Below are 60948 nucleotides of genomic sequence, written 5' to 3' on the forward strand. Positions count from 1 at the left end.
CAACGGGCTGCAGACATCAACTAACCTCGCAACGGGCCACATACATCAACTAACCTCGCAACGGGCTGCAGACATCACCTAACCTCGCAACGGGCGGTTACGAGCCACAGACATCAACTAACCTCGCAACGGGCGGTTCAGGGGCTGCAGACATCAACTAACCTCGCAACGGGTGGTTACGGGCCACATACATCAACTAACCTCGCAACGGGCGGTTACGGGCCACAGACATCAACTAACCTCGCAACGGGCGGTTACGGGCCACATACAGCAACTAACCTGGCAACGGGCTGCAGACATCAACTAACCTCGCAACGGGTGGTTACGGGCCACAGACATCAACTAACCTCGCAACGGGCTGCAGACATCAACTAACCTCGCAACGGGTGGTTACGGGCCATAGACATCAACTTACCTCGCAACGGGCCGCAGACATCAACTAACCTCGCAACGGGCCGCAGACATCAACTAACCTCGCAACGGGCCGCAGACATCAACTAACCTCGCAACGGGCCGCAGACATCAACTAACCTCGCTAGGGGCCGCAGACATCAACCGACCTCGCAACGGGTGGTTACGGGCCTCAGACATCAACTAACCTCGCTAGGGGCCGCAGACATCAACCGACCTCGCAACGGGTGGTTACGGGCCTCAGATATCAACTAACCTCGCAACGGGCGGTTACGGGCCACATACATCAACTAACCTCGCAACGGGCTGCAGACATCAACTAACCTCGCAACGAGTGGTTACGGGCCACAGACATCAACTAGCCTCGCAACGGGCCGCAGACATCAACTAACCTCGCTAGGGGCCTCAGACATCAACTAACCTCGCAACGGGCGGTTACGGGCCAGATACATCAACTAACCTCGCAACGGGCTGTAGACATCAACTAACCTCGCAACGAGTGGTTACGGGCCACAGACATCAACTAACCTCGCAACGGGCGGTTACGGGCCACAGACATCAACTAACCAACGCAACGGGCTGCAGTCATCAACTAACCTCGCAACGGGTGGTTAAGGGCCACAGACATCAACTGACCTCACAACGGGCTGCGGACATCAACTAACCTCGCAACGGGCGGTTACGGGCCACAGACATCAACTAACCTCGTAACAGGCCGCAGACATCAACTAACCTCGCAACGGGCCGCAGACATCAACTAACCTCGCTAGGGGCCGAATACATCAACCGACCTCGCAATGGGTGGTTACGGGCCTCAGACATCAACTAACCTCGCAACGGGCGGTTACGGGCCACATACATCAACTAACCTCGCAACGGGCTGCAGACATCAACTAACCTCGCAACGGGTGGTTACGGGCCACAGACATCAACTAACCTCGCAACGGGTGGTTATTAGCCACATACATCAACTAACCTCGCAACGGGCTGCAGACATCAACTAACCTCGCAACGGGCCACATACATCAACTAACCTCGTAACGGGCTGCAGACATCACCTAACCTCGCAACGGGCGGTTACGAGCCACAGACATCAACTAACCTCGCAACGGGCGGTTCAGGGGCTGCAGACATCAACTAACCTCGCAACGGGTGGTTACGGGCCACATACATCAACTAACCTCGCAACGGGCGGTTACGGGCCACAGACATCAACTAACCTCGCAACGGGCGGTTACGGGCCACATACAGCAACTAACCTCGCAACGGGTGGTTACGGGCCACAGACATCAACTAACCTCGCAACGGGCTGCAGACATCAACTAACCTCGCAACGGGCCGCAGACATCAACTAACCTCGCGACGGGCCGCAGACATCAACTAACCTCGCAACGGGCCGCAGACATCAACTAACCTCGCTAGGGGCCGCAGACATCAACCGACCTCGCAACGGGTGGTTACGGGCCTCAGACATCAACTAACCTCGCTAGGGGCCGCAGACATCAACCGACCTCGCAACGGGTGGTTACGGGCCTCAGATATCAACTAACCTCGCAACGGGCGGTTACGGGCCACATACATCAACTGACCTCACAACGGGCCGCAGACATCAACTAACCTCGCTAGGGGCCTCAGACATCAACTAACCTCGCAACGGGCTGCAGACATCAACTAACCTCGCAACGAGTGGTTACGGGCCACAGACATCAACTAACCTCGCAACGGGCCGCAGACATCAACTAACCTCGCTAGGGGCCTCAGACATCAACTAACCTCGCAACGGGCGGTTACGGGCCACATACATCAACTAACCTCGCAACGGGCTGTAGACATCAACTAACCTCGCAACGAGTGGTTACGGGCCACAGACATCAACTAACCTCGCAACGGGCGGTTACGGGCCACAGACATCAACTAACCAACGCAACGGGCTGCAGTCATCAACTAACCTCGCAACGGGTGGTTAAGGGCCACAGACATCAACTGACCTCACAACGGGCTGCGGACATCAACTAACCTCGCAACGGGCGGTTACGGGCCACAGACATCAACTAACCTCGCAACGGGCGGTTACGGGCCACAGACATCAACTAACCAACGCAACGGGCTGCAGACATCAACTAACCTCGCAACGGGTGGTTACGGGCCACAGACATCAACTAACCAACGCAACGGGCTGCAGACATCAACTAACCTCGCAACGGGTGGTTAAGGGCCAGATACATCAACTGACCTCACAACGGGCTGCAGACATCAACTAACCTCGCAACGGGTGGTTACGGGCCACAGACATCCACTAACCTCGCAACGGGCCGCAGACATCAACTTATCTCGTAACAGGCCGAAGACATCAACTAACCTCGCAACGGGCTGCAGACATCAACTAACCTCGCAACGGGCGGTTACGGGCCGCAGACATCCACTAACCTCGCAACGGGCCGCAGACATCAACTAACCTCGTAACAGGCCGCAGACATCAACTAACCTCGCAACGGGCCGCAGACATCAACTAACCTCGCTAGGGGCCGAATATATCAACCGACCTCGCAATGGGTGGTTACGGGCCTCAGACATCAACTAACCTCGCAACGGGCGGTTACGGGCCACATACATCAACTAACCTCGCAACGGGCTGCAGACATCAACTAACCTCGCAACGGGTGGTTACGGGCCACATACATCAACTGACCTCACAACGGGCCGCAGACATCAACCGACCTCGCAACGGGTGGTTACGGGCCTCAGACATCAACTAACCTCGCAACGGGCGGTTACGGGCCACATACATCAACTAACCTCGCAACGGGCTGCAGACATCAACCGACCTCGCAACGGGTGGTTAAGGGCCACAGACATCAACTAACCAACGCAACGGGCTGCAGACATCAACTGACCTCACAACGGGCTGCAGACATCAATTAACCTCGCAACGGGTGGTTACGGGCCACATACATCAACTAACCTCGCAACGGGCGGTTAAGGGCCACAGACATCCACTAACCTCGCAACGGGCCGCAGACATCAACTAATCTCGTAACAGGCCGAAGACATCAACTAACCTCGCAACGGGCTGCAGACATCAACTAACCTCGCAACGGGCGGTTACGGGCCGCAGACATCCACTAACCTCGCAACGGGCCGCAGACATCAACTAACCTCGTAACAGGCCGCAGACATCAACTAACCTCGCAACGGGCCGCAGACATCAACTAACCTCGCTAGGGGCCGAATACATCAACCGACCTCGCATTGGTTGGTTACGGGCCTCAGACATCAACTAACCTCGCAACGGGCGGTTACGGGCCACATACATCAACTAACCTCGCAACGGGCTGCAGACATCAACTAACCTCGCAACGGGTGGTTACGGGCCACAGACATCAACTAACCTCGCAACGGGTGGTTATGGGCCACATACATCAACTAACCTCGCAACGGGCTGCAGACATCAACTAACCTCACAACGGGCCACATACATCAACTAACCTCGCAACGGGCTGCAGACATCACCTAACCTCGCAACGGGCGGTTACGAGCCACAGACATCATTTAACCTCGCAACGGGCGGTTCAGGGGCTGCAGACATCAACTAACCTCGCAACGGGTGGTTACGGGCCACATACATCAACTAACCTCGCAACGGGCGGTTACGGGCCACAGACATCAACTAACCTCGCAACGGGCGGTTACGGGCCACATACAGCAACTAACCTCGCAACGGGCTGCAGACATCAACTAACCTCGCAACGGGCCGCAGACATCAACTAACCTCGCAACGGGCCGCAGACATCAACTAACCTCGCTAGGGGCCGCAGACATCAACCGACCTCGCAACGGGTGGTTACGGGCCTCAGACATCAACTAACCTCGCTAGGGGCCGCAGACATCAACCGACCTCGCAACGGGTGGTTACGGGCCTCAGATATCAACTAACCTCGCAACGGGCGGTTACGGGCCGCATACATCAACTGACCTCACAACGGGCCGCAGACATCAACTTACCTCGCAAGGGGCGGTTACGGGCCACATACAACAACTAACCTCGCAAGGGGCCACAGACATCAACCGACCTCGCAAGGGGCCTCAGACATCAACTAACCTCGCAACGGGCGGTTACGGGCCACATACATCAACTAACCTCGCAACGGGCGGTTACGGGCCCCAGACATCAACTTACCTCGCAAGTGGCGGTTACGGACCACAGACATCAACTAACCTCGCAACGGGCCGCAGACATCAACTAACCTCGCAACGGGCCGCAGACATCAACTAACCTCGCTAGGGGCCGCAGACATCAACCGACCTCGCAACGGGTGGTTACGGGCCTCAGACATCAACTAACCTCGCTAGGGGCCGCAGACATCAACCGACCTCGCAACGGGTGGTTACGGGCCTCAGACATCAACTAGCCTCGCAACGGGCGGTTACGGGCCACATACATCAACTGACCTCACAACGGGCCGCAGACATCAACTTACCTCGCAAGGGGCGGTTACGGGCCACAGACATGAACTAACCTCGCAAGGGGCCGCAGACATCAACCGACCTCGCAAGGGGCCTCACACATCAACTAACCTCGCAACGGGCGGTTACGGGCCACATACATCAACTAACCTCGCAACGGGCGGTTACGGGCCACAGACATCAACTTACCTCGCAAGGGGCGGTTACGGGCCACAGACATCAACCAACCTCGCAACGGGCCAGAAACATCAACCGACCTCGCAACGGGCGGTTATGGGCCACAGACATCAACTAACCTCGCAAGGGGCCGCAGACATCAACCGACCTCGCAAGGGGCCGCAAACATCAACTAACCTCGCAAGGGGCCGCTTACATCAACCGACCTCACAAGGGGCCACAAAATCCAACTAACCTCGCAATGGGCCGCAGACATCACCTAACTTAACTAAGAGCCCAAAAACGACTACCTTTACTTCTGGCTCTAGACGTCATCGGACCACCTTGAGGGCCTAAGGTATTATCGAACCTTGCTGCAGGCCTTAGACAACATTGGGCCTCGTTGCTAGCCCTAAATTTTATTAAAGGTTGTTTCAGACCCTAGACATCATTTGGGCGTCGTTTCGGGCCCAAAACTTGGCAGCACCTGGTTACGGGTCCATCATCGAATCTCATTATAATACGTGCCCACGAAATAATTTATCTTCGCAACGGGCTCTACACTCTTAAAAAAAGTTTATTTTCAAACCTTTAAGGGTTTTTATTGTCTCATATTTAAAACTTAACAGGTTTATAAAGGATGTTATTTTACACCTTAAATACCATTTTTCCTTTTAGAGTGTTTATTTACACTGTTCTTTTGTACTCAGTTTTGGTTTCTTTACTACACCGTTTGTGTGTATAAAACTACCCTCTTCGGGGCTCTTAGCTACTTCTTTTAGGGTACTAATTGACTCGCTTCAGGGTGTTACAATACTCCCTTTAAAGTGTTTTCCTACTACATTTAGGGTACTAAACTACTGCCTTAAAGGTTCTACAATACTCCCTTTAAAGTGTTAAATTGTACACTCTGCAATAGGTGATTTTCAGGTGCGCGTGCAAACCGCGCGTGTCAAAACTTTTCTAATAAAGCTATGACATCGTGACGTAGGAGCAACATAAAAACAAGGTCGGTAAGCGTAGCTGAATTTATAAAATAACTATTTGCTCAATGTTTTTTCAATTTTTGAGGTTGGCGTTTTCACATTGGTGTAATTGTCATTTCTCGAACGCAAGTAGAAAAGGAGGTATACTTATCGTTTAAAAATTCCTATCTTGAAATTGGTTTAATTAAAATGGACACTGAAGATCTCGTTTTAAAGCTTAAGAACCGTGAAATGTCATAGAAAATATTTAAAAAATTTAGAAAACGATCCGAAAATGGTACGGCTTTAAAAAATGTACCCAGAACTTGTTCATTTTAAAAAGTTTTAATTTTTATTCCCGCCAACGACTTGTGGCCCCGTAAATAAGGTTTCGTGAATATTAAAGACATCGTACCTGAAAAAACTCGTAATCACGAAAACCAATTAGCTTTTTCTCTATGAAATCCATATTTTAATTTTTAAATTGCTTCAAAACTAAATTTATTAATAATTTTTAAAAAATCCAAGTGAATTGACAAACTCTGAACACTTTGCGATAAAGGTATGTTGCGCTTAATATTACTTATTTAATTAACCAAAAAAAGGTTAAAGGTCTTAGAAATTTCTGAATTTGGCGCCTCTAGTTAAAAATCTCAATAATTATTTATCGCAGAAACTGGTGGCGATACTGCCTTGGGGGAGGTATGAAATGTAATAAATCGCCGAAACCAACATATACAACCAATAAAACTGTAACTCAGCAACCATCTCGCTCAAAAATTAATCCGCCTTATAGGAAAAACATCTAAAATTGCACTCTTACTAGAATTAAAAATAGTAATTAATTGTTTGGTATTTTTCTGTAAAAAGGTACCATTAAAAAGGGATATTTTTACTTTTAAAATAAACGTCATTTTACCTTGCAATCAACCTAAAATATGATGGCGTGCACTTTTCTAATTGAACCAACTTTCTAGCTCGAACGGTTCTCGAGATAATTTTCGGATGACCTTGAAGACATGAGTCCAGTTCATTGAAAATTTCATAGTCGGTTGTCCTCTGCACGTTCTATGACACCCCAAAATTTGAAATTCGTAACTAAAACACATTTTGAGATAATCGCCCTGGTTCGGTTCTCAATTTTCACCCTGTATATACAGTATGTATACGCATACGATAAGTTCGTAAGCTAATAGACAATAGAGAAGTTCATAAACGTACCTTACCTAGAAAATGGGAAATTTCTTTGTTGTTCAGAGTTACCCAATGGTGTTCGGAGTTGGAAAGGGGGTGTTCGGAATTTCCCGGATTTGTTCGGAGTTAGCCTTCAATACTGTCTTTGGGAAAATTGATTTAATTTAAATTTAATGAAAGTTAGAAGTCTAAAATTGAGGGAGAATGTGTCTAAAGAATGGTTCTTAAAAACCCCCTTGATTTTTTTATTTCGTTAAAAATCATTTATGTTATTAAACGATTTGTAAAAAGTGTTCGGAATTATAGCGTCCCGCCCTATATTACTTAAAAAGAAAAGTGTTCTTTCTAATACCTCATACGTCAATGAATTCCTAGATAACAAAATTTCAGAAAATATCTGTGTACATGGATCAATGCTAAATTATTCGTTTTTTTTCTTGGCCACATGCATTACGAAGGTATTTTAAGCTATCTAGATACTTGGGTGAAACAGGGTACACGACGACGAGATTTGGTGTTTCGATGAATCTATCGATATCAATTATATGCTTATTTCATCTTAATGTTACCTGCATCTTCTTATCAAAATAATTTCGGAAAAAGACTTAATTCGGACAGTGAGATTATAAATTTTTCCCTCAATTTTATTTCTGTAGGGGCTTTGCCCCGTTATATTTTTCCCTGTGGGGGCTCGGGCCCCAGAGCCCCCACGTGATCGCCGCCACTGGCAGGGACGCTGAAAATGTTAAAAGCCAGGGGAAAACGGGACAATCAAATTTACAATTACGAAAATTAAGATATCCGGATCATTTAGCATCAGTATAAAATTAGTGAAATTCCCGAATCACAATATAATTAGTGAAATTCCCGAATCACAATATAATTAGTGAAATTCCCGAATCACAATAAAATTAGTGAAATTCCCGAATCACAATAAAATTTGTGAAATCACCGAATCACAATAAAATTTGTGAAATCACCGAATCACAAAAAAAATTGTGAAATCACCGAATCACAATTAAATCAGTGAAGTAAAATTAAATCAGCGATAATATCTATGAAATTGGTGAAAACACTGAAAATAACTATGAAATCGGTGAAAACACCGAAAATATCTATGAACTCGGTGAAAACACTGAAAATAACTATGAAAACACCGAAAATAACTATGAAATCGGTGAAAACACCGAAAATAACTATGAAATCGGTGAAAACACTGAAAATAACTATGAAATCGGTGAAAACACTGAAAATAACTATGAAATCGGTGAAAACACTTAAAATAACTATGAAATCGGTGAAAACACTGAAAATAACTATGAAATCGGTGAAAACACTGAAAATAACTATGAAATCAGTGAAAACACCGAAAATAACTATGAAATCGGTGAAAACACTGAAAATAACTATGAAATCGGTGAAAACACTGAAAATAACTATGAAATCGGTGAAAACACTGAAAATAACTATGAAATCGGTGAAAACACTGAAAATAACTATGAAATCGGTGAAAACACTGAAAATAACTATGAAATCGGTGAAAACACTGAAAATAACTATGAAATCGGTGAAAACACTGAAAATAACTATGAAATCGGTGAAAACACTGAAAATAACTATAAAATCGGTGAAAACACTGAAAATAACTATGAAATCGGTGTAGACACTGAAAATAACTATGAAATCGGTGAAAACACTGAAAATAACTATGAAATCGGTGTAGACACTGAAAATAACTATGAAATCGGTGAAAACACTGAAAATAACTATGAAATCGGTGAAAACACTGAAAATAACTATGAAATCGGTGAAAACACTGAAAATAACTATGAAATCAGTGAATTAACCCAGAATCAATTAAATAAAAAATGCTTTTATCAAAGCAGTTGGAAGGTTGATTTAAGGGGTAGTTCGGATCTATGAAGGCACAGATATTTGAAATGTTTTAGATTAAAGAGTTATTTTTTGGAATTATTTTAAAAAGCAAAATATATTTCTAAAATAATTTCCATAGATTTTCCCTCACCTTTTATATATTTTAAAACCATTTCCTTAAATTTGAGCATTGAAACTGTAACAGTAAACTGAGAAAATTTTAAATTGTAAAGGAGTACGCGTGTTTAGTTCAGAATTATGTATATTCTAATGGAAATATTTAAAATGAATTTTAAAATCGGCCGCCATGGATATAAAATAAGGCTGTGGGATAAAAAATTCGAAAGAGAAGACATACTACGAGCTGAGTTATTTTGTTTGATAAGGCACCATATTTTTGAAACGCTTATTTCTGGCATTGATTTTCAATGCTATAGACGCAGTGCTTCCATATTCGGGGAATTTTTCCTTTTTCCAGAATTTTTCAACCTTTAAAAACGCTGAAAGGGAATAATGCAATTTAAAAGGGAAAACGGGAAAAGCAATGGAAATTTAATAAAGGGTCATTATAAAAGTAATGAAAGTCACAATCTAAATATCCAAAGCAACTTTTGAGGATATGTTTTTGCAAAATTATTAAAATGTAAGTAATTTTGTAACAAATAAAACCTTGAATTTTCAATAATTTTAAGAATTAATCTTAATATCTATATAAATTAGTATTAAGAGCGAGGGATAAAAAATGGGAATTACTAGGTCGAAACGCGAAAATGAAATTATCACAAGAGGAAAATTTTAGATATCAAATGTGGAAGCCCTGTATAGACGTCTGCTATGCTGTCGTAATTGGATTCTGCAGTTTTGTGTTTCCAACTAAACGACTACTCGCAAAATATTATAACCTTAATTAATATGCTGTTTTATATGTTAAATAAAAATTTTGTTTAAATACATAAGAAATTAAACGGTTAAAGGAGTTTGCAACTTTCTATGTAAGCTAATTCTCTTAATGAATTTATAAAACAGACATCTATCTATTCAAGTCTGCACTTATTATTTTAAAAATCTATTGTAATTTGTTCGTTTGGGTTTTCCTCGATTCTTTGTTCTTCGTTTTCTTTTTCCGCGTTTCGGTTTTCTAGTTCTACGTTCTGTATACTCTCGATTTCCACATTTTCAAATAATGTGCTCTGTGAATTTGTATCTCCATTATTTGAGTTCTTTGAATGTTTCTGAAGCGAGACAGTACCCGCGTTAAGATGGTTATCACGCTTTGGAAAAAAGCAATCCAATTTTAGGACTTTTCTCATTAATGTGTCGTGTCCCTTATTCTTTTCTTGCTTTAATTTACGATATCCGTTACCACTCTTTTTTGTCCTTTTTGAATTCATATTTATGCATAAAGTTATAATTTAATGCCTAAATGAGATTAAAATCATTAAATAAATAGTAACATTAAACTTTGTTACAATCACACTAAACCCAGAGCTAAAAGACTTTTCAGTTGGTTCAACTTGGTTGGACTTTAAGCTTTTGGTGTAAGCTATTTTTTGGGAAAGAATTTCCAAAGAGTTTTAACAGTAGAGCTACAGGAGCTTCTTTCATAACGACCGTCTATTGGAAAATTATTAACTTAATTTTATTAAAAATATAATTTTCCTCGTGTAATAGTCGCTGTGCCACTGCTGGTAGTACTGCAGAATCAGAACCCCTTTATTAGACAGCTTTAGCACCCCAGGAAAATTTACAAACACGAAAGTTTTTTAATTCTTCAAAGTTAAAGTTTGGTTTCAAAATTTTCAACAGCGAATACGGTAACCCGTAAATGATTTCAAAGAATTTTCTATTGAAAATTTGTTAAAACAGAAATAAGATAATAAAAGTATAATACTAAAGTAACTTGAAAAAAACTTTTGGTATTGTCCAATTTCAATAATTCGTCGTCGTGTACTCTTCTATATCACAAAATAGTACTATCCCACCAATAATCTTGTTGCCAAAACAGTCAAGAGAAATGGTTGGACCGTGGACGAAAGAAGTCTCCGACTCTTTGTTAATTGAATTTTAAACGTAGAGATACTAACGGTCAAACTTTAAGAAAATCTGATAATTTAACGTGGAAGTTCGCGTACATGATATTTTTAAATATTAACGTTTTGCTAATCTACGGTCTACCAGATTGTTTCCTTCGTGTATACAGGATACAGCTTTACGTTGAAAAAATATTGATATTTATGTGCATTAAACATGTAAAAAAAAACTAGATATACAAAATAAATACCGAAAATAATATTCAATAGCAAATTAGGAATGAGCAAAAAAAACGATAGTTTAATCCCCAAATATTATTCTTTCAATTTCTTTGTCTTCACGGAGGTTTTCTTAACTTACAAGAACAAGACAATAAGTTTTTAAATATAATTTTAAAAACTCTCAAACTTACAATATCACATATCCACAGAGAGTAGCGTGGCAATGTGGCACAGATGTTTAGCAAAAACAATTTAACAAACGATAATACGTAACCCGTAATCCAGAAGAGACAGCGAATCGACTGACTGCACTTACGTTTCCCTCCGAAGCTTAGGAAGTTCGGCTGCTAATCAGAGTAATAAGTAGACCGAGTAGCTTCAGTCGATTCAGTTGACGAAATTGGCCGGCACAAAACTAAGAAAATACAAGTTGGCAAGCCAAAATATACATCTCCTCGGAAGAATTGTCCCTAGTGGTATTAATTTCTCGAGATAACCCTTAAAGATATATCTCCGCAATTTAGAGTTATTTGTTAAAAATATTAACCCATTTCTATCCCGCCCGGTATAAAATTTTAATTTTAATTAAAATAATTGAGACGAAACGACCAATTTTAATTTATTCAGAATATCATAAGTTAAGTAGTTACAACAGTAAGTTAGACGTACTATAACAATGCACAATTGAATTAAACCCTTTTACAGAACAAGTTTATCAGTTAAATATAATACGAAGCAAATTTTAATGAAAGAAATATCTACAGAGGTTTTTTGGAATTACTCGCTTACGAAATACTTGCCGCATCTTTAACGCTCATTTTATTTCAACACTCGCCCTTGATGAAGATACCGTAGATATCTGGTAGTGGAGGACTCGTTCACTTCCTGTTGACGTTGTGACGCATACCACATGAAAAAGACCAATGCCGTCCAATTTCCAATATCATATAATGACTCGCACACCCAAGAAATCATTGACTGCGTTAGAAATCGTAGATATCCAAATATCCACACCAAATGTATTTACAAGAAGCAAAAACCTTACCATCAACAAAGCACAGAGAGCCACTTGACTAACCGCCAGCTTTTAAAGCAATTAACGTTAAATTATCTCCTTTGAATTAACAGAACTATATATAGGTCGTTAAGAAAGTGGACCACCCACAGGGTCTACCCTTTAACCCTCTAATCTCGGCTGACTGCGCTAAAACAAGATTTAACCTTTAAAAAATACCAGATTAGGCCTTCATAAATTCATTAATAAAAAAAGACTTTATTACCTATTATGCTTACGATGCCTGTCTTAATTTCAGTGAATCTAAGCAGCTATCGGTGGTTCTGTGGTAGAGCGCTCGACTGCCAAGCCGAATGGTCTGGGTTCGAAACCTGGGTGGCGCATTTGTTTTTAATCAATAGAGAAACGCTAAATTAGAATTTCTTCGATGCAATAATTTCAATTTCAATTCTATTTCAATTAAACCAAAATTTCGTACTCTATTAAATACGCTTCCGATAAAGCTGAAGGTCTAATTTTCAATAAGGCGTAACAAGTGTCGGTGGTTCTGTGGTAGAACGTCCGCCTGTCAATCAGGAGGTCTCGGGTTCAAATCCCGCCCGATGCGATCGCAAATTGATACTAAGACGAATACCGTGTACAACTGGTGGAAACCCTGCCATTGGACGTTGAGAGGTAGCATTACACTCAGCACTCGGTCCGTCCCAAAGTCATTAAGAAGAAGTTGGAGAGAAAACGCCCATATAAACACAACAGACTCAACATGCACATCCATCAGAACACAAACACAACAAATTCAACACTCACAACCTACGCATAAACATTACAAAAACCGTAATACACCAAACCGTCACGACGGTGAGCGAAAAAACACCATCCAAACCAAACCGCAAATGCATCCGCTAACGCTCACCGTCACACGGTGGTTTTGCCAACCCTTTGAGAAACTGCGTACGCAGTGATTACACTTTGCACCGAAAATGCGAACGCGTTCGCAGTCCTGACAGACAGACACACCCACAGACCCACCCACAGACCCACCCACAGACAGACACGGTCGTTGTATAACCCCTCGGAGAGGTAAAAATTAGGAAGCGCGGCAATCTGCTGTGTACTATTACTAACTTAGTACTAACTAAACCAAGCACAATGTAATAACATAAGCTGAAGCTCTTTCGACTTTTTTTCGTAGCTTTTAATTTATGAAACTTTGTGTTGGCCTCATAGCATTGAACATCAGCCGCCGCCCTTCGGCATGCGGCGCCCCTGGGCTGCCGCCCACTTAGCCCAATGGATAAGGAGGCCCTGCCTTGGACATATTTAAACACGAGGTGATTCTGTGTCGATACACATTTAATTGTATGTAATTAAATGTGTATCGACAAGACGCTTGAAAAGGGGCTACGGCCCGAAAGCTCGCGTAGTTTTAAATATTTTAATAAAAATAGTACCATGAAGTATCCGTCGTTGTGAAAAATTTTATTACTTTTAAATTTCGGTGATAACTTTTCTAAGTGTCATACTTCTTGGTATTACGTTACTTACGGTTTTATACATCGCAGATTTTAAATGTAGGCCAACGAGAAGCCTCGCAATAAGACCGAAACTATTTTATCACAGAGGCTTTTCCGTCTTAACTATACTCATTACTTAGGGTGTAGATCGAGCTCTCTAATTCCGCCATTGAACTTTGCTTCTCGATATAGTTTTTTTTTTCGTATATCCAACAAGACGTCGAGAAAACGAAAGAATATAGGGCAAATAGAAGAAAAAATCCAGGGTGTTATTCGCGCTCGAATTAGAAGAAGGAAAATTAGTGAGCTCGAACCTTTTTCGATTGAAGTATATAGAGGTGGCCACCGCGGAGAGATCTTTCCGGGCGCTGCTTTTAACAGCTTCAAAGTCTTTCGAGATCATTAACGATTGATGGAGGCCAGAACGAGAGAGGAGAGGGCGGGTATCTCCCAAAATAGGCTGGAGGGGGATCCCGTAGATAATCGCGTTCAATTAGTTGCCAGCTAGTAATCGATTGAATTCTTCACTCTCTATACTCATAGTCAAAGGGCTTATTCGAATAGCCTCTTCTTTTATCGTATTTTTATACGGTTGATCGGAAATTACCACAGCACGCTGATGTCCTGAATTACATTTTACTTATTGTAAAATATTTTTTACTTTCAACCTCGACCGCTACTGTTAAAGGGGAATTGTCACCAAAACCCAAATTTACGAGGTTTTTTTTACAGAATGATAGAAAATATATTAATTATTATGTCCCTGAAATTTTATAGTTATTGGAAAAGTATTTAAAATGTTACGCTACTTTTTCCGCAACCTACATCAAACTACTCCAAAATTTCAGAAATCGCGGTTGAAAGAATGAAGCGGCAAAAATTTGAGAAAGGGAGGCAAAAAAACACGGTGGCATTTTAAAAACACGATAAACTACAATCTACGAACATAACTCGGTTAAAAAGCCAAGGAGAATGTCGTAGCAGACGACAGTTCCGACTGAAAAACGATAAAACCGGGATAAATAATATTTCGTTCACGAGATGGCGCTGCAGGTAGGTTCAACCTAGCGTTTTAAGATTCTCGAGTCGGGGGGGATAAAACACGAAATTTGTTTGATAATAACAAATCAAATACTGGAAATATTAACATGAAACTTTTTTATTTACCATTTTCGGACGTCCTATATCCATTTAAATGGTTTTAAACCAATTTTAGGTTGGTGACAATTCCCCTTTAAAAGCACTTTAATTGGGGATACAATATGCTATTACCTTACACAAAATGAGATACGATATGTGCTTCATAAAGGGGCTCTAGGTGGCATAGAATTTCCCTACCGACCGCAATAACGCCTACGACTATCTCCTTCAATAGGAAATATTAGAGAGGTTAAGCCAGCACCAGAAAACGTGTAGGATTGTAGACGTACCTTTGTGTGTACAGCCTGCACCTCCTACAAGTTTACCCAACCCCTACACGTTTTCTAGCTGTTTTCTGGTACTGGCTTAACCTCTCTAATAGCCAAAACAGTTTTAAACACATGCGTCGCCGCCGTATTCCACATAGCTCTTCAAACCGGCCACCTGTATAAAGGCAATAAAAGTCGCTCGATTACTTGGGCCTAAGGTGGTGATTTTTATTATTATTATTAACCGTTAAGATGCAAATTGTAAATACATTATTCGATAATTGCATACCCTAGATATCTCAAAATATCGGTAGTAGTGGCCCGGATCTTGGGCAGTGACCATTTGTGTGATTTCTCCGTATTATACATAATTCTCCCGCCAATAGGATTAAAGTATAAATATTCCCAAATTATCTTTGCCTCAATATCAATTTGGCGATAGGAGCCGTAATTTGGACATTTTTTAAATTGTCTAAATCTAAATACCTTTCTGAAATTAAACTCGATTTGATTGGAGCTTATTAAATTCATTCATTAATTATTTAATTTAATATGCCCAAGTTAGCTAGAGTTTTAATGCAATTATTACAGGTGATCGGGTTATGTTGCGTAGGAGGACAATTAACAATATTATTTTTGTATTAGCCTATTATTATCATTATTGTATTGTTATTATTGGTATGAAAATAATAAAGGCTTGCTGGCGTCTGGTTCGGGAAGTGGTCATAAATAACGCCATTCACTTACTTTTCAAAATGAGAAAAATCTTTGGGGCGTGCTAAGACAAATGTGTGGTACAGACAGACCTATAAATAAACTTTGGCCACTATTTCCTAATTATATACTCTGTGGGGGCTTGGACTTAGATGATTTTGGGCTCTCAGATCAAATTTTTATACCAATACCCTTCAGTTTTTACGAAACTTTCAATAAAACGTAGAGGTCCGAGCTATTAATGTGAGCTAGACAGTTAATAATTATTTTAATTTTAACTAATCAAGATATATCCTATTTAAGTTACACATTAAGAGAAATCTTTGTGTAACTTAAATAAGATATATCTTGTGTAACTTAAATAAGATATATCTTGTGTAACTTAAATAAGATATATCTTGTGTAACTTAAATAAGATATATCTTGTGTAACTTAAATAAGATATATCTTGTGTAACTTAAATAAGATATATCTTGTGTAACTTAAATAAGATATATCTTGTGTAACTTAAATAAGATATATCTTGTGTAACTTAAATAAGATATATCTTGTGTAACTTAAATAAGATATATCTTGTGTAACTTAAATAAGATATATCTTGTGTAACTTAAATAAGATATATCTTGTGTAACTTAAATAAGATATATCTTGTGTAACTTAAATAAGATATATCTTGTGTAACTTAAATAAGATACATCTTGTGTAACTTAAATAAGATACATCTTGTGTAACTTAAATAAGATATATCTTGTGTAACTTAAATAAGATATATCTTGTGTAACTTAAATAAGATACATCTTGTGTAACTTAAATAAGATACATCTTGTGTAACTTAAATAAGATATATCTTGTGTAACTTAAATAAGATATATCTTGTGTAACTTAAATAAGATATATCTTGTGTAACTTAAATATGCGATACCTCTTATTTAAGTTACACAATAAGATATATCATATTTAAGTTACACAATAAGATATATCATATTTAAGTTACGCAATAAGATATCTCATATTTAATAATACAATAAGATATTTCGGCTATACAGTAATTGCAATAAAGGTATTGTGATACAAGGGTATCAAAACCTCTTTATCGCATATAACCTCTATAAAGTGTTTTTGTAAAGTGTTTTCGATTGGAATCACATAAAAATAAAGGCAAATGGAAAAATCGAGAATAATTGTAAAACCAAGAAAAAAGTTTATAATTTATCAAGTTCAAAGGGTAAATTAACAGCACACCTACCCTTAAGAAGAACGCAGCCAAAACACCAAAAGAGAGAATGTACATACACCATCAAAACCACCTAAAACCAAGAAAGCTCCTAGTGCCCAAAATAAATACAGTGACCAAGAGGACACTACATAATCTGTCGATCATTTGCTTTCTAGCCCAAGAGTTAAATCAACATCTGGGCTGCCTAGTGCACAAAATTATGCGCAACATAGTGCCCAGAACTGAGACAGCGACAGCGAAGACCCGATATCACCTATCAATCGATGTATCATTTTACATTTTCGCCTGAAGGTGCAAAAGATAGCCATTACAAAACATGCGGGACCCTAATTATCCAAAATTGAGGCAGCGATAGTGAGTGCACTATATCACCTATCGAGCGATGTATCATTTTCCTTTCTATAGCTAATACTTCTATCCGCTTATGCTCATAGTTGGACCGCCGAGCGCCAAAATTGATTCCGTGACAGCAACGACTCAGGCCAGACAATCGGTCATCAAATATTTGGAGATGTATGGCTCGCGTGTTTTAATAATTCAATTGGTACTAAATGTAAATACAAATATCGCGAATTGGCTCCAACTCTTATAAAAATTAAAATTCCTTTGCGCGAATACCAAAATAGTTCAAAATTGACGAGGTCTAACTAAAAATATAAATTCAATTCAAATCTGACTTATTGTAAGAAATGTATGTAGATTTCAAGGCGTAAACCTCCAAAAATCCCTAAAATTGGAAAATAACTACTTAAGGATCTGCACTTATCGCCAAAATGAATACAGGGGTATTGAGTGTCTGTAATGACTTTTATTTTGACGTATCGCTCATCATTTTAACCCTAACGGTCAACATAATACACGCAAATCCCTAACTGGTCGAGGTTAGAAATCACCAACTGTGGTCAACCGCTTAGCCACATCTAGTATAGGCCAAATCAAAGATTTTTTAGGTGATTTTGCGGACCAGCGGATTGTTTCTTATTATGAAACACTTCAAATGAAATGCTTGATTTGGAACCTAATGGCTACATTTCCTGGCACGTCATTCACTAACAAGTTGGACGTACAAAAAATCTTCTACAACCCAAGTAATCCTTTTGAAGTTTACTTAAATAATCTACCCATGTACATTTCGATTTGTAGGGACTACAGCGCTTTCCTAAACAGCATTTGTTTAATCAGCACTTTCCAAAACAGCGTTTTTCAAATCAGCGTTTGGTCAAAATAGCGCTTTGTCATAACAGCGTTTCTTTATACAGCGTTTCCCAAAACAACAAATTGTTCAAACGGCGCTTTGTCATAGCGGCGGTTCTCAAAACCGTATTTTGTCGAAACAGCGTTTCCCAAAACGGCGCTGCTTTCTATAGCACTAATAATATAGGCCTATTGTAATACATATTTTTCTGGAATTTCGGCAAATTTCATTACGTAATGGTTTCTGCCGATAGTTAGTATTGCAAACTTACCTACCTAACCTAACCTAACCTAACCTAACCTAACCTAACCTAACTTAACCTAACCTAACCCCTGAAGTTGATATGTATGTTATACATTTTCCATCGTCAATTCATATAAATTTTAAGAAACCGCTGTCTTGACCAAAACCGCTGTTTCAAAATCGCTAATTTGAGAAACGCTATATTCAGAAACGCTGTTTATGGAAAAAGCGATTTTGACAAACCGCTCTACTGAGAAACGCTTAACCAAAAAACGCTGACTAAACAAAACGCTCTTTCGACAAACCGCGGTATTGAGAAACGCTATTTCAACAACCGCTGTTTTAACAAAGCGCCGTTGCAACAAAATGCTGTTTTGAAAAACGCGCTTTTGAAAACGCTATTATAACAAATGCTATTTTAGTCAAGCGCTCTATTCCCTACATACCGTACGTTTCACGTTAAGTTTTTTGACCCTACTACAATGCGACAGTCTACGTAGGTGTATAATCCCTTCAAGCTTAAATAATATATGGGTCTAAACATCTTTAATCCTATCAAACGAACAAACATAGTTTTTTTTATAAATTTTTGTAAATCCCCAGCAAGATGGCTGGTGATAAAATAGATTATTTAGTTTTTATTTCAAACTTGTCGTAATAAATCCCCGTTGAAAACTCGAAAGACGGTACCAAAATGTTTATAACGTCATACAAACAATGGCTCCAAAATATTTCGTTTTAATACATTTTGTGGAACTCGGATAAATGAGCGTAACGAAGATTATATTAACGGTCCGCTAAAATGGATTACGAGACGCGCTCTTTATGTATCCAGACAGGCCGCTGAGGAGATACCGAAGGGATACTGATATTAGAGAAAGGCGTTGCGTATAGCACGCTCGCCAGTCAGATTTATGGCTCTATTTCGTAAAGAGAGGAGAGAGAGAGAGATCTCCGAAAAATACGGTAATAAGCTTCTCTTCCTTTGGCAGAATCGAGCTGGCGTTTCTAGGCGCCCATTGCCCCGTTATCTCAGCGCGGAGGTGTGCTGCGTCGGAGATAAGAGTCAGCCATCACTTTACGCTTTCTCGATGGCCGATGGACAACGAGCCAAAGTTTCCAGCCCGCGTGGCCCTCCTGGTCGAGACGTTCCTCGCCGCCGTCTTTGTCGATCAATAAGCAGTTTGGAGAGCGATTATCGAGTGGAGATAGGGCTCAAAAGTGAGGCACCAAACGGTGGGCTACGCTCTCTCTGAAAAACAAAACTCCAAAAACCCCGGGACGCCATCAGGAGCAATCGTTAAATCGCTATGCCTCATCTTTAATATTTTGGGATGAGGATGGCGTATTGACGTTAAAATTCCATAAAGGGCTCCCTTAAAGCGAAAACGACGCAAATGTTACGTTAAGAATTGGAAATTTTCATTTTAAGTCATTTTTGTCAGTTTATCGTATAATAATATAAACGTGACTAGTGGGTAAAACCAACACCGTAAGCCTGAAAGTATTATTCATAAGCGTGTCTGCTATTCTTAATTACACGAAGATCAATTTGTTCTCAGTTTATTTAATTCTCGAACACCTATTGGTACGAGTAATTTTCTTTTTTGCCCCCTTTTTATTGTTGACTTTTCTACCTTTTCGCGTGTGTTAGCAGTTTATTCATTACAGTCCATAGGGGTTTCTTATTAACTTTAAATAAATACTGCTGTGTAGTGACAAATTATAACGCGCCGATCATACACCTCGTCATGGCGACAAGGCAGCTATTAGGCCTAATGAGGAATAGCTTTTAAAATGAATTGGTCCTTCTAGAAATGGATCTCATTTAAAAATTAACACGCGGAAGATTAGGAACGGACATACTTATGTAAAATACAATTATAAACTCACGCTAACACAATATGTAAAAGCATTTTCTTTAATGAAACCTTTTTCGTGGGATACGACGTGAATTACGTAACTTCCAGCTGCGTGACCAAAAAACGCGTCATTACTTTATAAAATGGAAATAAAAGCGAAATTTTGTAAGGATTATAAGTATTTTCCTTTTTAGGATAGATTTATTGTACATTCCATGTGAAACAAGGGAGGAAAAAACCACTGAAGAAATCATTGGGAATCACCGAAATATTGTGAAAAATCACTGACAATCACAAAAATCAATGTAAATCACAGAACGTTTTTCGAAAATCAGTATTCAGGTGACTACCCCCTTGGAAACAACGCCTTATTGAAATTTTGCCTTTAAAAATGTTAAACATAGGTATATTTATGAAGGATTATGTTAAATATGCTAATACTAATGATGACGATGCAGTAATTAATTATATACCTTGTTCGTACATTCGATTAACATTTCCTGATAAAAAATATCGCAACTCAAAGAACCTATCCGTACCTATGTTACGTGTTTAATTCCATTCGTAGATAAACGTCTAAATGCAAATTTTTCTGCTTAGTTCCAGGGCAGGGTATGTATGTGTAGTATCGAAAAATTTAAAAGCAGGCTCTGTAGTAAGCGTAGTGTAGTTCCTCGGATAGCGTGCGTGAGTGCGCTCTGACGGGGTCTTTTCGAGTTTTCCGCTCTTCCATCTTTTCGTCCTCGGTACAGCGTTATAGAGTTGAAGGGAGATTCTTGGGCTTCCGTTCTCTATAAGGCCGCCGATTTCTCGGTGAATAATAAAGTATTTCCCTTCATTTCGCTTCCCCGCCTCCGTAACGGCTGATAGAGGAGCTTCGAAGAGACTCTCGAAAGCTCCAACCATAGACGAAATGCCCTTTCAAAGAAGGCAATCGTGTCAAATGGAGTTACAAACCTAAGACGCCGAAACCCTCCGTAAACTCTACTATCCATCCGCCGTTAACCTCGTTCTTTCTTGAGCGTTGACACCACTATACCCCTTAAGATGCAGCGCCAAAAGCGACTTAAAGATATAATACATACCTATTTCCTCATTTGAACCGGAAAGATGGCTTCAACTTTATATTTTCACGAAGGAATATTAATGTCGTTATTTACCAAGTCGACTTTCTTCGAAACATATTTTAATTTCTGATTATCATCTCTAAGTTCGTCATTTATTACATTCAATCTTCGCGATGAAAGTTTATTGTCCTTTCTTTATATCTTATTTTTGCGAGCGGGATATATATTTCTACTCTTTCATCTTGTAACTGTACGATCAAGGAATCTTTCCGGAATTGTTTCGCTATTATTTAGTTAGTCTCATTTGGCATAGTCGTCGCTATAGTGGATCCTCAAACATATTTTCTTTCTCCTTCTATCGCCGTTTATATACTTTGTTCGTATCGTGTCCTATGTCCTCGCCTCGAGAACGGGATACGAAAGGGGAGTTAGGACGATCCAAACTAGGTTTTCCTCAAATCGTCGGAGATATCGGAGAAAGAAATAAAAAGGGAACGTTGTTTGACAACTTGATTGCTAAGTGATTGGACAAAGAATGTCTTTCGTTTTGATGGCTGGAGATACACGGAGGAGGATGGAGAATCCTAGAAAATGGGAGTAGATGAAGATTCCTTACAAGATGACATTTAGTCGTACAGCTAGCTTTCGTGAAAAAATATATTGACAATGAAAATAGTCGTAAAAACGTATAATACTCCGCGAGATCTGCCAAAAGCTTCCCTATTTCTGACGTGTAAAGAGAAAATTCTGTCAATTTAATTAAGAGTTGCAATTTTTAAACCCGTTTCATCTTTTGACGTCAAAGGTTTACGCGCTAGCGAGTAGCCGCTAAAAATTTGCTTATTAGTGTCTACCTCGACTCAGTGCTTCATTAATTTACAAGACGGCCTGGACCCGCTTTCTCGAAATAAGTGTGAATTAATGGAGTAATAAGTGAGCTTTTGATTAATTGGCGTCTAATCATTTCCGATCGTATAGTTTATTTTTCTTTGTCAATTTTTTCCATTGTTGTCTTTTGGAATACATGGTTGCCGCAGCCAGCCATCATTTCTCGCTCGAGCGGAGAGAGACAAATAAGAAAGACCGTAAGCGCTCTTTATACGTAGTCTGGCTCGACTGTCTCTTCTTGGCTGTGTATTCTTTTGGCTCGGTTCGCTGTCTTTGCTTTCTCTCTTTCATTCTTGGGGTGAGATGTATCATTCCTTGTCACCGACTAACAATCTCTTTAATCCGTCAGATCGATTTTCATCCCCAGCGACCCCGAACGGCCAAACTGCTTAGCATTAATCTCTCTCAGTCCTATTCGACCCTTTCTTTTTACTGGCTTCGGACGCTATGGCTTTTTATCTTGGCTCTTTTTCACTCGCCTCCTCGCTTTTTTTCTAAGGGCCGCTGAGGAGAAATATCTGTTTTGCCCTTATTTCTCGCCAAGCTCTTTCGTTTTCGAGATACCATATACTCCCTACATATGAATATATATATATATATATATAGATTCCACAGCTTTTACCATTGATGATAAACAGCCTATGTGCCAATCCCCTGGTCCTATCGACTACAACTACTTGGCCTGAAATTAGTACGTTGGTCTACTCTGGTAATACCGCGAAGCTTTGAGTATGTTTGAAGTCGATATACCTCTAGCCTTTAAAAGGCTATAAAGATGGTGGTAGCGATAAATGCAAATCGAGTACCACCACGACAGAAAGTTGATTAATAATTTTTAAGTTTTTGTCTATTAATTCAATTTTAAACTAATTTCTTTTACCTTAATATAATCCAAACAATTCGAATTTCTCACAAGACATTCTGCTGTATTTATATTTTTATTGTATCTTGTAGGAAATTCCGCGTTGTGGGTTGTAAGGAGGACTTTAGTCTCGTTTGACCGAATCCGCATTATTTTGTATATTTTATGTGTTTTACATATTTTTTATTGAATTTTTATTACAGTTTCCCTAGTGTATAAGTTAATATTTTTCCAGGGCATTTTGATTTGATTGCCCCAGGCGTTTTCCTCAAAACTATATATTCAGGAAATGTGAAATTTTTAGGATGTATACACTTGGAAGAGATCTTTGCACTTTGTAAATTTTAGAAAAATCCTGGAATTTATTAGGGTTATGGAAAAAATATTTTATTACCGCTAGGTGGTAAACGAAACCTTCAATGAAAAGTTGTAGAGCATACTCACAAACTTTAAATAAAGTTGATTCGGTCGAGGTCGAAAAAGGCCAACTTTTCTCGTAGATATTAGGTCATACTAAAAATGAAAATTGCGGGTCGTTGTCGGACACCATCCGTTGTGGTGCCCCGTATCTCGAAAAATGTGGGTTTAGAAACTGGATCGCCAACACGGTCGTTGCGTTACGCATCTCCTGTATCTCAATAAACTTAGATAAATAGTCAACGAGTATTACCAGCTTCTTCTCGTCTACTTGAAAAATATCTGTCCCGACTGTTTCCCAAGGAAGCAATGGAACAGAATGTGGATGCATCGGGATTGCAGTATTCGAAGGATCACGATAAAATCTGTAATGTCCTTAGTGATTTGAGGCCAATAAACATGAAGGTACCACCAAACGATCACCGTGATTTTTCATTTCATCTTCTTAAAAAAAATTCTTCTTGATGGACCCAAAACTGTGCGACCTGATATGAAATTTTGGGCCATCCTTCATATATATATATATATATATATATATATATATATATATATTTGCATTGTCTGAAGAGCTGGGTCATCACGGGTACCGTTTGGCATCGCTTCACGTTTATCTTGAGAGTGTGTGGTCAAGACGTATAAAGCTGCATGTTGGCCTTCCATCTCAGTTGTGTCAATAACCATACCTGGTAATGGGGTCCGTGATAGTGTCTACAATTAAAAGTTTAGTACCTGGGACATATGTCAAGGTAAAGTCGTATCGAAGTAGCCTTAGAACCATCCTTTGAAGACGTGGTGAAAGCATATGCAGAGGTTTCTTCACGAGAGCAAAAAAAGGCTTATGATCAGTTTCGATGTTAAAGTGAGTTCCTACAACATAATAGTGAAATTTCTCACATGCGAACACTACACCCAAAAGTTCGTTTTCAATTTGGGCGTAATTCTTCTGCATAGAGGTAAGCGTAGTGGATGCGAACTCTATGGGGCGCTCAACATGGAGAAGCGCCGCGCCAATTAAATATGAACTGGCATCCACAGTAATTCGGGAGGGATCGAATATTGCCAATATCGGTCCTGTAGAAATAAGAGTTATGACTTTATCTTGTACGACCTGTACAGTAGGGTTCCATTCGAAGACTATGTCCTTAGCCAGTTAAGCCCTCAATGGAATGGCCTGCCCGGAATAAGATTTGATGAATCTTGTCAAGTAATTTACCATTCCCAAAAATCTTTGGAGCGCATATTTGTCCTCTGGCAGTGGGAGGTCTGTGATAGCCTTGATCATTTCCGGTCGATCTCGATCTGCTCTGGAGTAATGATACGCCTAAGGTACTTAACACGTTTGAGTGCAAGCTGTAATTTTTTCTTCCTAAAAGTCAAGTTATTTTTACGTGATGTTTACAAAATACGAGTAAGAAGAAAGTTATGTTCCCCCATATTAGCTGCAGTTATGAGAAAATCATCCGTAGAAATGCTTGTAGATTTGAAACGCTCAGGTGGATAAACGTGGTGCATTTCTTGCTGAAAAACTTCGGATTCAGTACATAAATCGCACGGGAGGCGAAGATATCTAAAAGTACCAAGCGGATTTGAAAGTGTACATAGGTATGAGCTTTCTTCTGCCAGTTCAATCAGCCAAAAAGCACTCTTAGCATCAAGTACAGTAAAGACTTTCATTCCATGTAAACTAATAAAATTTTCTTCTTTGTCGGCATATGAACGTTGCTGTCGTCCTTTTGCTGGGTTAAGCTTTCTGGGTTCAAGGCAAATACGAACAGACCCGTCTGGCTTACGCTCAACGACCATCGGATGGACCCATTCTGTAGGACCCTGAACCGGAGCAATAATCCCATTCTTGAACATCAACTGAAGTTCCTAAAACACAGGCTGTCGTAGGGCGTGACGAAGTGTATTGGCCGCAGAACAGATGGAATAGCACCAGGCTTCAGGTCAGCTTTCCAATTTCTTGAAAGACCTCTGGGAACTGGTCAATTATTGCCTTTGGGTCATCACGTACTTTTATCTCATGAATAGCGGAGTAGAAACTAGATGGGTTTCTAGCACGAAAGATGACACCCAAGGCTTCAGAGGCTGTTGCCTAAAGGATTGGGGTAGTCCGCGCAGGTGTTACGTAGAATTTTAGACGTTTAGTAGCTGCAAGGGAAGCACACGGTAATTCAACCATACCCAATATTGGTACATCATGCCCACCGTAAGACGTTCGAATAAATGTTGCGGAAGAATGTACACCTGAGCACCAGTATCTTGTTTGAAAAGAACCGAAATGTAAATTACGTATACAGGTTCATACCATCCGATCGTTGTGACGCAGGATCTTTAGTAGCGTCACTGAGAGCCATTAGGACCATTGTATTAAAACGTTGAAAGGTAAAACTTATATCCCACTGTCGACACCATGAAATAAAGAAAACGGGAACGAACGTGAGCGAGTTAAAACATCGTTGAACATTAACGATCTTATTATTTTTTTAGATAAAGGTTCATAAAACATTATGTGATGATGTTTAAGAGCTCCATCTACTGTGAGATGTTAATATTACTACAACAACATAAATATGGAAGACACAGTCCTCGCTTAATTTGTCACCTACCCTCGAGCAAGTATAAGAAGAGCATACTCTGATTTTAATTTGTCAATATATTATGTCTGGAGTGTCCTTGACCGCCTCAAATTTCATCCATTTCATGCCACGCTTCACCAGCAATTCACGATGGTGATAGACCACTAAGATTGGATTTTTTTAATTAATTCAGTACCATGACCCTTGAACATCAAGGTTTCCTTCGTTTGCTCCTCGTTTCTGAAGAGTGCTCTTTCTCGAGGCAGACAGAACAAACACATGTGGAGCGATTAAAATCTACACCAGGGATTTCCTCACCACAACCAGGTTCAATTTCGTCTAAGCGTCTGGGCTGGTCTAATAGGCGATCGCGTTATTGGACCTTTATTCTATTGAATTGGCTCAATGGGCAGAACTTCCTAGCATTCCTTGAGAATGATGTTGCAGATGCGTTGGGATACTAACTTTTGATCGATATCCCACACATTTGGTTTCAGCATGACGGAGTGCCAAATCACCAGCAACGAAATGTGGTAGAAAATCTTAACACTGAATTCACTGGGCGTTGGATTGGATGGAACGGTGCAGTTCGATGGCCTCCTAGGTCACCAGTTCTGACACCGCTCGACTTTTTCCTGTGGGGATTCGTAAAGGAGCAAGTTTACCAGAAGTCAGTCACTAGCGAACAATACTTGCACTTGTAACTACACCTATGATCCTGAGTTCATTAGAAAATATGCTTTATCACGCCCAGACGTGTTTAGCAGTGGGACCTCATTTATTATAAGAAAAGTACATTGTAATTCCTTTAATGTTTTTGGAAAATTGATTATCATTAAAAAAACGTATGGTTTAAAAATAGTGATTATTAACAGACAAACATTTATAAGTTTCTTTTGTATTTTTCTTGGAAAAGTATTGCCAACTTCTATGGACTGGTTTTATTTTGTCTACCACCTAGCGGTAAAAATAATTTTTCCCAAACCGTGAAAAATTCTACGATTTTTTTGAAATTTACAAATTGCAAAAATCACTATCAATGGTGTACATCCTACAAAATTTTATATTTTCAGAATTTAAAGTTTTTGATGCCTGGGGCGATCAAATCAAAACAGCCTGTACATTATTATTCGTATCGTAAAATTTCAATTATTTTCACAATGTATGATAATAAATATACAACTCTCAAATTATACACTACGTTTCCTATATTTATTTAGAAACTTACATTTCCAAGTGGCGTTTCCGTCCAAGGTCTTCTCGCTTTGTGGTCCAACACTCCGCGACGCTACGGTGAGACGAAATCCCCACTGAAATTTATACTTTTCGACTTAGAAATTCGTAATACGAATCTTTAGGTATTTTTACATAAGGCAGACCATAAGTAACATAAGTATGACACTTCCTATTCACTCAATGCAATTTTTTACCTATCCGAGGGGACTTTGTACCCTAGGAGGGGTTATACAACCACCGTGTCTGTCTGTCTGTCTGTGGGTCTGTCTGTCAGGCCTGCGAACGCGTTCGCATTTTCGGGGCAAAGGGTAATCACTGCGTACGTAGTTTCTTAGAATCAGGGAAAAGGTTTTTCCAAAAGCGCCCTCTTTTTGTCATTGGGTGTAGTATAATTTTTTAATCGGCCGGGATTCGAACCCGAGCCCTCTTGCACTACAGGTATATTTGGTATATTTTGGCTTGCCAACTTGTTTAATGATAGTCTGTTTCGCCAATGACAACGTAAACCATTGCTTACCGACGGACTGACAACTATCCGCGAACTGCTCCTAGTATTTGGAGGATGCCAAGGGCTATTGAAAATTGAAATGCTTTTAAAAGTGTAAATAACGCTTACTTTTCGAAAATAATGAATTATTGAATCGGAAGATAAAAATAACTATTATAAACACTGGTTCCATTTCAGAAGTTAGTTATTTTCAAATTTCAAACCTGAACGCGTGTACGCTCGTATTTCTCGCCATCAAATTAACCAATTATTTTGCCAACGGAAAGAGTAGGAAGGGACGAGTTTCCGAACAAGAAACTTATAGTCCAAGAGCCCATGACAAAATAAACATGTGATAAGGTACACGATGGGTCAAGGTATTTTTTAATTATGTTAGTGATTTTTAACAAAGAACTGTTTGTCTTACGGGTCAAAGTGGGGGATTTCCGGAAATACGAACCATATCACGTCACTTCCGGTGACCAAATATCGCTAATTTAACGATCAAATAAGAACCAAGAGGCGTATAAGATTTAAAAAAATATATTTTGAGCCCCTCCCAAATTTACACGTATAAGACATAATTACCTTCTTAGTCTTATACGCCATTTGGTTCAGATTTGAAGGTTAATTTAGCGATATTTGTTAAGAGCACGTTGAGACCAATCGAATGATACCAATATCAGATCATATCAATTTTCAAGGTCACCGGAAGTGACGTCACATGGTTCGTATTTCCGGAAAGCCCCCACTTTGACCTGTAAGACAAACCGTTATCACCAGCTTATTTTGTCATGGGCTCTTGGACTATTACTTTTCGCAATCACTCCACCACAGACTACCATTAACCGAATTCATTCTGTGCCATACTTATGTTTATTATTTTACTTATGGGCAGACTAACTATTTAAATTTTATTTTTTTCATAACTTTTTTAGTATTGTTCCATTAATATATCATTTTTGATATTGCGCTAGATGTAAAACAAAATCTTTTTTTTTTTCAAATAGGTGTTTATAGACTTGATTACCTTTTTCTCTTAGGTATCACATAATAACAAATCGTAGACAAAACCAAATTGTTGAATATTAACATGTGACCCAAGAGATACTTCTGGTGAAATATTTTAATAAATAGAAAATGTTGCGAAATAACAGACTTACTGTTTAAATATTTTTATATTTCGATTTATCGGTGACGTCAGAAGCCTTATGGTAAGTTTGTGAACCTCAAGGGTCGATGCGGATCAGGGAAGACCTCAGCTCACGGTAAACATCATCCGGAAAACAAAGCCCCTAGGTTTCCATGGTTTAAACATGAAAAACGTGCCTGGTTATTCCTGGAATCACAAGTGAATGGCCGGCGCCAAGCTTTTCCAAATATCGTCTTAAAAGTTGAACCAGAGCCCAATCGATAAAATCAACAACTAGGATAAATTAAATTTTCAAATACGTAAATGCTCCAAAATGTTTCTTTCAGTTTCGGTGTCAATCTGAATCACTATACATTACAAGCAGCGCCATTCGGCGGAAAACGCAAAAACAAATTTACTTAGGCTCATACTTACGTGTGCAATGCTGTCACGACTCTCACGAGTTACTTATTCACGCCGTGTCCGAGTCGCCATGGTTACAGACTGCATTCAAAGCCGTCATTCAACTAAGATTATAAAGTTAAAAAGTCAAAACTTAAAAAGTGCATTACAAAACAACCTCCTTATATTTTTAACGCAGTTTTCTCAATAAAATAAAGATTTTCATAGTCAGTACACTCGTGCTATACAGATTAAAGCTCGGCCCTTCTCCCGAAAGGTATAAAATATTACGTTTATTTCCGTGACAATTTTCAAATTTGTATTAAGCCCTTTTAATATACCCGCTCCATATTTATAACTGGCCAGCCGTGAATCTATCCATTTACTCAGGGAAAACTGCAAAATGGTAGGTGGAAGTGCGAGCTTTAAGACGCTTTTCGAGACACCCTCCTTTCTTTCCAAGCGTAAAAAAATAAAATACTTATAAGCCATACTTCATTCTTTAAAGACCCCCTTTTTCTCCGTAGACACTATATAACTCTATCGATTCTTCAATATTCTTCCCAACTTCGAAAGCCTAATTATATACGGGGGAATTCCTGAGAGCTTGAGAAAAGTGCAAGAAAAGGCATAGCTAAAGTTTTTAAAAGAGGAGGCGAAGCCAACGGTGCCCAGACTTCCGTAAAAATTTTGATAAATAATTGGCCCGAATAGGTGGAAGGGAAAAGGTGGATAGGAATAGCGAAGAAGAATGGGAGAAAAAAATAAAAATCATCCGACCGAAGTTCGGTATTCGTTTGTCATAAGCGATTCAGATTCGAAAACCTTTCCAGACTCTCCGCCTTCCACGTTTCTTCGCCGGTTATATACGTATACAGAGTGTACGAAAGTATCTTCAACCGATTATCTTCCTTTTTTCAGAGAAGAGACACGTCGAGTTAGAAAACAAACTGGAATTTGACGTCTTTAGAGTGAGTAGGCTGGCTATTTCTTATTCTCCTTTGAAATGACAAAACTAGTTCCTCGCCAGAGAAATAGCAGAGACAATATCTGCGAAGAAGAAAGCGGTAAAAGGAGTTGAGCTCCGGAGAAGGCGAGGCCGGAGACCCGACCCTACGCGTCGAAAAAATGAGAGAGGGAGAAGAGGATCAGAGATGTTAAAAGAAAGGGTGCGCCAAAGGACAGTACAGAAAGAACAGATTTTCCGGCGCAAACTTTAAGGCTAGTCATCTTTTAGTAATCTTTATAAACGTGATGGAAAAGCCATACAGAGCCGCGCTGAGGAAAGTTCCTCTTCGAGTTGGAAAATTTCGACCATGTTTATCCCCGTGTATAGTCAAGGCGTCCGATATCGAAACGACCATCTTAGGCGTCCGTCTCTTCTCCCGTCTCTTTCTTTATGTTAAAGTTTCTCCAATATTTGAAGAAGGATTTTTTTCTCTCTTCGGATAGCTGGTTCCTACGCCGTGAAGGCGTCTTCTTCGCGATACGAAGGGCGTCACGCGGACGTATTTATGCGGGTAAACAAAGTGTAACACGCTGTATTATATTTTAGGGGAGCAAAAATGAAAAAGTAAAACGCCGAACGTGTTTGACGCGACGTCAAAAAGTAATATTAGGCCATCCTTCAATGTCTCGCATTGTTTTAAGGTTTAGATCGTTCGTTTCTATTCGCCTTCCACGCGTAGCCCGTTTTTAGAAACAGACTCGGCGATATCGCGAGGCTACGCGTTTGATTGTTGGGCGCTCGCGTGTAGGATGTACGCGACAAGACGTTAAAGGGCCGCTAAATAGCTTCTAAACGTTTAGGCGGAAACCCCAGCTAAAACCTTCTTATTTTTCCTATAATTTGTCAAAGCAACGACTTTCTGGTCTCGGTTGAAAGAGGGACTCGGGGTCGGAGTCGTAATAAGGGTTTTAAACTCTGTCGTCCGCTAGTATATACCTAGCAGTTGTTCATTAAGAGCCACGTTACTCACTCTTTCCTCTCTATTAGCAACCGATTCACCACGAAGAGCCGAAGGACGGTATTATTTTCGCTTTGTTTTCGCAGTGCTTTAACCTCGTATACGCTCCTAACCCTTTCGGATACGAATCCTAATGTTTTGGGCGCAGCGAACGGCTTTAGATGGTATACTGGGGTGGTTGGCCCCAAAGTTTCTCCCGCGGATCGAGACTCTCGTATAGATTCGTGATTTTGGCGCCTCCCCACCCGCCTCCCCTCCATTAATCAAAAGCCCATTTTACAATGGGAAGCCAGACTGGCCACGTAGATATATATATATGTATGGTTCTCTCGTTCTTTCTCGCGGCTCGGCTCATCCTTCAAACTCGCTTTGGCTTTCTCCGGTGGGCGGGAAACTTAATGATGTCCGACGTCGCCGCCTTAACGAGAGATCCAACTCCGCTCAGTGTTCGTAATTACCCCGAGACCCTCACCGCCGCTATCTTTTAGGCCGCTTTTAGCCACGGAAAGCTTTTCGCGTCAACTCTCCTCCGAACTTTTCTCTTTACGCCGACCAGGTTTTCTCTATTAGAAACCATCTTCGGGCCAAATACAGGTACCCGCGTGGCCATAGGCTTGGCAAAAATCTATCGACGGGACTAGTCGAATTCTTTCTCGTCGACGGTTCCACAGTCCCAGATCAAACCCTCCAACTTCATCATCTCCGACACCCGGACTCATTATTTTCAGCTTCCACTTCGATAGCTTTTTACGGGTTCAGTTCATTCACTCTGCAAAAGTGAAATTGACGCCTATGGAATTTAATTATACTCGCGATTTGGATCATGTTCGAGGGGTTTCAGCCTTTTTCATTTGATTTTAAATCAAGCGCCGCTCAAGGCGGGGAGAGTTATGACTTCTCACGAGCTTCCTTCCCCCCATCTCCACTCGAAACGATAATACGAAAAAACTTATTCCAACCGTTTCGGTATCAGGGTGTAAGCCTGTTTCCCTCTCCAACTCAATACCGAGTCGCCATCTGTTAGAGAACAGAAAAAAACAAACCTCTTTGGTATCATTAATTACTCGAGTATAAATTATTTTCGCGCCACTGCTTGTTGTAATTATCACGTTGGTCAAAATATACCCGAAACTTTGGTCTGTTGGGAAATTACTTTATTAAGAAAACCGTTTTTACATCCCCGAAAATGAGAAATAACAATCCTTCCAAAACCACGATGATGTCTCGACACGGCATAGTACCGAAAACTTTACTAGATAAAGCCACGTTTGACACTTACTAAAATACCCTGTGTTATTAAAATTCAGCAGTCAAAATATAAAATTAATTTAAACGCAAATTTGAATCTACCGTAGTTTATTCTAAGCATTACACCTCCACCACGACGTTAGATTAATTCATTAGTTGCCAGCGAGATAATTGTCTTGGGTATAATGAAATTCGCCGTATTTTTCTGAAAACGTAACGAAGCGCTTCTGTCTCGGTCCCTATAAGCCACGTTCACACGTACCCTCGGAAACGTTTTGCCTCGTTTCGATCTCGCTGCGGTTCATAGCGTTTGGAAATCTGTTTGTTCACACGTTAGATTTCCCGTGAGTTTTGAAGAAAATTGGGCACGCGTAGTAAATAAATATAATTAGAAGTTCGTCTACTCACGCATTTGAGTTACGTTTCAAAACATTCTAATTAAAAACTAATGCACCGAGAAGAAATTTGTTGTATTTTTTAAACAAATAGACAAATCGTTGCGAGACATTTTCTTCTTAAAAAGGCATAAAAATGTTATTAGGCGCAAAAAAATTCACGATTGACGATTTTTGTAAAAACAAGGCTCATGGTTCGCAAAAACCGACTCGATGACGTCATGAATCGTTGGCAAAATGGTCCACTAAGCGGTTCAGCCGAAGCGATCTGAAACGCTGGGACGCGCAACGGTAACTATTCACACGACGGGATGCAAACGTTGCGGGAGCACTCGCGACGTTGCAGAGGGTATGTGTGAACGCGGCTATAGTAAGAAATGGTTCTCGAGAGGAAGCTAAAAAGTGGGTAGCCTGAAAAAAAAGGGTAGGCCATATCCACCTCGAAATTTTCACGGAGTCTTCCTCGCTTTTTTTTTCATATCCGCCCGAAGCTACTTCATTATAATTCTCCTTTCCTATAGATCTTACGTTAAAAAAGACTTTTCTTTCTGGACGGGTATGATCTTTTTGCTTCTTTCCGGTAGTCGGGATAACTCTGCCAAATTAAGAGCGTAACCGGGAACTGTTAATTAAATTTTTTCCATCTCCCCGCCGGAAAAGAAAAGTTAAAACAATAGGCTTTTCTTCCCCTTTATTTTGGTCTCGTTGAATGACAGCACCCCGGTTTCCGGAAAGACACCCGGATAAGGCTACCAATTATATTTAGCCTATTGCCTTACAGGGTTGCCACACGTCAGCGGAAACAGGGAAATCAGGGAAAAGTCAGGGAATTTAAAAATGGGCCTAAAAAGTCAGGGAAATGTCAGGAAATTTTAAGAATTGGTAAAAATTCAGGGAAAAGTCAGGGAATTCAATTTTATCTGGGCACTTTTTGAAGGTAATTTAACTCTATATGTATGACAAATTCCACGATTATCATTTATTTCCTTGAATGTTTGGCTAATTTTTTCAACGTTGCAATAACCTTTTTACTGAAATATAAGTCCATATAAATTTGTTAACTTCTGATAAAAGTAAAATATAAAAGAAAAATTTTGGCCTTAATAAGGGTTTACCCCCATTTCGCCCAAAATAGTTCTCCCAATTCCAATTTCTCCCAATCCCATTTCTCCCAATCCTATTTGTCCCAATCCCATTTGTCCCAAAATAATAATCCCAAATCCCATTTGTCCCAAAATAGTTATCCCAAAATTACACTTGGTATAAACATGAATCTAAGTTTTATTTTAATATGCAAGTACATCAAATTTTGCCCATTTCATTTTACATCGAATCCCCATTTTATCGCTTCGAGGAATTCTTCTGGGGTTTTGGATCCTAATCTAACCTAACCTAACCTAACCTAACCTAACCTAACCTAACCTAACCTAACGCCAAGTCAATTCACATATTCACAAATAATGATTGGGAGAAAGGGGAATCCATATTTTTGGGTTAAATGAACTCCGGTTCGGAGAAATGGAATTGGGACAAATGGGACACCATGTTTTTGGGAGAACTGATAACTTTGGGAGAAGGTAAAATTGGGTTAAATGGGAACATACCTTAATAAGTAAGGGAAAATCTCTTAAAATGGTCAGGGAAAACAGGGCATAGTCAGGGAATTTGAATCTGAAAATATATATATAGGAGTTGTAGGGGGTGAGTTGAGAAGTATGCCTGTTTTCCCCATTTTTCTACGATAAGTTAAAAGAGCTTCCAAGTGTGGCCTACTAGCCCCTGGAAGTAGGCTGCAACATGCGTAAAACATATATATATATATATATACAGGCTGTTAACTAAACAACGATACAAGGACAATAATCTATTTTAGCTAGGAATTTTAAACTTTCCGGACACATAGAGCTTGTAGGGGGTCACTTGAAAACGGAAATTTCCATGACCTTGAACCATGTTTTCGAGATCATTTAAAATATATTTCGAGAACCATTAGAGATACATAGTTTATTTCAATTAGAAAAGTGTTCCTCTTCATATTTTAAGAGTAAATAATTTGTATCCTTCCTTATTTGACCTATAACAAGTCGAAAAACTTTAGACAAAAACATGAAGGTCGTGATGAAAATATGTACCAGAGACCAGGTTGAAGGGCTAATAACTCGAATAATACTCATGCTAGTGTATCAAAATTTGCTAGACATACTCATCTGGTAGGGCGTCTTTAGAAATTGCCAACTTGGATGACCTTTAACTCATGGTTCAAGGTCATTTAAAGTTTATCTCGAGAACCAATGGATTTAGAGAAATGGTTCCAAATTGAAATGTTTTCATAGTGGTGGTTTGCATCCGGTTAAAGACATTTAAACTTAAAATGTAAATTAACACACTATCTAAATTGGATTAGTAGCGTTAGAAAAACACGAGGGGCAGGTCACTTCCTTGATTAACGACGCACCCCTCAAAAGATTAAATCCGATTTAATCGGGATTATTTTGATTAAATTCTATTTAATCACGATTAAGTGGATTAAATCACGTTTAATCATGATTAGAATATTTAAATCTGATTTAATCATTATTAAATGATTAAATATGATTAAAATGATTAAATATGTTTAAAATTATTAAATCCTGATTAAAAAAATTATATCGTTATTAGTATGATTAAATCGTACTTTAGTTTTGATTTTAATGATAAATTCTCGATTCAACCGATTACATTGATTAAATCGTGATTAAAATGATTAAATCATGATTAAAATGATTAAATCTAATTAAAATGATTAAATCTAATTAAAATGATTAAATCTAATTAAAATGATTAAATCTAATTAAAAAGATTAGATCATGATTAGAATGATTAAATATAGTTTAAATCGTTATTAGATTTTCTAATCTTAATTAGATTTTTTAATCTTGATTACCCTTATTTAATCATTTTACTATGATTAAGACGCACCCAAAATGGAAGTGACCTGCCCCTCGGAAAAACACTCTTTCTTATAGTTGAATGTAGGGCATTTTGCGTAGTGGAAAACGTACGCGTAGCGATGATAAAATCTTCCATATCTAAGTTTCAGCGTTTCGAGACTAGACGGCGTGGTATAGGTGTGGGTTAGGGGAGGTGATTTTTCGCAAAAATAATGATGTGCCTGGGTCATCTGGCTTTCCTTAGCAGCGCCGTACCCTCACCGGCTCTTGGCTTTTTCTCCGCCGCGTTTCAACACACCGGTGCGCCGTCGTAATGAGGGTAGCAAGTTCGCCCTTTTTCGGCCGCGTGGTGACTCGGATAGGCTTTAGACGCGAGTGGCTTTCGCTACTTCTAGTTAATGTCTCTTCTCATTTGTCTCCCTCGCTGGCTCTCTTAACGACCTCACCCTGGGAGTTCGCCTTATCCAGCACCGCAAACCTCTTTCATCTCATCTTTTAGCTCCTTTTCTATATTCTCGCGCCAAAGGGAGAGAATGACTCGCCGCCTTTTAAAAAGTTGGCCCGTTCCTCCCCTCCCCCCTCACCCTCCCGTCCTATTATTTGGCAGAGTGACCCCGCTTTTCATCAAAACCAGGCGTTGTTTCGAACGTTAAAAAAGTTTTGGTTCTTATAACTTTTCCCACCCCCTTTTTTGCGGCACTTTTTTTAAATAAGAAAAATATTAAATTTCTTTCGACAAGCCTAAACTGATCTGATATTCATCGGCATTCTCCAGGGAGCGTTTTGTAATAATTTAATACCCGTGACACGAATAGCGAAACAACTTCATGGTATTAAAGATATATATACGTTAAATTTAATACTGTCACTTTATACTTATGAATTCCTAAAGAGATTAATACGTATTTTTAGTTTTTGAGAAATAAATCTTGATATTCTCTTAAATAGAGCAAAACCCAACACCGTATATTTCAACTTATTTTCACGCTTAAAGCTAAGCAATCTTCAGACTCAGTAATTTTATTCGTGCCCATTGAGTCAACATTTTTGAAAAATATTGTTGGCACGAACCGAGTTGTTTCGTGTGAATGGAGGAAAACATTTGTGAGTAAACATTTTTGAAAAATATCGTTGGCACGAACCGAGTTGTTTCGTGTTTGAATGGAGGAAAATATTTGTGAGTAAACGTTTTTGAAAAATATTGTTGGCACGAACCGAGTTGCTTCGTGTGAATGAGGAAAACATTTGTGAGTAAACATTTTTGAAAAATATTGTTGGCACGAACCGAGTTGTTTCGTGTTAATGAGGAAAACATTTGTGAGTAAACATTTTTGAAAAATATTGTTGGCACGAACCGAGTTGTTTCGTGTGAATGGAGGAAAACATTTGTGAGTCAACATTTTTGCCAAACCTTGTTGGCACGAACCCAGCTGCTTTGTGTGAATGAGGAAAACATTTGTGAGCAAATAATTATATCTTATAATTTCCGTACACATTCGTTTGATTGTACAAAACTAAATAATAATATGAATATAAAATACATTTATTAATGTAAATTGACATATTTTGAAGTACTTAGTAGATGTATTTGTAATTTCTTTGCACGGTATTTCGATAACTTTTCGTTCTTAACGAGCTCATAAACTTGTGCTCACCAACAAAGTCGGACACAAATGTTGGTTCGTGTGAATTGGAATTTACTTGTTTATGTTCAATATAATCGGTCACACCTTTCCATCAAAAAAATTAATTTATATTCAATATTAGTGGGTTGCAATATTGTATCAATTTCCCTCACGTAGCCCAGTGGCGTAGACAAGGGGAGGGTTTACGTGTCCACCCCCCCCCCCCCCTTGGTTGTAACTTTGGCTGTACTAAAATTTAACCCCCTTCTTAACCCCTCTCGGGTATTTTACATAGTTTGAATTCCTCCCTTAAAATATTTCTGGCTACGCCACTGACGTAGCCCAATGTTTTGGATTTTGCAAGGAGATTATTCTTGTGTTTATTCTCCTTGCTATACCATTTCCTGCTTGTAATTTAAAAATTAGGCTTAGCCGGTCAAAATTATTTATGTCATTTAGACAAAAACAATAGGCTTTAAATGTTATATCAATAATGACAATATTTTTATACTCAGTCCAAATGTTTTAATTAAAAATCGAGTCTCAGTGAGTCCACGGGATAACTCAATTTCATAATTTTTCATTGGTTGAATACAAATAGTTCTGAGGACAATCAGAGAACCGGTTTCTCCTTTCCAAAAAACGAATTGAGGTTAACATTAATAATTAGTGTGGCCTAGCTAAGACAACATAGCCCCCGACGCGAAACTCTTTTCGGGGTTTTAGTTGGTATCTACCATATTATTTCGGGGTCTACGGGGGCCTTATTTACGCCACTGAGTGCATGAAGAACCCGGCCACCTAAATTAATGACATTAAAAGTCGCTAGATGACTAATTGGTGCTGATTATTATTATTATTAACGGTAAGAAAATTATTCTTTTTCTTTCCATTAAACTACAATGTTAATGGGAATTTAACCTTTAGTATTTTTGTAGCTTCCCAAAACGGTTTCAATATTTGCAGCTTTCTCCAATGGCTTTTGACATTTGCAGTGAAACCTAAATTTGATGCGGAGGTAATCCCTAAAACATTTTCGTCTTGGACGTTGTATTTCATTTAAATTTGACTTTAGATTTAGAGCGCAATTGGAATAAATAATTTACTATTCAATTAATTGGAATTTAGATAATTTAGATCAATTTGTTATTGAATATAGAGCACATTTCAACTGTCTACTTCTTCGAAAGTTGAGATAAAATTAATGAACTAAATTATACGCTATATGATAAAGTGCGCTAAATTTAAGCCTGAAGCTTATCAATTTACGTGAACACATTTATTTCGCGAGCTCTTTCTCCTTATGCATATATAGACGTAGTTATTCTTATACACGTTGAACCATAAAGTAAACTCATCCTTCACCATCTTTCCTCTCCCATCGCGGTGGGCGGCTCATAAAGATACGGATATTTGACGCGTTTTAGCTCTCGCTAAAACCAGCCTAATGCAGAATACATGTTGCTTTCTATCTACATACGTAGCTAGGTTGGATTTTGTGGAAACGGCGAATGGCTGGAAGAGCGAGTAGGAGTATCTGTATATAAAATGGCCAAATCCGGAAGATACCTATTATATAGGTATGATGAGGTAAGGTCCCCGTAGAGCTATTTGTCTTAAGCCCGGGGCACTCCTGTGACAACCAGTGATTAGGGACTGCCGGTATATACTTCATTACCCAAGATTTTCAGCCCCCGGACTGAACGAAAAAAAAGTGCCAAAAACGTCAGTCGTCTGTATGTACCGCGGAAGTTACGTGGGGAGCTGAATCTCTCTTTCCTGTCTTTTTTTAACAATTTCTTCGCTTCAATCTCTCTCTCTCTCCCATAGTAGTCCTAGCCAGGATCATGGGTGGGGAAAAAAATCTTCGTTTTGAGAAATGATGGATGGAGCCAGACGAGAAAGAGAGATGAAAAGGCGGTTTCTTTTTAGCCAGACTATTCGAATTGCGGGAATCGGAGGGAGAGTGAGTGAGAGAGAAATGAAACTAGCCAAAAAGCGAAATATCGTTTTTTTTTCTTCATTGCTCGAATGAATAATAAGATAGTCCTTAATTTGATTTGATAGATGATTCCGGCTTTATTAGACAAGATTCTCTCTGCACTAGCGAAAAATGAATGTAAATGAGACTGTCCCATCCTTGATATAAGTAGAAGCTCTTGCGGTGAACTGAGTACGCGGATATCGTTCTCTAAATGCCAGTCTTTCATCTCTCTCGGCTATCAGCTTGAGAACTTAATTTGGAAGCTGCCTATTATCGGTTATGTTAGAAAAGAAGAATTGGTTTAACGATAAGGAATCGTTGGAAATGGGTTATGATCGTATGAACGGATTTTGTTGCACAGTTTTTTATTATTTAATTTTAAAGTTGTATAAATTTAAACTTGGAACTTATAAAATTTAATTCATGTGCAGAACCGAAACTGAACTTCTATTTATTACCTAATTTTCGTATTAACAAAATGGGTGTGGTGAAAATATTCACTTTGTCAAAAGTTAGCCCAAATGGTGCCAGTAAAATTTTAATAAAATGTATTTTTTATTTTTTAAATATTTAGTGATATCATATTTTAAATACTAAAAGTTCTGTTTTAAAAACCAAATAATCACTTCGTAATGTTGTTTCTACTTTTATAGATATCACAATTTATACAGGGGTGTTTTTTTTTGCTTGAAAAGGTGATTTTTTTTCAAAAACTATGTTTTCTAGAAAGTTGAAATTTGTACTGTACATTATACGTGCCGGGGGACACTTTCTACAAAAATTGCATCTAAATCGAAAAATATTTTCACGTTTTTTGAAAATTTAAATTTTAACCGCTAGGTGTTATAAGAAAATTGTCAATAAGAAAATTGTAGAGCGTCACCGAAAACGTACAAATAGCGTTGGCACGAAAAAAATTGACGTCTTTTTCACTGACAAAATACGACTTGAAAAAGTGACAAGTTAGGCAAGCTAAAATAACTTTTTTTTTAATTCCATTGGGAGACTAACTGTGTAACTTTATGAAAGTCAGAAATTTTTTAATCTGGTGTTTGATGCAATAAACCGGTTAATTGGTCCAGTATTCTTACCGCAAAATCTTAATGGCCAGAGTTATTTAGATTTCTTGAGAAATGAGCTAGAACAACAACTTGACGAACTGCCGTTGGCGCAACGAGCAAGACTGGTTTCAGCAAGATGGTGCCCCGCCTCATTACCACAGAGCCGTGAGATATTACCTAAACAACGAATTTCCACAACGATAGATAGGGAGAAACGGTCCCGTACACTGGCCAGCAAGGTCACCCGATCTGACTCCGTTGGATTTCTTTCTTTGGGCCTTCGTCAAGGACAAGGTGTACGCCACTCCGGTTGAGACCCTTGAAGAGCTGCGTCAACGAATTGTAAGCGCTTGCCGGGAAGTAACCCCGGAAATGATTCAAGCCGCCTTCGACAAAATGATTGTTCGCGCCCAAGCCTGCATCGCAGCCGAAGGTGGTATTTTCGAAACGTACTTATAAATTTTGTAAGTAGATAAATAAAATGTCTCTTTGTTTTTTAAAAAAATTCGCATTTTTCATCCTACGAAATTAAATCGTGTAATAACTTCTTCGCCATTGTTTCCTCGATTTTTCAGCGGTGTTTATTGCATTAAACACAAGATTAACAAATTTCTGACTCATAAAGTTACACCACTCTCCCAATGGAATTCAAAAAAAGTTATTTTAGCTTGCCCAACTTGTCACTTTTTCAAGACGTATTTTTTCACTGAAAAAGACTATTTTTTTCGCGCCAACGCCATTAGTACGTTTTCGGTGACGCTCTACAATTTTCTCATTGACAATTTTCTTATAGCGCCTAGCGGTTAAAACTTAAATTTAAAAAAAAACGTGAAAATATTTTTCGATTTCGATGCAATTTTGGTAGAAAGTGTCCCCCGGCACGTATAATGTACAGTAGAAATTTCAACTTTCTAGAAAACATAGTTTTTGAAAAATATCACATTTTCGAGCAAACAAAAACACCCTGTATAGTAATATAAGATTTAAAATTAATAATATTTTTATTTTAATATTTACATTATTTATAAAATTTACATTATTTATAAAATTTACATTATTTATAAAATTTACATTATTTATAAAATTTACATTATTTATAAAATTTACATTATTTATAAAATTTACATTATTTATAAAATTTACGTTATTTATAAAAGTTACATTATTTATAAAATTTACATTATTTATAAAATTTATATTATTTATAAAATTTACGTTATTTATAAAAGTTACATTATTTATAAAATTTACATTTACAAAATTGACATTATTTATAAAATTTACATTTACAAAATTGACATTATTTATAAAATTTACATTTACAAAATTGACATTAATTATAAAATTTACATTTACAAATGGACATTATTTATAAAATTTACATTTACAAAATTGACATTATTTTATTTATAAAATTTACACTTACAAAATTGACATTATTTTATTTATAAAATTTACATTTACAAAATTGACATTATTTTATTTATAAAATTTACATTTACAAAATTGACATTATTTTATTTATAAAATTTACATTATTTTATTTATAATATTTCCATTATTTTATTTATAATATTTACAATATTTTATTTATAATATTTACATTATTTTATTTATAATATTTACATTTTCTACTGTCGACTTGGTAATTAATTAATATCTTTGATAAAACGTGAATAAAACCACCAGGAAACGAAATTGGACCTTGCCTCAAAGTTTCAACGTAATATTTCAGTTGAATATAAAATATTCGTTATGTTTCCATCGATTTATTTCGAGAACAAGTGCCACGTGTTTCTGCGCCTATGTAATCGTCTACTAAGTATTACGCGTTTAATGTTATAACTAAATCGTATTTCTTTACAATACTTTTTCTCAGAAAAGCGTAATTTCCATTCGGCCAGTCCAATATGGAAACCAAAGCGAGTAAAGATAGTAGCCCCCTGTCCTTCGTGGGCGTTCCCCGTTCAATAAGAGGACGGGACGTTTTTTCGATATGACGTATACACGCGTATCCGACGATAAAGTTTATCCCGAACTAGTTTTTTTTATATTTCGGATCAATTTTTGAGCATGATGTAGCCTATAGATTTATTCTAGGTGGAGGGTTGGAGGGGGTTAAGCAGGTGTTTCCTTCTTTCTTGCTTTCGGAACCAACGATTTGTGATATCTGGCAGTTCACATCTTTTATTCCCGCTATAGATGTATATATATATATATATATATCCTCTCTTTCCGTAGCGCCCCCTATATGCGGGATTCGTCGATAATTCCAAAGTTTCTTTTCCGGTCGCCAGCGGCTAGCGCACACGTGTGATATCGGTTGACCGAAGAGGCTGTAGCCGCCAAAGGGGTGACCTTTCTTCGTCCGCTTTTGGACAGTAAAATAAATCTCCGGTGGCCAAATTCATTCGCCCAGTACGTTGCAACTTCGGCACTTACTCTAGGTTGCGATCTTGCCGTTACGTATTGATTGGCGCGTTCCGAAGTTGCTGTACGCGGCTGAATTTAGTCGTCAGAAAAGAGCCACAAGAAATAGAAAAAAACGAACCTCTGGATCCGGGCTCTCTCTCTCTATCTCTATAAATATCTGTTGATCGATCCTTGTTTCGTCATAAGAGTTCTTCCGCTTGTCGAGATAGGCGGTATACGCGAGGGGGCGGAGCGAACTTCGATGCTGCCTTGGGTTATTTACTACAAAAGAACTTCAATCGAATTCCATCTCACTCTTCGTAAAGCGAAGGTTCGTTCGATAATTTATATATTGTCTGGTGGTCCAAATGCTTGAATATTCCATTAACTAATTTCGTCTGGCGATATTTCCACCCGGATATTTCGAGGTTTGAATTCCGTATTTATAGATTTATTATAATCATTACCAATGAGCCAGAAATTAATATGATACATATAATAATTATTTTGATAAGTTAATACTCGAGTCAACATTTAAATTGGCAGAAATGGACTGTACTGTTCCGTCCGAACGGTCTCTACGTTGCATTTTGGACATACGAATGAAAAAGCTTGATTCGCGGAAAACGGAATTTGAGGTTTTATGTTGCAGTATGGTATCCAATAAGTTTGCCAATGTCATTTTAACGTGTTATTCCGAGAAATTAATTTCGATGGTCATTATTAATAATGATGGGATTTCTGAGAACCCGACTTTCCGATTGCGATTCTTAAATTGATTCCACTGAAAATAAAATTACAAAACGAGTTGCACCAAGTTTTGACTGTTATAGGTTAAAATTAATGTTTTTCCGTTCTGAGAGAAGAGGTCAAACAAGCCTTAAATATTTGGGAATAGACTTTGTTTCGAGCCTATACAGGGTTGATACTGGGTTACGTTTTTTAACTAAAAGTTACTTTTTTTAAATTGGTTACTAAAAGTTAATATTTGTCTAATTTGGTTATTAAAAGTTTCTATTTTGAAATTTATTAGGCTATCTCTACGAAAAAACATTTTACCATATTTAATTTTAGTACTGCCCATAGAAATCAGAAACGGCGTCTTTCAACAATATCCTTTATTCGTAACGAAGGTAGGCTTTTTAGTTACAAAACTAGCGGGAGATAAAATAAAAGGAGAAATTTACGTAAAAGAGTAAAGTAAACTTCCTAATTAGCAAATACTTAATGTATTGCAATTTGTTTAAGCAATAAACTGATTTTTACTTTAAATTCATGTTTTTAAGTTATTTCTTAGTTACTTTTAGGTTTCTTTTTGGTTACTATTTCGAATTTCGGAAGAGGTTAGTTACTATTTCCACTAAAATTAGTTATGAATTTGAGTATCAACCCTCCTAATAGCTTAATAGAGCAAATAATAAACTCTTTTATAGTTTATTTTACTGTTAATTATCAATTTAAATTCATCTTTCACTCTCAGGTTTTGGCCATGGCACTTAATCAGCAAATGGTTCGATTTCCTGTTGGATCCGGAGAAGATGAAAAAAATAGGTAAAATATATATATATATATATATATATATATATATATATATATATATATATATATATATATATATATATATATATATATATATATATATATACATATATATATATATATATATATTACCTATTTTTTTCATCTTCTCCGGATCCAACATGGATAGAATCTACCGCGATACTAACTTTGTGATATCAATATCGAAAAAACGAAATACAACTATGCTAGAAATTCTGGTAAACTTTTTCAACATTTCTACATTGTGAAAGGAGAGAAAAACTCGGATATTGTACAGTACGTTTCCTATACGTGTATAAAGATGGGGCTTAGCAGTAACGTTGGAACATATTGGATACAGCGTCGTTGCGAGAACGAACTCGGTTACAATAGACGCGTATCGGCAGGTTTTAGATTTTCTAAACGCGCGTTTCAATCGATACCTTGTTCGAGTCGCGGCTCCTCTGGGGTTGACTTTCCCCCGCCGCATCTTTCACCTACGGATCTCTATAGCCTCCTAAGTCCCGGGAGATTTGGACAGCCCTCCTTTTTAAACCGTATACAGGCCCAGTCATCCCGCGTATCCTCCAATACGGCCCAATACTGACTGACTGAGGGTTTTTTTTTTTTCATTTTCTACTTGACTTTCCGGAATGTATAAAGATAGAATCAGGTTGAACGTCGGCCCGAAAAACGATCCGCAAAGTGAAACAGCGTTTTGGTTTTAGTTCCACTTTCCGTCGTATAATGCCAAAGACGGCTTTTCGTAGCCCGCCCGACTTTGTAGAAAACTTTGGTTTGAAAAAAAAAATCTCTGTCAATGATTTTCGTCTACTCGGTGCTTTCCGCATGGACGGTAAACGTTTCGACAATGCTTTCTCTCGTATCACTTTACATTCTGATTCGAGCCCGATTCGACAGCCCAGAGAGAAAAGCCTCTTCACCGAGTTCTATCTCGTATATTGAGACTCGCTTCGGACGCTTTTCGATTGTTTGAAGCCGAAATTCGCGATAAGTAAATGCAGCGAGTTCCAACATTATAACATCGACGTTGCAAAGTTTGCTCCTATTTACTCGCTAATGCCGTTTTCATGTAGATCCGTCACCGAAACTAGCTATATCGAAGTGTCTTCTCGATGTACGCCAGAAGATTAAAACTAACTGGAGAATCCGTCTAAATAAATAAGGTAAAAAAATAAGGGTCCCTACTAAAAGCTTAAAGGGGAACGGTCAAGCTTTAACCAGTTAGATAGCCCTATAGCCCATTAAAAACTAAAATTTATGGCGAAAACCACATCAAAAAATATTTAGTGGTTAATTTTTAATAAAATAAAGAAATTTCGGGAAATCGAGAAGCGCGCGTCCGCCGCGACACCTGGTGAGAAGTCGGTGAGACAGAAAAACAACGTAAAAGCGCGCGCTGCTGAAGACGCAAAACATATGTTACGCACGCGTGGCGCGTTCCAGTTATAAAAGACCTAAGCCTAAATTGCGCGATTTTAAAAGTTAGGATAGTTCGCAAATCGCTCATACGGGGTTAGGGGCGCTGGCGGCAGCCCCTAAGATGGCGGCGAAAATTCAAACCCAAACACCTGGCGTTATTTTTCGTTTCAACCTTTTGGGCCAAAGCTATTTTTTCAAGACAAAAAAAGGTACGTGTTAGTATATTGAACGTCGTGTTAATCTTTTGATACGGAAATAAGGTCATATTTGGAAAAGCTTGGCCGTTCCCCTTTAAACATTATTTTTGTAGAGGTTGAAAATGGATGACCCCGCTAATTATTTTAAATTCACGTTATACCCTTACAAAAATTTAAGTGCCCAACCGAAAGCTTTCGGTTAATGAGTTAATTATAATTCGGAGAAGAAAGGAGAAGGGTGGCTCTATCCTAACCTCTCGTACGAAACCATTAAACCTTTTTAACCTTTAATAGAGGTTCCCGGAGTGTATGTTCTAAGCCTCGCCTTGGCTATTTTTATGGAAAAAAGTGCGCCAGAAGTATCTCCCGAACCTCGGCGACCTGGTTCAGAGCGCTGGTCGGCCCGTCCACCCTTTATTCGCGTATATTCCGTCGCTTAACGCTTTATTTACATTTTAAAGAGATTTTTCCAGAGTTCCTCCGGTATTGGTAATTTAATTACGCCTAGTTTTAAGGCTTCACGCCAACCAACTTTCCTCGAAAAGTTTTCTCGGGAAAAAGGGACGCTGCGAAGGAGAATGAAATCGCTTAAGAGCTCTCTATATAGATGCTTTTTTCCTCTGAAGAAGCCGATGCTCTACGCCGGGCCTAAGATCTGGCAATCTTTACGGGGGTCTTAGCGCTTCTTTTCTCGGAGGTTGGGGCAGCCTATTTATTTCTTCTCGGACACTGTACCCCATTAGGGAAATTTCGGACTTTTTTCCCCTTTCATCTCTTTCTCGACGAGGCGGCCCTTGCCCCGCCGCATTAGCTTAAGTGAGCCCTCTCTATCCCCCAGATGCTTTTTAAGCTCAATTTCCAAAATTAAAGAAATTGGGGGGGAGAAAAGACCCCCGGCTATATAGGCGATAAGTATCCCTTATAAAAGAAAAAACTATCATAGCTATTAATATGGATACAGTTAAAAAAAACGACCTATTCTGTAAGAATTTTAGGGTGATGATTGCTATAGGAAGGTCTCGGATGCTTAAATAAGTGGTTTTGCCATTAGCCATTTTTTCATTTTTCTTCATGATGAATGCCGTTATGAATATTATTCATTTTAACTGATGACCCACTAGTAGGAATGAATTATTTTTATAAAGCCCACTGTTATTGCTATTTTCATTTTTATGCCTGTTGGTTTAACGGAAAATATGCGCGTATAAGAACTTAAAACAGCACGCTAAGTCTTACTTCCGTTTTATATAGGCAGGTGATGATTTGTATCTTTTGTATCTTGTCAGATTTAGTCAAATGGGTTACACCATGTTTCGTACCTTGTCAGGTTTTAAAAATACATATTTTATACGTATATATGGTATTTTATGTTTGGGTCTCAGGATGGTGTTACTAGGTGTTTAAATATATTTTAAAGCAGAGTCCGGAGAGCAGGGAGATTTTGAGCCAAGTAAGCTTATTTTTTAAGTTAAGGGGGCAGCTGAATTTTTATGAGCAAAAAAAAGCTATATATATTTGAGGGTGGTTTTTCCACCTCTTCTAAGGTCCCTTCCGTATAGGCGACGAACATTTTTCTCTCCCGCTATGAAAACTATGTTAGGTAAACGAGATTTAGATGTCCGCTAGAAATTAGCCGCTGTCAGCCTCTACGAGCGGAATATTTCCGGGGCAGGTTTTTCCCGATTCTAGCCTCCAGGGGGAGCGACGCGCCGGAAAAGATTGTCGAAGCTTACGCCCATCCCCGACTGGCGAGATGTGTCACCCTGTTAGGAAGTTATTGACAAAGTAAATTCTTTCGTTTTTTTACTCCCCTCTCTCTCTCTCTCTCTCTCTAGAGTCTCTCTAGCGTGCACGATGAATTTTATTTTAACATTTTTGCTGTTTTTCATGCCGAAACTTTTTGGAATTATATTGAGATTAGATCATTTTTGTTGCTAAAGTTGTTCCCAAGTTCTTATTTTTTTATTTTGAAGCCTTTATTTGGGAAAAAGGTAGAAGAAATAATTTAGTATGTCAGTTTCTAAAATTGATACCTTTCTCGCCGCTTTAATTAAGGCCAAAAAACCAAAATTATTTTGGTAATGTTTATACGTACGTTCAATTGAACTTACAATAAAATGAACTACATAGTTTTAAAATATTTGGAAGGTCAGGTCAAGTAAGCGCGCAGAATGGTGTGTTAATTTTTTTGCTTACAGATATTTAATCCGCAACAAAGTTTACACATAAATTAGTTTTAATTCATTCAAAATGTGGCCAACTTAATTTGAATCGAATAGGATTATTTCTAATTTTTTTATTTTTAAGTACTGTACGCGTACCAATTAATAAATTTAAATATCTCAGTTAAATAACTAATTTAGGTCGTGAATCTTAAATGACGTTGTGTTGAGTAAATTGTATCTATAATAATAATAATAATAATCAGCTAGGCTAATACCCAAGGCACCACCTTAGGCCTAAGTCATCGGGCGATTTTTAATTTAGGTGGCCGGGTTACAATGCAAGCCCTGCAAGTCACGCGAGCCAACAGTTCCCTACACTAACTATTTCCGTTAACCTCAACAAGTTCCTTTATTAACTGGAGAAATACCGAATCCCATACTCTAACCACTTTTTCCGTAAGCCTATATACAGAAATTCATACCTCTACTTAGAATACTTATCGCGGCAGATTTTCGTCTCGATGTGGCTGACGGTTCTTTTGACGTCACTATGTTCACTTAACAAACAACTACGTGAGAGGGGAGCGCGCGCAGAGGGGATTTTTTATCTCATAGGCGGGGCCAAAGCCGTCAGAGTGATCTTACCATACGCGATACGGCAGTATAAGCATTCCAAGTAAAGGTATGGATTCTTGCTATATAGAGTGTTGTCGTCTGATACGATTTTGAAAACTTGTAACGTCACAGCTGTAGTGTTAATAGTGGCCGCCATGACAGTTACCGTTTTTATCCATAGGCAAATTACAATCTTGACGTCGCAGGGTTTCAGACGACAACACTCTATACTATAATAATGCGCTGCGAAAATAAAGCACCAGTGCCGTATTTCCGCCTAGGCCAACCTAGGCCGTGGCCTAGGGGCCCATCCTTGGAAGGGGCCCTCCAGTGACCGTAATTACTGTATTCGAAGGCATAAATCTACAATATCAATCGTAATTTATATTAGAGAAATTCCTAGGTAGAAGATTTTGTTTTAAAATTACCAAAATTTCTGCCTATCAGTTTACGGACGCAGCCTTAAATCTCAATGTTGCATACTTATCGCATATTTAGTCGACGATTGTTAAGAGCTTTTATTTAGTAATATAACCGTAGAGCTCAGACTTCTATGCTGAATCAGGGAAATTCAGGCACAGCCTAGTTCCAGGGATAAGAGTAAATGTAGCGCGTGAAAAGGGGGCCCAGACTCCTTATCTGCCCATGGGCCCAGGATCTCTAAGTCCGGCCCTGTAAAGCACACACACATTTCCGTTTAAATCAGGGTACAAAGTAAGAGTTAAAATTAATGATTTAGTGGAGTGACCTGAAGACAAACCGGGTCAAGTCATTACAAAAAGATGGAGCTCTTTTCTATAGGTTGTATAAGCATAAAAGAAGCGAGGGAATGCTCCCCTCTCGAGGCCACAATAGGACCGCGATAGCGCTAGACACGATTAAGTGGCTGGGAAAGCCGACTATTGCTAGGAGACAGCTACTATTCACCGAAGGTTTTACTAAGAAATGGCCAGCAATGGCATCAGATTCTGTAGCCAACAAAAATTGTATGGTAACTACAAATGTTAAAGTTGTTCTATATCTTTTTGAACACTGTAATAATATTCGACTCTCCGCGTGTCAGAATAAAATCTAATAACATTCTGTACTTTTAACTATGCGTATCATAATATAATATCATGATATTCTGTACTTTTGACCATGCTTATCAGAATATAATATCATAACATTCTGTACTTTTAACTATGCGTATCAGAATATAATATCATAATATTCTGTACTTTTAACCTTGCTTATCATAATATATTCTAATAATATTCTGTACTTTTAACCATGCTTATCATAATATATTCTAATAATATTCTGTACTTTTAACCATGCTTATCATAATATATTCTAATAATTTTCTGTACTGAATTATTTAAGTACTTGAACTTTATCGAACATCCAATAATAATGAAAGGTAATCAATAAAGCCCCCATATACAGTCTGAACTAAGCCTAAGTCACCAACAGAGTTTTAAAGCCATTTATCTGAAGGTGGATGGGCTGTAATGCGCAGGAGGGTAGTGGCGAGTCCTTCATGCCACACGAGCCAACAGCTCCCTTTACTCGCTATTATACCAAGAATGTATTTAGTCCAACTTAGAGAAAATCTTTTGGTTGATACGATTTTTACACACAATTCCTAGGGATTTGTTTATACTGGTTTCACGTACAGTGTAGCCGATGCCGATGGCGGTCTAGAAAGGTCAATGATATGTCAATTTATTGGGCAGAACCTCTTGAAAGCTCAATATTGATTTTTGGGACAGGGTGTCCAGAACTTTAAATTAGAGATATAGTTCTTCTGTTGGGCTTTTATTGCTTAGTGCGCTTTTTTAGGAAAGACTGATTGAAATATTGTTCTTAATGAAGAAGGTGGTTGGGAAAGCGCTCCTTTTCGTTAATATTCCGCTTAGGTTGCTATAGTGTACAAGGATATTGCAAATTTGTTTTAAACGTTTTATTAATATGCCAGATGTACTTAACACATAGGAATGTATGTACTCAAATGTCCGTGACTCTTATTAGCTTTGCTCCCGTTCCACTCCTTAGTCCCAAAATTGACTCCTCCCCGTATTTTGTCAATCGAACTGGCCTATTATCTGATTGGTTCCCTAAAATTACGCCGCCTTTGACGTGAATTACGTGCAAAATTAAGACCGCCTCTTTTCTTAAGGGTGGAATTCATCTCCCAACTTTCCATAAGTCAAACTGCTCATTTCACCAACTACTCTTTACACCAAGTACACATTACACCAACTGCTCATTACTCCAACTGTTGGAATAATGAGAAGTTGGTGTTTTGGGCAGTTGGCGTTGTGGAATGTTCATAACGCCAACTAAATTCCACGATACAGTAGCGGTTGGCGAAATGGCCTACTCATAATACCAACTACTAAATTATTCTTCATTGTATATGGCAGAGTTAAAAATCCTATAAGTAGAGTGATCGTGGAATAATCATCAACTAAGAATTCGCACCCCATGTTCACTGTATACGCTCTCGTACTGGGGGCAGTTGGGGCGCACGGTGCCTCCAGCCCCATTCTTATACTACATCGTTGGGAAATCTGGAATCGTAACTAGTGAAATCGTACCAAGCAAAATTGTGAAATATTAATATTAACTAATTAATGTAAAATTGTCCCCCGTATTTCATATACGTTGATCCCTCTACATGTAGGAGTCTTAACTCTGCCATAGATACGCTGAAGGATGATGTTGGGTTTACGAGTAGGCCATTTCACCAAACGCTGTTGTATCCTGGGAATTAGTTGGCGTTATGACTTATGAGCAGCCCACAATGCCAACTGCCCAAAACACCAACTGCTCATTACTTTGTAAATGAGCAGTTGGTGTTTAAGGCAGTAGGCGTTGTGGGTAAAACAGGGTGTAAGTTTGTTCAGGTTATGGTTAGGGATGCACCGATATGGGTACAGCCGATATATCGGCTATTCGTGGCCGATAATATCGGCCGATATAACGGTGGTAATATCGGACGATATGTTTCTTTTCATTTTACTTGGTACATATTTTCTATCACAAATCGAATATCGTTGTTTTTTATTTTGGTTTACACTCGTAACCCCCTGTCTAAAAAAGGTATGATCTAGCTTCTGAAGTCTAGTGTACGTGGAGCGGCCAATCAAATAAACTATTATCATTAGTTAGTTAATCGAGAATTTTCTTATTTTTAAATGTTTTTCTGAAAAATAAGCCGATATTGGCCGATGCCGATATTATAAAAATAGCCTGATATATCGGTTATCGGTACATCGGTGCATCCCTAGTTATGCATCCGAAATGACGGGGCTATGGTGGCCGCGGACAAAACGAAGAGATTATCTCTAAATTTAAATAACTACATTCGTCCTATTAGCCTATTACCGTTAACCTCAACAAGTTTTTATGCGTATGGGAAATTGAAGAGCTCAGGGGAAAACCGCGTTAAGCAGTGGAGAGAGAACTTGCAAACACGGCGAATTTGCTAACCACTCAGCCAACCCACACTAACTCTATTTATATTATTTATATACCGCGAATTCGAGGCCAGAAAGAGTGAGAGCTGGAAATTTAATTGAGTTTAAGCGGCGAGGCAAAGGCAGATACCAAGGGCAGGAGGCTAATAAATCTATACTCTTCCAAGACCTCTCCGTTGAGGTTTCAACACAGCTATCTTTGACTGAGTATAAAAAGAGGAAGGATGCTTTTCCGGTTTTGACGAAAAAATGTTTATCATAAATGTTGAAGATTTGTATGTAAAATAACTAATGGAATATTTAAAATCAGAGATAACAGTCTCCGAAAATCGATATCGCACTTTCCGATACACAAATCCAAACGATTTTATTATAGCACAAACGCTCCCTACAAAGAACCAAATATGGCAAAAAACGTCTTTTGCTTTGCAAAACGCGCGTTTTCGTCAAGTTGACGATTTGTTTATAAAATTACTAACGGGTTAATCCGTAAACGGACCACACAGTCTTTGAGAACACACGCTGTACGTTTAGATAAAAAAGCATAACGACTCTATTGAAGCCCAAACGGCGGACGCGAAGAATTGAAAATCGCAGAAAACGTCGTTTCAGAATGACGTTGACGAACGAAGGAACGAACCTAGTATAGCATCCGTTGCTTATTATACAGGGTGTTTCAAAGGGTTATGGAACATTTTTAAGGAGTTGTAGAGGGTGAGTTTTGAGAAGTATGCCTGTTTTTTCCCATTTTCCTACGATGAGTTAAAAGAGCGCCAGAGAGCTTCAAAGTGTGACCTACTAGCCCCTGGAAGTAGGCTGCAACAAGCGCAAAACGAAGCAAAGGGGAAATGCGAACATTAAAGGGGAGCGGTCAAGCTTTAACCAGTTATATAGCCCTATAGCCCATTAAAAACTAAAATTTATGGCGAAAACCGCATCAAAAATATTGAGTGGTTAATTTTTAATAAAATAAAGAAATTTCGGGAAATCGAAAAGCGCGCGACCGCCGCAACACCTGGTGAAAAGTCGGTGAGACAGAAAAACAACGTAAAAGCGCGCGCTGCTGAAGACGCGAAAAATTTGTTTTGCACGCGCGGCGCGTTCCAGTAGGGAAGACTACAGTGGCCATGGTCTACTTTCGCGCTATTTCAAGCTGAACTCTTTTAATTTTGTATTTTAACTTATAAAATTAATATTTAAGTGTAGAACAACCTCTTGTTTAGTGCTTAAAATAATTTTGAGAATTTTAAATTTTAAAGTAATTAAGTTATTACGTTTTAAATCGGACCCCCGGAGCTAAACAAGTTGGGCAAGCGCCCAAACTACCCTTTAGTTACGACCTTATATCTCGTTAACTATTAATTATTATTATTTTAAGCATTAGACGAAGGCTCAGCCTAATAAGAATAATATAATTCAATTATGTAATTGTTAAAACAGAAACGTTCAGCTTGAACGAAAAAGAGGCTTTTACTGCATTCTTCCCCCTTAAGCCTAAATTGCGCGATTTTAAAAGTTATGATAGTTCGCAAATCGGTCATACGGGGTTAGGGGCGCTGGCAGCAGCCCCAAAGATGGCGGCGAAAATTCAAACCCAAACACTTGGCGTTATTTTTCGTTTCAATTTTTTGGGCCAAAAGCTATTTTTTCAAGACAAAAAAAGGTACGTGTGGAAAAGCTTGGCCGTTCCCCTTTAAGGTTTGGGTTCGTGTGATAGGTAAAAAAGGACTTTCTAAGCAAATCGAGGTAACCAACGTAAAAAAGTAAACTTAAACAGGTTTTAAAGTCTCTGCTGCTTTGTTTGGCTCTTGTTGCAGCCTACTTCCAGGGGCTAGTACGCCCCACTTTGAAGCTCTCTGGCGCTCTTTTAACTCATCGTAGGAAATTGGGAAAAACAGGCATACTTCTCAACTCACCCCCTACAACTCCTTAAAATTTTTGCATAACCTTTTGAAACACCCTGTATAGATCCACTCAAATAAATGCGTTATTTTTAGCAATCGATTTATAAATTTGTGAAGTCCCTCTTAATAAATTATTCTACACCACGTAAACAACAAGTGTTTGGTATAATTTTTATTATTTCAGGGCGGTACTCGAAGAGGTCAGTTGTCAACATTAGTTGGTGTACCAGAAAGTCACGATTCGCGGATCTCTGACGGCTGACTCGAATCTCGCGTCGATCGGTGCACTTCAACGAAGTCAACTAATATCTACAACTCCTTCGACTGTTCTTACAATACCATTAGTTGCCAGTACCACAGCAGTAGCGGATTATCCATCATCCGGGTCCCTAAGCGTGACCTTTATTCGAGGGGTCGGACATTTGTACAAAATCCCGTACACTTCTCAAGAAATCTCCGACGAAATCACAAAATCTCTGACCAAATTTCAAAATCTCTGACGAAATCGCAAAATCTTATGAAATCGCGAAATCTCTGAAGAAATCTTTGATGAAGTCGCGAAATCTCTGACGAAGTCGCGAAATCTTATGAAATCGCGAAATCTCTGACGAAAGAGAGGGGGATGTCTATCCGGTGATTGAGAATTTCATTCTCAATCACCGGATAGACACAAAGAGCTTGGCTCCAGCCGTTCACCCGCGCCTATCCCGTTCCTCCCCCACCCGCGCCCCCATCTCAATCACCAGAATTTCTAATCACCAGAATTTCTAATCACCAGAATTTCTATTCACCAGATTCTCCCGTTCACGGGTTGCTTTCCCCCAACCCCCATTCACTGGATACTTTATCTCTCGTTCACCAGCTCCTTTCCCCCCATTGCTTTCACCCCTTCTAATCACCAGTTGCTTTCCCCCAACCCCCATTCACTGGATACTTTATCTCTCGTTCACCAGCTCCTTTCCCCCATTGCTTTCACCCCTTCTAATCACCAGTTGCTTTCCCCCATCTCTAGGCAATAAAAACAACCATAATTGTTATCTCTCATACTATCGATCCCAATCGCTAGAAATTGGCTTTTTCCCCATTCGCTATAAATCGCAGCAGTTTGCCAGAATTAGTTTTATCTCTCCGAAATAATTAATGTACCCAAAATTGGACCGCCAGTTTATTATTCTTTTTAGGGGAATCTCTATGGGAGTTTAACATTACAATAAAGCTAAAAGGTCCAGTTTGGGGTACATTTGGTCCGAAATGGGGTACATAGGGCCGAAAATGGTGACTTTGGTCGTTTTTGGGGTACATTTGGTCCATTTTGGTCCATTTTTGGGTACATCCCTGCTTTCCCCCATCCCCATTCTCCAAAATTAGTTTTCCTCGCGCAGATATCTGGAGATTAGATTTTTACCCGTTTGCTTATCGCTTTCGAACCCCTTAATTTCTAATCTCTAGGCAATAAAAACAAGTTATTTACATTTAATTTTTTATTTTAGAACTTTGTTTTACATGTTAGTAGGTACTATCAGATATTCCATTAGATGGTTATCTTGTACATTACACAATTAAAACAAATTAAAGTAGTTAAGTTTACAGGCATTTAAATGGGGTGAAACGATCTCCTGCAACTTAATTTAATTAAAAGTTCTAACTCACGTATTTGTAGTGTTTAGCAACAGTATCGTCTGACATCCGAGGGACAGTTACAAACGTCTTCTTCTGGTACAGGTGAGAAGCTTTTGTCAGAGACCGTAGTTGCTTTTGGCGTCGGGGGAATGTCCCATTCTAGCGAAAGGTACTTTTTTTCCGATGGTGAATTATCCCTAGCCGGACAGTTTGGAAAGAATCTAGCATGTTCAAGTTCTGGTACGTCTCCTGATTTCCATCCTTCTAATACGCCATGGCATTTGTAACATCGTACTTCATCGCCCCGCTGAATATAGTAGAATCCAGCCTTCGCTAGTTGCTCCTTAGTGACGTGCGGATTTTTCCAGTGACGAAACGTTTCAAGTCGATACACTTCAATGTCCATAGCTGATCTAGACCAAATACGTTCTATAGTTTCAAATGATACATTCTCTAAGCCTACATTTACCCCTAAGTCTACTAAACCTAATTTTATCAATATGGTTAAATTTCTACGCTAAAATTATCAATATAAATGCTTTTTTCAATATGCAAATTGTTTTAAATATGTCTAAAAATATAGTCTATTACCAAGAAAAAATAGTTACTTACTTTATGGGTAGAAATCCTTTGTCAAGCTGTAGAAAAGACTGAGCGAACCGTCAGCAGGTCTTTACTCGTCAATGTGCCGTAGAGAAATGACGCACGGAAGATTAATTTATTCCTATCTTGTTGAGAATAATTCATCACGTGATCTAAACTTCAAATAACCCTCAAATTCTATTGGCTGTCTCTCTCTGACAGTTTAAACTGCCTCTAATGATTGACGGCACATATTAACCCACTTGAGTATTTGGAAAAAACCCTTTGCTACTCAAGGAGAGTTTTGGAAATACCACGTTGACGATATCAAAATCGAGCTCTCACTTGAAAATGTTTACGGAAAACAATCCTCTTGGAAAATTGAGTTACGTAGAAGATTGCTAAAAAATGGCTATGTGTTAAGTTTTTTTCAATAATGAGTCTTATTTTTTACATTTTAAAGTATTTATTAAGAGTGAAAAATCCTATGACTACACTGACGGCATATCTTAAGTACCGGTGGAAAAATCCAGTGCTCAAAGTTCAGTTATCTTATTAAACGTGCGCGTGCACAGAAAAATGAACGAGTCACGTGATAGTAACTTAATTTCTACGCTAATCTTACCCCTACTAGACCTAATTTCTGTCTAATACATTTCCAATATATATATATAAAAGAATGCCTAAAAATTTCATTTTAAATATAATAAAATAGCCTAGCTGATTATTATTATTATAACTTACTTTTCAGCGTGACCTTCAATGACTATTCCCAATGCTAAGACTCTTTATTGAGATAACTAAGAATTGATTCCCATGACTACCCTGACGGCATATCTTAAGTACCAGTGGAAAAAAAAATCAATTGCTCAAAGTTCAGTTATCTTATTAATCGGGTGCGCGCGCACAGAAAATGAAAGTCACGTGAGAATCGGTACGTCACTGAAAATAGTGGAAGTGTCATCACTAGAGTTCTTTTATCAATATATTTAATTAAGGATTATTTCAAAGTTTAGATGGCGCCATGGTTCTCAAAGCAGTGATATTAAAAGATCTCAACGGGTGGAATTGGAGAAACGCTAAAAATATTATCGACATATTCATTCTCCCTAAGTATAAATAAATAAATAAATAAATAAATACATTCTTGGCATAGTAGTAGGATTTTAAGAAAAAAATTAAATACGGAAAATCAATTATTTTATTTTAAAGGTTTTGTGATTTCTCACCAAACAATTTCAACATCTTCAATGTAGGCTATCACATCAGGGGCATCTCAAAAATCTTTTTCCTCTGATCTCCTAGTTTCTGCCTCTGTCTTTAGTATTTATAAATATTTTCCTATCCATAAACCATTTCCTAACTGGTGGACATTGATAACACTAAAAGTTTACTTATAATAATATGCTGAAATACATTTTCCAATACGTAAAAAATTAAAGCTAGACCTAAAAACCTGTAAAGTGTAAATAGTTAAGACTAAATTTCTAAGCCTAGCCCATGAAAGTACATTTTCCGTAAATCATATCCTAACATGAATGCATTTGTTTTTTTTTTAAAAATATGCTAATTAATTTCGTAAACAAGCATAAATTTTAGTTCGCCCTTCCTCCAAAATATCTAATAGAGCTAGTACATTCTCGATAAATATACATGTTCTTGGGGAATAAGAGACGTTTTTTATCAAAGTAAGCCAAGTTTAAAGCTTATTGTCATTGGTTCCATAACAAAAACCACATTCGGATCAAAATAAATTTATTTATTTTATTTTTATACAGATTTTTTTTCATTTTTTTTGCCTTAATTTCAATTTTGGGAGTCGGTACCCGTTTCACCGAAGATGAAGATGCTTCGTTTTATTCAGCGTTGGGTAAATCGCCGTGTAAAAAAACATCTAGCATTGCATTAACTTTTTCCTCGTCCTCGTCCGAGACCCCTACAATACGTCTCTCGATCTATAAAGTAAAGAAATCAAAATAATAAGCTAAAAGATAATCCATACCTTCTATTCACTAGTTCAATTTATCACTGTCTCATATATCCACTATCGTACATACATACATTCATACACTAACTTACTAACGCTTTAGTCTCCGCAAGTTTTTATGTTGTATAATCAAAGTTTTGAATCGAATAATAATAATAATAATAATAATTAGATCAAAACAAATTTCAAGCTTACGTTAATGTATTCCCTTGAGTGAGGGCCCAATCTTTGAAAAATCTTCTCAATGACGACATGGGTAGCTAGATGGACGTCGATGTAACCTTCGTCCTCTTGCAGGTTCAATTCACGTAAATACCAGTTTTTATATTTTCTTAACATTATTTCTAACGTTCTAAACGAAAATTGTTTTTCGTTTGGCATATCAGGCTTAAAAGAAAACCTAAGAACTGCTTTAGTTACACGCATATCCACGTTATTTTCCATAGCTAATATTTAGCCCTTAAACTTGCTCGTAATTACGAAGAATGTAAAAATGTAGAATGCTCGCTCCTATATTTATGCCAAATCAGAAATCACTTGAAATAATAACTTCATTTGGTACTTAAAAAACGGTGAGAGGTGGGAGGAGGGGTTTGGTAATTTATAAATTTTTATAATCAAATGTACCATAGCAAAAGTATATAAATAATACAAGAAGTGCACTAATTATTATTTTCGCTCGCCAGGTAATTTCGTTTGATTTCCGTTTCGCACGGACGCAGATAACATGGTAACGCGACTACAGCGAACCGATAAAGCTAATTAATAAAATATTGTCAACCATTTGATATTAGAAATGTTAAAATAAAACTTTTACAGATAAATCTAATTTATAAAATATTGCCAATTGAGGGTTTGCAAGTTAGTTTGATTATAGGTTTTGAGTGTTAGAATAGAAATAACGCTAAATACAGGGTTAAATTCAATTCAAAATAAAAGACCATGACAATAAAAAATAACCTTTAAAATATAAATCGCGAAGAAAATGAAGTAACGCGACTTTTAAAATTAGTATAAAATGTTTAATCCCTCTGAAAACGTGAAAATTCATATAGGACAAAACCCAAATACATGTTTACTGAGCTTAGCACTCTACTTTTTCAATCCTCTATTCTCAATGGTGGCCTCTATTTTTACCATCGTCTGCTTCGTAAACTTTATGGATGCATTGGAAGGGCTCAAATTAAGCTAAGTGGGTACACTTCTTGTTTAATTTATATACTTCTAACCATATTAAAGTATCAATTTTAATAAAAGGAATTCAACTTAAGTGTTGTTTTGCTATCTGAAATTCGAAAACAAAGAAGGTAGTACAGGGGTACTTAAGTTGATTTTAATATTTTTTTTAGAAATAACTTAAGTATACAGCGAAATAATCATTAGTGGTATCTAATTTTTTAAGTGCCCACATACTTCTCATCTCGTATAAAAGAGGGTCATTTTTGTACTATAAAACCATTCCATTCCTGAAATCCGCTACAGGAAAAAAGTTGATTAAGCTAAGCAATTTACGAGCGACGTCCTAGCGTACTTGTAATTAAGAAAGTAAGTACTTAGTTTTACGATTTTGCTTAAAACTATGATTTTAAATCGATAAAGTGAAACACGTAAAGTGTCCCTGACCAAAATTGTTTCACAAACATCTGTACCGTTTAATAAGATACGAGTATGATAACGATTTCTAGAGCCCTATGTTCGATAATGATTCATTAGGAAAATTTGAATATAGTTTAAATTTTTAATTACTTATTTTTTGGTTTGACTACCAATTTGGAGGACTACTGTTTTGATTTTGATATAACTAAATTTGATTGGTTTTCGAAAAGTTTTCTCTTCTACCCCCAGCCCCCAGTTTATAATTATGATGTCAGTTGTAAATTGTTTTTTTCGAGTATAAAAAGGGTAAACAGAAAAATTGAGAGATAGTATTAAGAAAACAGCCAATTCGAATTGTTTCGGAATCGGCTCGAGGGACTAAGTACGTAGATATACGTCAATTGTAAATTCTAAACTTTGTATATATATTATATTCATTCATTCATTCTTACTAATTTTATAGTAATGGATCATATTTCCATAACTTTGGCCTCGGGAAATGAGTACGTCGGTACGACAACCGAATCTATGATTTGCTTTCACTGCGGCGAATGTACGGAAGAATTGGCAGTAAGAGGCGGAGGACTCTTCTTTTGCTGGGGTCGAGAGTGCGCACATTATCAAATGGGAGTAATTTT

The 60948-nt window shown here is 38.4% G+C and overlaps 1 long non-coding RNA gene across 1 annotated transcript; it reads right to left on the reverse strand.

Moving 5' to 3' along the window:
* Window positions 1–26780: 26780 nt before the first annotated feature.
* Window positions 26781–57508, reverse strand: LOC149932450 (uncharacterized). Its single transcript, XR_016473030.1, has 5 exons — window positions 57472–57508; window positions 29610–29701; window positions 29206–29468; window positions 27548–27629; window positions 26781–26954 (listed from the first exon to the last, which is right to left on the reverse strand). It is a non-coding gene; the product is annotated as an uncharacterized LOC149932450 (long non-coding RNA).
* Between the last annotated feature and the right edge of the window lie 3440 nt (window positions 57509–60948).

Source organism: Leiobunum rupestre, chromosome 8 (genome assembly GCF_980474605.1).
Source record: "Leiobunum rupestre chromosome 8, qqLeiRupe1.1.hap1, whole genome shotgun sequence".
NCBI lineage: Eukaryota > Metazoa > Arthropoda > Arachnida > Opiliones > Sclerosomatidae > Leiobunum > Leiobunum rupestre.